At 44.2% G+C, this 72,089-nt stretch overlaps 1 protein-coding gene across 1 annotated transcript; it reads right to left on the bottom strand.

The window, feature by feature from the left end:
* Positions 1–37,380: 37,380 nt before the first annotated feature.
* On the bottom strand, positions 37,381–47,509 carry DUSP7 (dual specificity phosphatase 7). Its single transcript, XM_066617000.1, has 3 exons — positions 46,797–47,509; positions 42,476–42,904; positions 37,381–39,795 (listed from the first exon to the last, which is right to left on the bottom strand). Exons 1-3 carry the CDS (start codon positions 47,212–47,214, stop codon positions 39,488–39,490), a joined length of 1,155 nt encoding a protein of 384 aa, XP_066473097.1. The 5' UTR covers positions 47,215–47,509; the 3' UTR covers positions 37,381–39,487.
* Between the last annotated feature and the right edge of the window lie 24,580 nt (positions 47,510–72,089).

The raw sequence follows: 72,089 nt of genomic DNA, 5'->3' as shown, positions 1-72,089 counted from the left end.
CAAAATTGGAAGACTATGAATATACCTTCGGTGGAGGAATGGTGGATAAGACTTATGGATTATGCGGAGATGGATAAATTAACAATTTTGCTTAGGGAGAATTCAACAGAAACCTTTTTGAAGAATTGGAGTCCAGTTATTGATTTTTTGAATCAGAGAGAGGATGGGGATTTGAGGTATTTTGGATTTGAAGATTGATTTTGAAGTATTAGTGGTATAGATTAACATTTGTTAATGTTTGGACTGTATGTATTTGGATTATAAGTATGGGAATGTTTTGGCTTCGCTCGTGCTGCTTTATTGGAATTTTGTTTATGTATGTATTTTTTTTCTATTTTATGTTTATTATAGTTAAATAAATAAATAAATGACAGATAAATGACAAAAAAAAGAGAGAAATGACCAATATCCGCTCATTAGCCAAGCACAGGACTTACGTTTGCCAAGTTAATTCAGTTGTACCAAGAAACTTCACTGAACATATGAGAAATAATTACTGCTAAATTTAGCAGTAATTTAGCAAAGAATTACTAAAGAAGCAAAGAGAGCAAAGAAACCACCAAGTTATTGGTAGCCAAGCATGCACCACAACCTTCCTGCTTCTCAATGGTATGCAGGTGACATACATATCTGGTGTGATTCTAAGCCCTGAAATCTGAAAGCTCAAAGTTTCATATTTGCACTGCCTTCTAGTTTTGTCCATCCTGTGAAGTTCAGCAAAGAAGGGTTGTGGAGTTCATTTGGGGGTTGGCTTTGTTTAAAGGTTTTGTTGTTTTGTTTTTGAAAAGAGAGCCTTTCTTTAGTTATTGTACATTTGCCCCACATTTCTGAAGTTCTTTCTGCAACACAAAGGGGAAGATATAGAATTTTTCTTCAAATATAAATGAACAGGGAAAACCCAGAGAGGAAGAATGCAAGGTTATCATCATATGTATTCCAAGCCTCTGCAACATGGAGCTCAAGAGTCAACAGTTCAAAATCTACTTTCAAAAAACATATGCTGGGGGGGGGAAGGCCCTCATGATTAAATTTTGTTAAAGTTTATTCAGGATATGGTGTGAAACAGGCAAGTAGAAGGTGATTCACAACACTAGGGTGCTCGCACGCGGTCCGTGCAACTGATGAATGCAAACAATTGCCATATGTGAATCCACCCTTGGATGTCTTCATAAGGGTGACATCGGATATATCTGTTTCTGTATCTTTGTGCTTTGTGAGACCGTCACACCACTGACTTGCAGCACCCGGCTTTAGAAAGAGGCCAGCCTCTTGTACACATGCTACTCTTGTATGCTCCAAACGTCCTCCCTTCCCTGCAGGTATCTTTAAGTTAATTGCAAGTTTCCTGTGTGCTCACCCTGTGACCTACCTGATGTTATTACAATACAGAGATCCTTGCAGCAGTTCTGAACAAGCAAGATAATGAGAGATGTGACTGCGCGGGATCAGTTCACAGTGCTTTCATAGGGTGCCATGTAGTATATAGATACAAGGAGTGGTTTGATGTTATGCATAGTTTTGGTTGGATGAACTCACTTGGATGGGTGGGTGTTGTTCTGGAACTAGCCTGTGCTAGTAGATACTGACCTACTACATGTGCTGATCCCCACTTCATCTCAGTCACTGGCTCCAGCAACTGGAACATTTTGCTAGACTGACCTTACAGAGCATATTGCTCAAGCAAAAGTTAATCTGCATCACCCTCCATTTTGCTTTTCAACCCAGCTCAGGATGCTGGCAATTACCTTTAAAGCCTTGACTGCAGCATGTTGATGGCTGCCTCAATGACCCAACAGGTGACCCGACAGGTTTGTGTTGATATTTCAAACAGCATGAGGAACAGGATGGTTCTCTGTATGATCTCCAGAGTAAAAGTGTCACAGGGTCAAGCACTATTTTCTGGAATCAACCATCCAGGCAGAACTGAACCACCATGTGTTTTTGTTATGGAGATGGTGGGGGAATTGCTTTTGAAACCCCTAGAAGGTAATACTGAGCTAAATTAATGTAATTGACCATTCCCTTCAGGTGCTGATGACCTTTTTTTCCCTTCTGAACCTGACATTTGCTATACACTCTTCAAGTCATAAAAAGCCCATAGCTCTGTTTTCAGTAGTATAGGGTTTTACTATACTTAATAAACCCTGACTGGTTTAGAGAGTAGATTCGACACATGTAGTATCACTATCAGCGGTGAGAACAATTCAATATACAGGGCTGTGTATATACCATGAAATGTTAGAAAGGGGAAAAATACATCTCATAATGGTATAAAGCAATGGTTCTGAAACTGTGGGTCACCACCCACCAGTGAGTGGTGACCCAATTTTTGGTGAACCGTGAAACTGAGCCGTGAGCCCTATGAAAAGCAAAACAGAGAAACACATGCATGTTTACTCATAAGTAGGTGAGTGTGCCTTGGTCCATTTCGAAGGGCAGGCCGAGGGGAATGCAACACCACCAGAATGGTCCCAATCTGATGAAGGCCACATTCTCCAACAAACTCTCGAGAAGGAAGTCACCCCCCCCCCCAAAGCTGACATGGAAAATGTAGTGAGCCTTATGGAAAGTGAAACTGAGCCACACGTGTGTGTTTACTCATGAGTAGGTGACCACGCCTCAGCTCTTACCAAAGGCCTGGGGAATGCAAGGACACCAGAATGATGCTGATCTAGTGAATGTAGAGATTAAAAAAACACACCAGAAGGCGCCCCCACCAATAGTAAAAATGATAAAAACAGACTTGAGTGGCTGCTAAAGTGAAATTTTTTTTAGTTGTATAAAGCGGGGGGGGGGTCCCAATAGAGTGTCCTTTTAAAAAGTGGGTTTCGGTGCTAAAATGTTAGTGAACCACTGGTATAAAGTGCTTATTTACATATATAGCAATCAGCAATTATATGACTTAGCTTTTATTCTTTTATTCAAAGAATAAAAGCTAATTGTTTTATTCAAAAGAATTATTTTTTTCAAATTTAACTTTTCCCACTCATGTGAGGGCAGCAGTAATGGGAACAGTTAGAACTCCTGTTTCTCACATTAAGCTTCAGATGACCCACGAAAAGGAGAATGGTCTGGCTCTGAAGACAGAGTAGGAAACGGGGACACAGGAGAAATGAACCAAGGATCTACTTTCTCCATTAGACTGGTAATCTCACCTTCAGAAAGTCACTTTCATCATCTCATTCTCACCCTAGCCTTTGTTGCGTATGCTTATTAGTTTGCTATAGGGCACAGTGCAAGGAAACAAAGTCAATGCTGGCAATTAACAGAAGACAGTGGATGCAGCACACTAGCAGGGGATAAATAGCAGCACTTCTATGGAAAGCACCTTCTCCCTCAAGCTTGCCCTGAGCATGAACCTTGCTCTTGCTTTGGCCAATGTTTCTGAAACATTAACAGCCCCATTCAATGCTGCCTCAGAAGCAAAGTCATGTCCCACTCAAAGGACACCGCCAGTGTTGTTGTCAGCTCAAGGAAAGGACCCTTCCAACTTGGAATCTTTGTCTGCAAGTGTCAGAATTTCTCAAGTTTCAAGCAATTCAACTTTTTGAAATCAGTTTTTTTTTTTAATGATTAAGTAGAACTTGTCATTAATTATCAATTAACACTGGATTACTCTATCCAAATAAAGTTCTCTCTCTCTCCATATCTAAAAGGTCAAAATGAAGTAGAACCAGAGGTGGTTGAACTAGTCACACCAAGTGATTTATTGAACTGCTTCATCCTTTTGCTTTTTCCATTCACAATTTTACTAAAAGAATCTCCACTTTTTATTACTTTTGTTCATTATGTTCAATTATTTAGCGACTGATTTAGGAGAACATAGTTCAGCCTGTTAATAATTCACAAATGACTCCTGTGGTTCTTTTTGCTCCCTATAATTGTCCACTCGTGCATAGGAGCTGATAGCAAATTATTTCCAATGTGGTTCTTCACAAGCCAGACGAAAAGTTCAGAAGTCAGAATTTTCAGTATACTGTAGGAAGTACTAATTACAGAAAGGGAGAAAGCAAAGGCTTCCTAAAGCTAACTCTTGAAATCCTCTGCAAATGTTCCTTTGCTCAACATTGTAGTGTGTGTGTGTGTGGGGGGGGGGGATTCCTTCCAGGCATCTGCAACAAAATAGGGCTTGATATTGTTAAGTATAAGCTACTTTTTATCCTGGTATCTGCAGCCCCAAATATGACAATTACTGTATGTTCATCAAGTGTGCACTGGTGTCCATGGCGGCCCATCCATTAGACGAAGTGATGCAGGTTGCATCAGGGACAGATTGCTGAGGGGGAGGCAGGAGGCCGCTGCCTCCCTTCAGCCTATTGTGGACATGAGCTGCATTGCTCTGCTTCAGAACCAGGGTATTTGAGGAACTGCCTCCTCCCATATAATTCTATCCATCCTCTTAGATCAGGGGTGCTCACACTGTTTTGGCTCGAGAGCTACTTTGAAACCCAGCAAGGCCCGGAGATCTACCAGAGTTTTTTTTACAATGTTTGCGCCATCATAACATATAACATTTATGTGTACAATGTACGTTGGTGTACCTTGAGCCCCACTGAGTATAACAGGACTTACTCCTGAGTAGACATGCCTAGGATTAGGCTGTGAGGCTGCAATCCTAGCCACACTTACCTGGGAGTAAGCCCCATTGAGTACAATGGGCCTTACTCCCGGCGTTTCCTCCCAGAGGCACCTGAAGGGGGGGGTCGGCACTCCACGATCTACTCATTTTGCCTCGCGATCTACCGGTAGATCGCGATCCACCTATTGAGCACCCCTGTCTTAGATCAACAGAGGGGGCCTTTCTGACTGTGCCACCACCAGCAGAGGTCAGGGGGGTGGCAGCTAGAAACACGGCCTTCTCCGTGGTAGCTCCTTGTTTGTGGAATTCCCTCCCCTTGGAATTAAGAATGGCTGCTTTTCTGGAAACCCTTTGGTGGGGCCTTTTGATTCAGGAAGGCTTTGGAATGACATTGTAGACTGGCACTTTAAGTAAAATGGAATTTTAAGTTTGTGTGATTCCTGTGATTTGATTTGTTTTGATGTTCTAATCGTTTTGATGCTTAATGTTTTTAGTATTGTTTTAATGTAATTAGTCTTGGTTTTCTGTTGTAAGTTACCTTGGGAGAAAGGCAGGATGTGTATGAATGAATGAATGAATGAATGCAAGTGAGCAGAAAGCAGATCATCCACTTCTTCTGTGCTCCTCACACTGTTTCTTCAGATGTGGACATGTGGGACTTTTGATTTACAGGGACTACACACATGAAGGAGTGCCTTTTTCAGTGCCGTCCTTGTAAATCAGACTGGAAGTCCAGTGGTTCCATGTTTGAAAAAACCTTGTGAGGAGCATACCAAGAGTCTCTCTCTTTAACAGTGCAGAGACAGCTGCGGTGGTTCTGAAGTAGCACCAAGTGGTGCTCTGGGTTGCACCACCCCTGACTTGTATTGAACTGATGCTTCCCAAAGCAAACAAGGAAAGTGTTACAGGCACACACCTGAAATGTCTATGTCTGTGCATTGGCGAGTTAACTCAGTCTGTGCTCCTAAGTGTTAAGGATGCTTGTCTGTCTTTCCTAATTGAAGAAGAAACACTCCTTAGGAAGGTCCAATTGGCAGAGGGTGCCTTATGAGTGTGTTCGCACAGCAAAAGATAGTTGGCAATTTCTTCACTTGGGGTTGTGACCAGGTATTTTTCCTTTATCAGTGTACAATCTGGTAAAGAAAATGCCACGTGTGTGAAGAGGCTTATATTGAAGCTTCTGTTAATGAATGATATCAAACATGGATCTGGCTGTAGACATACCTTAACTCTGACTTGGAGTTCCAAGTTGTTGAATGTTCTGAAGACCAAGTTCCTTCTGCAGGCATGACTCTGCTAATTATATGCATTCCAGAGCTGAAAGCAAGTTTCAGTTTAAAAGTCAATTGCTAGCTTGTGCAAATAGATAGCTCAGTGAGGAAACAGCTTATAGGAACAGGAAGTTATATAATTAAGAATCCCTATTAGAAACCAAGCACACGGATAAAATTTTATTTCACAGGACTAGTCACCATGACTTTGTTCATAACCCATTTAACTGCTAGCTGGTCAGCAAAGGTGGAGAATGAGATGTGTTGGACCACTCCTCATGTACACTTTGATACTCTCGAGGATACAATGAGCTCATACTCTTTCACAGCAAACACAACTCAGTTAAGCAAACAGTGTTTTACTGGCTAGGGCAGGAGATGCTGGTCCTGTTAAGGTTTGGGTGGAGGATCTAAAAAAGTAGTTTGCACTTTGCCTTGCGACCACTCACTCAGGTTCTCACAAATGTAGCCATAGTGCACTTCTTTTTAATGGGGTGTACATTTTGTCCTCTGTTCAGACAAGGTTTTCAGAAATGGCCATACCTGTGAGTACCTTTGAATGTGTCACACTCAGGGTTGACCATAAGAGGATGCAGGGCCCAGGGAGATTCAACCAGTGTGTGTGTGGGAGGGGGGCTTTTAGATATGGTGGAGTTTCCTGGACAACCTTGGGCCAGTCACTATCTTTCAACCACACAGGGTTGTTGTAAGGAAAAAAGGAGGGGAGGAACTACGTATGAGCTCCTTGGAGGAAGGGTGGTATAAAAATGAATGAACAAACAAACCAATGAATGGCGTTTGCTTGTGGCAGCAACATGGGGAGACAAGAAGTGAGTTTCAGCACTCTGTAGGGACCCTCCAAGTGTGGGGCCCCAGGGCAGCCAACCCAGTCATCTTTTGCAAGGGATGGGCCAGCTGCCCCTGACTCTTGCACTTTCCTGATCTGACACAGGCTTAGTGCAGCTCTGCTGCACTGTTATCTACCCATTTCTCATTCTTGCTCTTCCTTTATCAGGCCCTGTCTAGTTTTATGTCAATTAGAATCACTTGTGTTCACTACAGCTGCACTGGTGTTCCTTCAGCAACACACACGGAGCTACAGCTGCCACTGTAAACCAACTGCAGCAGGATAGTGTTATGCTTGGATTCTAGCACACAGTTCAGGTTAAATAAATGTTTGATTTGTAAAAGAAAAAAGCAGTTTTTCAAATCTCCAAGACATTTAATATTTATTGTTTTAAGGTAGACATCTCTTTCAAATCCCCGTTGCCCCCCCCTTTTGTTGATTTTAACAGTGACTTTGTAGTTCCTATTGATAAAACTCACTTTGTTTTCCTTTTGGATAAAAGTCAGGTACAAAAAATATTGTTAAAGAATGATCAAATGGGAGGGGGAAGTATATGAAAAAATGGCTTGCTCAGATCAGGACTGGCATCAGAGGTCAGTCCGGTTGGGTAGCGGGGGGGGGGTTATCCTCATCAGAGCCGGGTCGACCCCTGAACCCTCAAGTCAGCTAACCATAGTAGTGCCCAGTTTCCCATCACTGGTGAGTGGGTGGCATGGGGGGGCCAGGGCAGAGTTTAGACTCCGTCTTCCCCCCCCCCCAGTAACCTGCTGCCAGCACTGGCCCAGATGACATTTCATTCGCTTCAATAGCAGTGAGGAGAAAGGGAAGAAGCACACAGAACTGAGACGCACCCCTAACCTCACTACACAGAGAGGTGAAGTAGTTCACTATTGTCTCGGGTTGTTCGGTCTGATTTTCATTGTCACTCTGTGTGGTCATTGCAAGTTTTAAAAATGTATGTCAGATGTAAGATGAGCCTTACATATTCATTATTCTACCGAAGTTGCATCCTAGAGTGTATGTACAGATCTTTTTCTCCCGCTTAGCAAGAGAAGTATTCTCTCATACCATGAGGTAATTTTTCCCTCAGCACCATTCACATAAAAATTGATATAAGAGGTCAGTCATCTGAGGATAAGACTGAAGAAACTACCAACTGATGGATGTCTTTGCTGGCACAAATATTGAAGAAGCTTGCTAAAGGAGACTAAGCATACAATCTTGTCCAGCTTTCCAGCACTGATGCAAATGGGGCATGCACTTCATCCTGAGGTGGGGGGCAGTCACAGAAGCCCCCTCAAGAAGGAACCTGCTGTTCCCTTACATCGGGGATGAATTGCAGCTACATTGATACTGGAAAGTTTGACAGGACTGGGCCCTGAGGCTGCAATTGTGAACACGCTTACTTGGAAGTAAGTGCCATTGAGCTCAATGGCACTTACTTCCAATTAGGCATACATAGAATTGCACTGAAGGTCCGTGATCTTACCCTGCATTCTGTTTGAAGTTATTGCCATAGAACTGGGACAGGAGTCAGTTTGCCTCACTGGAAGCGCACATTTGCTTGATCAAATATTATGGTCGTGCCATGTGTGTGATTTCCACTCAAAATGTTCTCATTAAGGAAGTTCCAGTCAGCCAAGGCCATGATTTACAATATCAACCCTTCTGTTCCATGTGACAAATGTCTTAACTAAACAGAAAGAAAACCAGCCAGGACCAGCAATAAAACACGGGAATCATAGCCAACAAGTGGGTCACTGTGCACATTGTTCTCATGGGCTGAATAGGCAGGAGGATAATGGTGTTGCAACAAGTCCAAACGTGCAAGGACATGCCGGCGAGACGTTGGTTCTCAAGAACTTGCAACATGGCCTTTGGGGTGTGGTATTCAACTTTACGAAGGGAAGATAATAGGAGCCACACACCCTGCAGGGTATTAATAATCGTTCACCTGCAATAGAGGTCAATCATCATTGCATTATAGAATTTCTCCCCTTATACCCTTCTGCTGATTTCTTTGGTTACGTTTACTGATTTAGACTTTTCAAAACTCTTTGTCTTCAAGGTTCAGGAGATTTAAATCTCTTAAAATCAGCATAACCCTTCTAAAATGCAAAATACTTGAGAACAAATGTAAATTACTGGCTCTATGCAGACCACCAAAATTCACCACTCGATTTTTAAATTACTCAGCTAAAGAAAAAGTAATAAAATATGGTTTAAAATACACACCTCACTCTGACCAGTAGCATACAACTGTAGATTATTTATACATTGTCCAGGAGGATTTCTTCTGAGGATTGGCCAGAAGAAATATGCCTAATTATCTTGGAGAAATATATGTACTTACTACTAAAATGTACACATGCTTCCAATTTCTTTGTTGTGGTTCCCCAAGGGACCCACACACTGCCAAATTATTGTCAGCAATAAACCACAGTGTCATCACCACTGACTTCACACAGTGCCTGTCTGAACAGAAACCACAAATACAGGTATTTTGTCACTGAAATGCCATGCAACACTTTTCCTTTACTGAGGGAAAATCTGCATTGACTCAGTTTTTAAAACCCTAATTTTAATATTCCAAAGCTAATTCCCTTCACTGGATCCTGTACCATTTTGAGGATCACTGTCTAAGCTTTGCAAGCCTTTCAGCCCAATCCACCACAACTCCCCGCACAATGAAGTAGTGGTGCCAACATTGTCCCCTTGCCAACAGGAAGGCACCTGCCAGCCCAGTGAGTCTTCTCAGACCAGCACCAGAAAGTGGCGTGACTAGGGTTTGCATTACCCGGTGCAGGCAGCCAGATGGTCACCCCCATGATGAACCTTCTCCCATGCAGTGGGCGTGGCATCACCGCAGGTGGTTGGGTGTGGCAATGCATCATTACCCCACCCCCACTGGTTTTTTGGCCATAACTTTTTATAGATTAGGGATATTTCAATGCAGCTTTATTGCTGGTGCAAGTCCATGTGGTTCAATGAAGACAGATTAGGCCTGGGAAGGGGTGAAGATTCAACAAATGCTGCCACAACTGAACCTGCCCCCTTCCTGGGCCAGATCTGCCCTCCTCCCCACCCCATCCTATTCTGCCCACCTCCCCATCCTGTTCTACACCTCCCATCCACCCCCTGTGCAGTCTTACTGTCAGCAGCAGGTGTCAGACAGCAACCAGCCTGCACATTCCAGCAGGTCACCTTTTCCAACAGCCAGAAAGCACATATGTCATGTGACGCTTGTTCCAGTGGCATAATATGTCATTAGGATCAGGAAGCTATTGAGAGCTATGGTGCTTCAATCACTTCTTTCTCACAAGTTAATTGTAATATCTGAAAAAAAACATAGCTATCAAATATACTGAATATGGGGATTATAATTATTTTTTTGTTTATAATAGAAGAGCTGGAATTAACATGCTTATAATTATTACCCAAATAATAGAGACTCAGTCAGCTTAAGTAAGATAAAGTGGCTTCCATATTTTCTTTCTTTCTTTCTTTCTTTCTTTCTTTCTTTCTTTCTGAGAATATGATCAGATTTTCTTTCAAGGTTCCTCTCCATTGATAAGGAGTATTTAGAGCATGCCCAGGTCAAATGGACAAGGAATTGATTCACAAAGTCATTAATATAATCAGCACCTAAGACTGGAACAGATTTTCTGGAAGACTGGTTTAGCAGGAACACTGTGTTGGAGCACAGAGAATATTCAAATATTCAGGGCCCAATCCTATCCAACGTTCCAGTACTGATGCAGCCGCAATGCAGCCCTCAGGAAAAGAAACACACTGTTCTCCCCTCACAGGATGCAGTGCATGCAGTGCATTGGCATCACTGCATTGGTGCTGGAAAGTAGGATGTGATTGGGCCCTCAAGACTCTTGCTGTATGTTGATTGCCACACGGGCTTTGATGGAAGAGAATCAAGTTGATTTCTCAAAACAAATCACCTCTGACCTAGAACATGGTTAAGACTTGATTCTCCTTAGCTCACTGGTAAAAACTAGAGCAACAACACTTAAGTTCCAAATCTGCTAAAGCTCCTTTCAAGGTAACATTTTTTGCCAGTGTTTGTGATGTGGCACACATCAATCTTATGGAAAAGATTGCTAATCAATTATGGAAAAAATTAATAATCTGGGATAACTATGCATCATTTTACACTTACTAACATTGAGTCTAATACCTTATTGCCCATTGACTCACTTTGGAAAGATCCTTCATAAGGTTTTCACATGCTACTGGGATTGTCATTAAACTGAATAATGACCAAGTTGCAAACTTGGTCACTTAGCTGTTCACACCTAACTTCAAATCATTTATGAACAGATTAAAAAACTCTTGTTCTAATATAGCTCCTTGGGGACAGTGGCATCACTGTGACGTGCAGGGGGTGTGGACCATACCAGGTGACACTATCGGGGGTGACACCAAAAGACTGTCTATAAAAACCCTACACTGTTTCAGGGTTTGACCAAACCGCCTCTCTCTCTTCCCAAATGACTATAACGCCCATCGTTCTCTGTGGCGGCGAGCTGTGAAAGGGGAGGAAAAGAAACAGGACAGGCGCAGGGTTTGTGCATTCACTCTGGGTGCTAGCATCAGAACAAGGTGGCTTCAGGTGAGGGACTTTTTTAAGACACACTAAAAAAACACTAATAACATTATTAAAAGAAGTCTGCATGGAAACGACCAATCAGAGGGGGTGACACCATTACAGCACTGCTTGACACCAACCCTAGTGATGCCACTGTTGGGAATCCTCTTTTTTCTCTCCACTGTGAAAACTGTCCATTTTTTCTATTCTATGCTTCTTGTTTTATAACTAATTACCACGGATGTGCCCAAGTCACTACACTCAAGTCACAAGCTGACTTGCAAGTCATAGTGCACGCCCATCGTGACTTGACTTGAAAAAATTTCAAGTCCTTTGAGTTGTCGGTCTGAGTCATTTCGTGTCACAAGTTGTGAGTCCTTGAGAAAAAATGCACAGCAAAAAGTAAGGTAGTGGTGGGATGCATAAGTAAGTAAGAAAACACACACATTAAAGAGATAGGGACTTGAGTTAACTTGAGTTCAGACTCTTTTTTCACTGGCTTCAAATTGCGAGTTGAGTAAAAGTCAGTGACATCCATGACCTGAGTCAAATCTGAGTCATCAAAAACAGCCGCTTAGTATGACTTGAGTCAACCCAAGTTGAGTGCCCATCCCTACTAACGACAGTCCATAAGAGAACTTTGAGTGCTAAGTTTATTCAAAGTGCATAAAGTTTTCATGGGAGTTAGCCCCAAGAAAAGCTGATTCCTGATATGGAGGATTGCTGATGTAGGGAGGAGACAGTGAAAATAGTATCCCACCACCACCTGCAAGAGCAGAAGTGCCTTTCTACTCGTGCAACTGTCCTTTGGTTCAAACTCATAAACTTTGGATTAATGAACTTGCAGGGGCCATAATGAAGTGGGAATTCAGACCTATCATGATTAGTAAAGCAAAAGGCTTTGGATAACGCTTCAGTACTACTATGTGTGTATTGTTTATGACAGATGTAGGTGATGACAGCAAGAAAAAAGACTGTCCTTGTTCTGTCTTTAAAATGTCTGGTCACCCAACTGGTTAGATTACGTGTTACCTAAAACATTAGGTACAACTTAGTTCCCATGAAGACAAGGGACTAATGATAGTGGTGAAAGCCAGGTAACGTGTGGGCAGGAGCAATTCAATCTCATAATGAGAAATATAACAATTTGGTTATTGCTATCGGCACTCACTCTGCAGCTTTCACTGCTGATGGAATGAGATGATACCATTCATCTACTTTAACAAACATATCCCTTCAGTGACCTACAAACAAAACAGGCCTCTCCCAAGAAGAAAGTATACAGGCTGTCAAGGCAGCTTTGGACTGGGTTTGCAAGAGAGTATACTACTCAAGAGATCAGGAGGAGGACTGTCCAAATACATGGCTAACACATCTCATGTGCTAGTTCCAGTCCATCTGTAGCAGCGATTTTCAACCTTTTTCATCTCACGGCACACTGACAAGGCACTAAAATTGTGAAGGCATACCATCAAGTTTTTGATAATCACCAAGGCACACCATGCTGCCAGTGGGAGGCTCACATTCCATTGGCCCTACTAATAAATGACCTTATTCCAAATTCCTGTGGCAAATTCTTGTGGCAAAGTGGTTGAAAATGGCTTATCTATAGGAAGAATGCAATCATATTTTTAAACATGAAGAAGTATAGTAGAGGCACCATGAAAAGAACATTGCTAGTCGTAGTATACTTCCCTAACTATGAAATAGAATTTTGAAAGGAAAAAATTGTTACAGTTGTTATAATTTCAAATTTTCAAATTCAGATTTTTCTTATTTTGACATTTGACTGAAGAATTTAAAACCTGCTTAATTTTGAGAGCTTTTGTCTTATTGGGCAATGTCTTAGTTAAACACTTGTCAACAGTCAAAGGTGATGTTCCTTGACTGGTTTAGCATTGTCCTGGATTACCACCACTTATTCCTCTTCTGTGCAATTAAAGCAGATGATAAGCCTTCTGCATAGACATTCTGAGCACGAAATTGTGTCTACTGTTTATCATTGTTATTTCACACCTGTTGAAATGGATCCATGCAGTATGATGTCAGATCTTTCAGCTCTCTGTGTAAGGAAAATTGGTCTCTAACAATTTAAGAAGTGACATATTCCAAAGTGGATAATCTTACATGGGCTGCATCTGTGGTCTTCCCTTTTTTGAGTGAGAAATTTACCCTGTCCAATTCTAATCTCCTTTTTGTGATTGCTGGTTGTGTTTGGCGCAAAGCTATTCTTTTTTTTTTCTTTCTTTCTTTTAAGCAAACACAGTAGTAGTACCTTAAAGACAAACACATTTATTTCAGCCTAAGCTTTCATGAATGAGAGTTCATCAAATGCATAAAGTATTATCCACAGTAGATAGATAGATAGATAGATAGATAGATAGATAGATAGATAGATAGATAGATAGATAGATAGATAGATAGATAGATAGATAGATAGATTTTGTGTGTGTGTGTGTGTGTGTGTGTGTGTGAATAGAGGAGAAGAAGGAAAAAGCTGGGAAAGGTGGAATCAAATGGTTACAGAATGGAAGACGTACATTCAGCTACCACTAAAAATATATATATAATATGACAACTCACAACAGTAGTAATAGTAGATAAAACAGCTTCCCTGGCTGTGCTCACAGCCCAATCCTACCTAACTTTCCATGTGGCAATGCAGTGGCGCTGGTGTGCCTTCCACTGCATCCTGCAGAGGAGTTTTGGGACTTTTGGAGTCGGACATTGTCCCCTTGCCACACTGACCTGGTTGCAGTTACAACAGGATTCAGCCACGAGTTGGTTAAGCCATTTCTGCCCAACGTTGCATATACGCAACAGGGATCAAGTGTGTACTCCTGTGGGTTGGGCAAAATGGGTTAACTGAGAGTCTTGTAGCTCCTTGAAGACTTCATAAAGACTGCAAAGGCTCTTTGGTATGCTTGCTGCAACAGACCAACACAGCAACTTCTCCAGAGCTAATAACTAAACATTGAATGATTTCCTATTGGAGACTAAACAGGTGGACACCCCTGTAAATGATGGAACCAAATGACTATGGAATGTAAAGTGACTCTTCTTATATGAAGCTAAATCATGCAATAGGTACAATGATAATTTACCTGTTGGTAATGTAGTCTTCTTGACTAAATTAAGTTATTTAATACAGCGAAATAAAAATCCCTGTCTCTGCTCAAGCCCAAATGAACAGAATCAACCCTCATGATAAAGTCTAGTTCAACAGTTTCTCATTGGTGTCCAGTGGCATAGCTAATGGTCATGTAGCCTAGTGATGTCACAACCGGAAGTGCCATCACGCCCAGGCTTTAAAATAGTGACAATTGAGGAAAAACCCGCCTCCTCCAATCAGCAGCTCGCCACCCACTTGTTCTGCCACCTCTCCACAGTCAGTGGCATAGTTAAGGCATATATCAGCTACCTGGGGTCAAAAGAGATTTTGTAGTCCCCCCCCCAATCAAATTTAATTAATTAATTAAGTAAATAAATAAATAAAAAGTGTGTCCCTTAAGGACACTGTGCTGGGATGAAGCAGGACGGTAATTCTCCCCCTGCTAAATATAAGACGATCACCACTTGAAAAAGTGCCTCATTGCCCACTTAGCAGAGGAACTGTATTATGATACATGGAAATTAGAGCTAACTCATATTAACACCTTATTGGTTCCATACTGTATCATAATAGCATCTCATTGGGTCTCAGAAAAATCAGTCTCATAGGTCACTTTTGAGTTCAGGAAATCCACTTCCATAAGGCAGTAGTGTATGCTGGGTGACTGAAATATCCTCCCACTGGTTTCTGAATGTTGCTGTTAATGTCAGTTTTGTTTTCCTTTATTCTTTTGTTTAGAGACTGACCTTTGTGATCCTACATTATAGCCAGCAGAAGGACAGTGTTGGTGCATGATAACATACAACACACTGGAGGATGAGCCTTTCTGCTATAGCTGACGTTATTGGGTCCTGTGAAAGTTTTGCTGAATAGATATGAGGGCAGAGGTGGCATCCTATTTAAACAGTACTCTTGTCTGGTATCCTGCTAATGAAACAGTTCTATGTATTATTCCACCCTGTATCATTCCAACATCCTTTATTCATTTTTGCAACTGGTGACAGAAGAGAAAGTGGATGTGGGAGGGAAACTTACACACCCTTTGCCCCACCTGCTCCCTTTCTGTAAGAGTAGTGTTGTTGCAAAGCTTTTATTATGCTCAGAACATAATAGGATCATATTATGACCAGATGGGTCATAATTCCTTACACAATTTTATCACAGTTATACAGATCACATGAAATACGGGTTGATTATAAAATACAAAGAATCAAATATTACATACCATTGGCTGTTAAATATTAAATACTGGATATAAAGATTAAGATCACAATCCTAACTGTGCCCTGGGCTGGCGCAAGTCCCTTGTGCCAGCCCAGGAGTGTCACAAACGTGCCATAAAACACATTTGTGCCTCTGTGGAAATAAGCCATGCTGGTGCACAGAGGTGTGCCAGCACGCAGAGGCCAAATCCAGCCTCCGACATAGCAGGAGAAGGTAGGTCTATGCCAGCTGACCTTGACTGCTGCAGGGGTCTGGGGGGCGGGCGGGGTCTGTGGGTCTGTTTTCTAGGGCAACTATCTGTAGTAACAAATTGCCCGTCCCTCTTTCTCCACTGGCGAAGGAAGAAAGATAGGCACTTTGTTTCTACAGACAGTTGCCCTAGAAACAGAGCTGCAGAACCCGGAAGAGTTTTCAACCATTTTCAACAACTGTGCTTGAAACACCCACAGCAAACCTGCGGACCTTTTGTGGCAACTGTCTGTAGCCACAGTACGCTGGTTGAAAATCACTGCGCTAGACAATCAATATCAGCAACTATAACAGAGGATGTCTAAGGGGCATTTAAGATGGGAAATTCATTAAAACCCAACAAATAACAAGAGTGACCAATGAAAATAGCTTTATTCCTAAAACACATTGGATTCCTTTCATTAAACTATTTCCTGGCACCTCTTCAGGTTCACGCCTCTTCAGTAACCACTTTTCTTTACCACTTCCTTTTAACAAGTACATACAAGCTGCATACGAGATGGACTGCCACCTTGTCCATCTCCTCCTAAATAGTGAATAAGCAGCTACCAGGCCAGATTAGATGTGACGTGGGAAATTCATGAACTGGATCTCCTGCAGGTTATTTTGCAGATCAAAGGATTCTCAGGTGTGGAAGAACCCATTCAGGTCCTTACTTGGGGGGTTAACCCTTTCCTCTGTTCTGTGTAGCCAATTGAAATCTCTCCTTCCTCCCATGTGCGCATGCACACACACACACAGAGCAGCTGCTATTTGGTTTGCAGATAATTATATGTTTAAATATTGGCTAGGTGGTGGTGTGGATTTCAGTTGGGGAAATGATGCTGGGAGAAAGGCTTAAGCCTCCATCCACACATATACCCAGTCCCTTGAGAGGGATGATTGCAGCTGCTTTGATATTTCAGATAATGGCAGAAGAAGAATCTACTCACAGATCTCTCACATTCCATCTATTCTGGCCCTTGGTTGGCAACCTTCAGTCTCGAAAGACTATGGTATAAGCCTACAGCACCCAGTATTCCCAGGTGGTCTCCCATCCAAGTACTAACCAGGCCTGAACCTGCTTAGCTTCCAAGATCAGATGAGATTGGGCATGTGCAGGGTAACAGTTGAGGAGGAACAGTTGGGGGGGGGGAGTGGAGCTCCAGAACATCTTTCTACAACATGAGCAATGAGGTTATAAGCAGGAGTGCTCAGGTACCATCTTTGAAACTTTTCTTCAAAGGACTTTAGTTCAGGAGAAGCATCTAGCTCAGCAGAAGAGAAACAAGAAATTAATTTAGGAGCATATGTTAGTATCTAGGCCAGTGGTTCCTAAACCTTTTAGCACTTGGACCCACTTTTTAAGATGACACTCTATCGGGACCCACCTAGCTTTACGAGACCAAAAACAAAGTTTCTGCCAGCTGCTCAAACCTCTGTTTTTATTCTTTTTACTATGGGGCAGGGCCCACCTTCTAGTGTGTTTGTTGAGCTCCACGTTTATCGGATTGGGGCCATTGCATTCTCCTTTGCCTGGCCTTCAATAAGAGCCGAGGCATGGTCGCCACTAGTGAGTAAACATTCACGTGTGGCTCAGCTTCGCTTTCCACAGGGTTCAATGCATTTTCCTTGTTGGGGAGGGAACTTCCTTCTTGAGAGGTTGTTGGAACTGGTATTCATCAGATCAGGACTATTCTGGAGGTGTTGCATTCCCCTTGGCCTGCCCTTCGAAGTAGACTGGGGCACGTTTGCCTACCCACAAGTAAATGCACATGTGCGGCTCCATTTTGGTTTCCATAGGGCTCAATACATTTTACTTTCAGATATCAGCTTGTCAATTTGGGACCCACCAAAAATCAGGTCCTGACTCACACTTTTGAGAACCGCTGATCTTGGTCATTGTATTTCCCAAGGGCTGCCTAAGACTCTATGTAGCTCATTATATTAAGGGCGGAATCCAAACCTTAGCTGGAGCAGGTAAGCCAGGAGGCTTGCGCTGCATCCAATGCAGGTTCATTAGCAGCAGTGGCTCAGCCAGGGGCTAGGGCTGCTCACCCCAATGGGTCTCCTCGGACCTGCGCCACCTCTGGAGGTGGCACAAGTCTGAGGAGAGCAGAGCAGCTTGAAGCCGCTCCATTCTCCTCGGGACAGGGGTTGGGTTCCAGCATAACTGCCGGGTCCCAGCCCCACCCCCGGGTCCCTGTGCACCTGCCCCCGGGGACACCCATTGCCCGCTCTCCCCCACCCAGAAACACCTCCCTCCCACCTCCTCCATGCCCCCCACGCCTACCTTCCCTGCTTGTGTCATGCCGCTTGTGTCACACAAGCGGCGGCAAGGAAGCTGCCACGGAGGCTTCTGCTGGCCACCATGCATCAGTGCAACTAGATGCGCTGACGCAGCTTCCTCCCATGGAGGCGCAAACATGCTTTACGGCATGTGTGCGACCCTCCCAGGGCAACTATGATGGCCTAAGTGCCAGTTAGGATTGCACCCATAATGTGTTAGATCATTAAATGAAATATCACAAGTTTCAAAGTAGGAATAAGTGGCAAGAGAAGAAAATGCTCAGAGACATTTAAAATTGACTTTCTTGTCATAATCTCAGTGGGATGTCACAGTGTGCTCCTGCACTTTAACAATTACCGTTCTACCCCTGGTTAACATGGGGGTGAGTTCTCATTTTGCAAGTCTACATGCTTTATTTATTTTGGTTCAGGCAGCAAATGATCACCCACCTGCATCCTTAAAGAGGGAAATAAAACAGAACACAGGACATGAAGAGACAGGAAATCCTCTCATATGGGATGTGGGAGAAGATCTCCTCACTAACAATACTTTTGCCCATCTTGTTTTTATTATAGGTACTCAACAGCTCTAGTGCTCTGGGCAAAGAACATTAGGATTTCTCAATCTACTTCTTCCTTTTCAAAAGTATTTTGAAAGGAAGACTGAATGTTGTTTTTAACTATTCATTGGCTGAAGTAATCAGTAACAGGCAAGACCAGATGCACTACTATGCCAATCTATTTTAGAGTTCAGTTACGTCCCAATCCTATTCTCTGCCACATAATAGCATACAGCCACACCAACGGAGGCTGAGGGAGGGGTCTGGACAGCATGTAGAAGATAAGTATTTTTATGTAAACCACCCTCCCCCAGTAGGCTGCCCGATCGCTTAAAGTTCTCCTTGAGCATAGGCCAGCCATTTTGGGGAAAAGGGGTTTGAAGATTTTCAAAGGGGGGATAAGAACCAGTGTGCATGCCTGCCATCAGATCCACCCCTTCCTCTCCCAGCACCCCGCATTCCTCCTCCAACATGCCCCATTACTTCTCATCCCCCCCATGCCAGCTTACCTGTTTTAGTGCATGCCACTGGCCACAGCAGTAGGCCTCCAATGCTGCTGCTGTTTTGTGGCAGCAGCTTGGAAATGGCTGCCAATATCATGCTCCATGCATCATCAGCAGTCAATTTATGGCAGTGGCACACTGTTCCTCTGCTGTAGTTTGAAGGATAGGATTGGGCAGTCAAACATACAACTTTTCATTTTAAAAATATGGGATGATTTTTCGCAATAAAAATACTAGACCAATTTCTGGCTGGGGAGAATAGAAGAAGAGTCTCAAGGCATCATCTCATAATATAATGTATCATAAAATAACATATTATCTCATTATATAACATAACATAGCCACCTTGTTGAACCTAAACAGGTGTAGGGTTGGTCAATGAGAAAAATTTTGTACGTAGTGCTATGTCAATACTGAAGCAAGAAAAACAAAGTAATATTCTAGTTAATACTTAAAATGTGAAAAAGTTTAAATATCATAATCACAATTAAATATATGTCATAGTGAAACATGGGAATTTCACATTGAGTGGAAATAAGAAAGTAACTGTTTTTTACAAGACTTCACAATGTCAATAAAACTAATAAAAGGGGAAAAAATCCAAAATAAAATTGGAATAAAGAAGCTTAAATCCATAAAATTTAAATCCCTTTTAATATGAGAAGATTATTTCTAAAATTTCCCAGACTTTCTGGGAAATTTCTCTGGGCCCAATCCCTGAGCGCTGCTCTGGCAAACACTGTTGCAAAAGTGGCATAAGGCACTCCTGTGCCGGCAGAGAGGATGCAGTGCCGGTGCTCAGGTCTGTGTCAGTCTGAGCTGGGCCTCAGCACCAAGAAGACAACAGTGAAGCATGGCCAACAGTAAGTACTAGAGCAGTGGTTCTCAAGCGTTTAGTGTCGGGACCCACTTTTTAGAATGAGAATCTGTCAGGACCTATCGGAAGTGATGTCATGACCAGAAGTGACATCATCAAGCAGGAAAATTTTTAACAATCCTAGGCTGGAATCCTACCTACACTTACCCAGGAGTGACTAGCATTGTTGAAAGTATATACACGGTAACCTGTTAAAAGTACAGATCTGTAACATTTCCCTAAATGTAGTCACATAGCAGTCTAATATATTAAAAATAAAATATTGAAATGAATGGGGACCCACCTGAAATGGGCTCACGACCCACCTAGTGGATCCTGACCCACAGTTTGAGAAACACTGTACTAGAGGCTTTTTTGAGTGGGGGAGGGGCCAGAACTGGGCAGGGGAGGATGGGCCAGAGAGAGAATTGGACCCAAGAGGTGAGCAGAGACGGCAGCAGACTGCCATCAGATCCTGTGCCCCTTTTTGAGCTGGAAAACTCGAAAAAGGCCCCCTTGGTTCTGCACCTGCTAAATAGTGGCCACAGCTCCGAGGAGACCAATTGCCAGCCGCAGAGCTCAACAAGGGGTAAGGAAACATTTGTTCCCTTACTCTGAGGAGACTCCGGCAGCTGCCCCAGCTTCACAGGATGCAGTGGTGGCCATTTTGGTGCCACTGCTCCTCGTGGTGGCCCCGGGGCTTAGGACTGGGCCGCCCATTTTGTTGCCCTGAACTGAACAAGGGTTACTCTATTTCCAGAGTACAGTTATTTGAGTCTTGGAAATCTCTGACAATCGGTTCTCTCCTTATCTGGACATGTTATTTCAGCATCATCATTCAATTTTTAATAAGATCCATTCCCAAAGTTAAGGCCAGCCCTGCAAACGCAATGCCTTTTCTGAGAAATATTCTGAGCTTGGTATATTGTCTGCTATTTAGTAACAGCTTTGGGATGAAACGAGACATGTTGCTTCATCTGTCTTTAATAACAGCCCCCACTCCACGCCCTTCGAATGGCTGCGTACTTTCCATTAACAGCAATAACAAAACAAAAAAAAGAAGCTCTGGGTACATAAATAATCACAGGAGAGTTTGAGTCCTAAAGTGGGTTATCAGTGCATGTTTGGGCACAGGCAGGCACATATTGAAGTCAGCACAAGTTGGGAAAGACAAACACCTCCTACACACACTGGAGACAGAGAGGAAGCAGCAATAACTCTGAGACAGATAAAGAGGCCTGTCAGAACAGGACTGGACAATCCCAGCAGGCGGAAGCCTCCTATGAGTCAGTGGGTGACATGGGGAATAAATGAATATGTATTAAACATGAGGGTTAAAACTCTTAATTCCCTTTCCCCGTACCTTCCTTTTCTATCAAAACACAAAACAGTACCAGCATCTCGGGGAATTTGAGTTTGATCTGGGAGGAAATTTTCTGTTTGTTCTAGATAACGTTGCACTCCCTCTGAAGGAGCTGGTGTATAGCTTGAGAGTTTTCCTGAACCCAGCTTTGGTCTCAAGTAGACAAGATGTATTTGTGGCCAGGAATGATTTTGTCCAGCCTCAGCTGCTGCACCAGTTACAGCCTTTTCTGGATAAAGCTGACCTTGCCAGAATTACACAGACCATAGTCTCTTTTTGGCAAGATTATGTCACAGTAATATGTGACATGCTCTACATGGGGCTGACCTTGGAGATCTCCCCAAGTGACACACAGGTGCTATCTACACAACTAAGGGCACAATCCAGAGGCACCCTTGGGCTGGCGCAAGTCCTTTGTGCTGGTCCAGGAGGGTCGCAAAAGTGTCCTAAGGCAAGTTTGCACATTCTCAGGAGTCAGCAAGGCCGGCGCGCAGAGGTACGCTGGTCTGCAGAGGCTGACTTCAGAGGCAACGAGCCTTGTGTCAGCCCAGCTGGGCCGATGCAAGGTTCTGGGGTGGGTGGGGAGGAGATGGGGAGGAAGCAGGAGAGAGGCATTCTGGGGAAGGGGGAGGGCTGATGGTGGACAGCCTTGGGGGAGGGTGAGTGGGGAGTGGGAAGCGGAGCTGGGATCTAGCACTTATGCTGGATTCCAACCCCCATTCCCGGGAAGTTCGGAACAGCTTCAAGCCACTCTGCTCTCCTCAGACTTGTGCCACATCAGAAGGTGGTACAAGTCCAAGGAGACCCATAGGGGCCAGTGTGACTTATCGGGAGGTAAGGGGAAAAGTTTAGCCGCTTTGGAACCCATTCCGCGCTGGATACAGTGCAAGCCTCTTGGCTTGCCTGTTCGTGTGCAGGATAGTATTACGCCCTAACTTGCATTACTTGGGTTTTATGCCACTTTAATTGCCAAAGTTTTCCACAAAAAAATCCTGGGAATTACATTTCGGTAAGACTGTCAGCTCTGTGTAAGATCTCTAACCTTTCCTTGTCGAATGCCAATTCTAAGAAGTAACTGTTAAACCAGTTTACTCCTTTCTCTTTGCCGCTTCACCAGAGGAAGGCAATGATCATGCCTCTTCTGGGATTTGCTGTCTAAACTGAGTGTTTCATGACACTTTGTGGGAAAGCCTGCACTGCTGTTAGCTGCATCAGGCTCAGCCCCCCATGCTATCCCCTATGATCTTCCCCCATTTTATTCTTCAGCAGGCACAGGATTGAAGGCTGAGACAGCAGCCTGAGGTCTGTTCGAGCACACTGTTTTTGTCTATCTCTTGCACAGCAGCGTCTCACAAAAGATCTCAAGAATGCCATGCCAAAATAAGGGGCAGAGGTCTCAGAGAATAACTTCTGGTCTGATTGTCAAAAGAGCTGATGGTGCAAGACAGTCTTTTGGAAATTTCTAGACTGCAATTTCTAAGTGTTTAAAAATAATTTATACTTTATTGCACTTTTGTGTAAGGGTTCTTCAATATGGCTAACAAAAACCAGTAAAAAGAGGCCTTATGGCATAGGGATAGGAAAAGAGGAAGGATAGAAGGGGAGGAGAAAGCAGAGTGAGGGACAGGGAATGGAAGCAGCCCCCAGCTTTTAGAGGGAAAGAAGAGGGAGTGTAAGAAGGGGAGAGCAAAGAAAAGATGGGACCAAAGCATTGCTAATTGATCATTTGCTATGATCCTCTGTTGACATGTGCAGAAGAACCTCAGCTGCTCTCTGCATCTGGTATGCTGAGGTACACTACTTCTAAAATCAGGAGGTTGCACACACCCATCACGGCTTGTAACCTGTGATGAACTTTTCCTCCAGAAATTTGTCCAATTCCCTTTTAAAGGCATCCAGGCCAGATGCCATCACCGCAAGGAGTTCCACAGAATACTATACTGTCTGTATACTACAGGGTGTCCAAACTCTCTGTACCTCTCATCTCTTAATAATTGTCTGTCAGGTATAAAATTACTGGAAAGTTGATTACAGATGTTGTTTTTGACCCATGATGTATACTAAGTGCTTTTGAAGAACCCCAGACCTTCAAGTCCAGGTGTCAGGCACTAGGCCAGCTTTTCAGGGAAGGTAGTAGTCTCACCTAATCAGATTATTATGCCAAAAGTGAAAACAAAGGAACCCAGACAGGAACTAACCAAACCCTTCTATTACGTGAAGCTGCTCTATAAAACTCTTTCCAAAGGCCTGTCATTTAGACGTATTGTGAATGCAGGGCAGGGAGGGACATGCCAAACCAAAACAAAGGCTCCTAGGACTGACTCTGAATTAAGATCTGGCATTCACAATTTCCTTCTGACGTTATAACATAATAGAAATGCATCACCCAAACAGTAGGTCCTTAGATAATGCAGAAGTCATTTGCGGCTTGATCCCCCCCTCGTTAATTCTTATTAATGTAACTGGGATTATTTATCATTAAACTCTATTGGTGTCCCCTACAATCTCTTCTTCAAACTCTCTCCCACTTTGTCCTGGACAGTGCCTAAAGAATATGTATATTTAATTTACATACTGGGCGGGGGGGGGGGGGAGATGAAGAAGGAATGGAAATAATTGATTTTTGATTTCACAGTGTTTCTATAGTATTGAAGTATGTGATTTACCAGGTTCCCCTTTTGACTTGTAACACCAAGGAATAGAAGTTATATCATTTGAAAGTCCATTCAGTAAAATTTTCTTCTCAAGATTTGCCAATGGAAAAAAGACCCATGCAACATCTGAATACAGGAAGATTATTATAGTTACTATTACCAAATTCAGAGACTCGCAGCCCACTCCTATCCTGTGCTGGCCTGCACTGTATCCAGGTAAAGGTTGGGGCTGGCTGCAGCGCAATTCGGGGGCAATGGGAGTCCATTTCCCTTACCCTGTGTTGTGCAGCAGCAGCCCCAATGGGGCTACATAGAACTGCACCACCTAAAGAGGTGACGCTGATCTGAGCAGACCAGTGCTAGACCAGGCTGCTTGGGTGGTGTTAGGATCTGGCCTAAGTGCCATATCCTGGTACCACTCCCTTCCTGGGCCCAGTCCACCCACGGGTCCGCCCTGCTGCTTCTCCCTGCCCTGGAATGCCCCTATTCCGCCCTCCCTCATCCTCCCCAAACCCCCACACTAGTTGAGGCAGGCCGGCACAATCCTACCTATCCGCTGTTGCATTGGAGCCAGATTTGGCTTCCATAGGCCGGCGCACACCTGTATGCCAGGCTACCGCGGTGGCACAGAAGCGGCCTAGGGCACAGTTTAGATTGTGCCTTCAGTATGATTGCGCTGAAGAGAAAAATGTCTCCTTTTTCCTTGCAGAGAATTTTTCACCCTTTTTTCCTTTCTTTTGCTGGCTACATTAAAAATATTATTACTATACCAAGCTGGTGCGGTGTAGTGTAGTGACTAAAAGACTGAGCTATAAATCAGGACTTTCCTGGCTTGAATCTCATTTCTGCTACAGATTTACTGGGTAGTCTTACAGCACAATTCTAGGCATGTCTACTAAGGAGTAAGTGCCATGGTATTCAATGGAAATGTGTATAGGATTACAGCCTCCAGCAATCTGTTCCCTCTCAGCTTCAATAGGAGGATAATATACTGTTTTCCAGCCCCTTTCCAGAGCTGCCAGCTGGGAGTAAGTCCCATTGAATACTATGGGACTTATTTCTGACTAGACATGCATAGGATTGCATTGCTAATCACATGATTGCTCTCAGGATTACATTGATAATTCATGTGAAATGCCTTGGACACTCAGAAAGTGCTATACAAATGCAAATATTCTTACAGTCATGTTGTGCTAATTCCAACCCTTCCTCCACATGTGGCTTGTTGCCTTTGTCATCGAAAGCATGACAACCTGACCTTTTCAAATAGATTCCTGGTGTCATTCTTGCCCGTGTTCTGCATACAATCATTCTGTGTTCAGTTTACACATAAAAGTTAAAGTAAAAGCAAAAAGATTTCAGGATGTAAAATATTCAGGAAACTACCTACTTCCTGTCACTTTTTTAGCTAAGAAATGACTGCAAATTTAAATCCATTTTGGCCACACACACACACACAAATTGTGTTTGGAGCCCAACTAAAATATTTGTCGCTTCTTTACAGTTGCTTTATTTTTAATGCAAGCCTCATGGGAACTGGGTCACATGAGACACAGCTGCAGATCCTCCTGCATGATATAGCATTACCAGATTTGAGCTCTTTAATCCTTGAGCACTGGCTGGATTAGCAAGCCACAGCAGTGCTTAGCCCCTTTCCAGAGCTGCCAGCTATCAGAAATGGCCAGAGAACCTGGAATGAGTACAAACGCAACTGGCCAAAAGAATCCTCACATCCAGAGGTGGGATTCTGGGCCCTGAACCTCTTTAGCACAACCTGTCCTGGTCATGGGGCAATGTGTACCTTCAGACAGGACACTTCTCCCTGTCTGAGAAAAGAGGGGAATAGGAAGACATTCACGTTTTTGCCTGGTCCTCTTCCTGCTATCCTCTGTCCCTCATCCTTCTCCTTTTTCCATGCAAGGCAAGTCCTATACATCTCAGGTCATGTCTTTATGAGCTCCCAAAGCCATTCCTAACCCACCAAAGGCCTCCAACACTATATTATATAGCACTGTATGCTGGCTGCCTCTGATCTGTTCCCTGTCTCCTGCTGCAGTAAACGTGCTTCATTTTTCTGTTTCTCAGCATACTATTGTGCTTAAACATGAACAGGGAGCAGGCTGTGGTGGCTAGTGAAGAGCCTCTTTTGCTGAGATGGTCAAATGCTTAGACCAGGGGTGCTCACACTTTTTTGGCTCGAGAGCTACTTTGAAACCCAGCAAGGCCCGGAGATCTACCAGGGGGGAAGGAAGCGTCTGACAGACACCCCCTTTAATGTATGGAGCCCCTGCTGGAGTCTAGTCCGTTTCGTCAGTTTTGTTGCTGCATGCCTGAAGAGCAGCTAAAGCGTCAGTTTCAGTGTCAGTTTAGTGTCAGCTAAATATGTCAGTTTCGTCTAGTCACTAGACGAAACTGACATATTAACAGTTTGGAGAGACAGGGCTCCGCGATCTACTCATTTTGCCTCGCGATCTACCGGTAGATCGCGATCCACCTATTGATCACCCCTGGCTTAGACTGAGGAAGGGAAGGGGGGAGCGTCAGTGCCTGAGCTGTCATTGATCGATCTCTCACATTTTTTTGCTATTCTTCCTGTTGGTTCCATACATTCGACCAGTGGAAAAAGCCAAAAGGACAGAGAAGAAGACAGAGACTGGATAACCTGCCAAGGGGGAAACAACATACATATATATGGATTATTTCAACAAATGTATCACATACAAATGCCATTCATGTATTCCTACTGAACATGCTCATTCTCTTGCTTTGAAACGGCCCTTAAATCGCCTTGAGAAAACTGGCAGCAATCCTATCCCCACTTACCTGGGAGTTATCCCCATTGACTATAATGGACTTACTTCTGAGTAGATATGCATAGGCTCCAAGTTACTCTTCAAAACATTAGGACAATTGATGAAATGTTGGCTCTGCCATGTGCCAACAATATGTCCTTGAGATCAAAGAACTTAGGCCCTTTTTCCAGCTAGGACACTGAAATGTATTTATGGATAACGTGTGCTGAACCAAGCAGGGTAGCTCTTTGACAGGATAATAATTTTCTTCTCAAGATTTGCCAATGGAAAAAAGACCCATGCAACATCTGTATACAGGAAGATTATTATAGTTACTATTACTTTGATAATAATTTTGTCAATGTTCAGATATTTTAAATGGTGTTCAGGTGTTTTTGGGACTGCACCCAGTGTAGCAATCAAAACTGGGATAACCTTGTTGTTGTTGTTTTTGTTTTTGTTGTTGTTGTTAACAGTGTTGGACTAGGATATATTTATCACCTCCACATCCACTCTCCTCCAAAAGCCTCAGAGGTTATACAATTGTAACCTTGTGATAACTCTGTGTAGTGGGTCTGTGAAGCTTGACTGGCCCAAGATCAACCAGGCAGCTGCACAACAAAGCAGAGATATGAATCTGGGTCTTCCCATTCCTAGTCCAACACTTCAACCCCTAAACCACACTGGCTGTCCCAAAAATGATAGAGGAAACCTCACCAGCAGCTAGGGGGCTGGGAACAGGGTACAGGTCTTACAAGGAGTTCCACCCATTGTCCCATGCTACTGTCTGACAAACACAGACATAGCTTTCTCCACAAAGTTGCTTTGAACAGCTGCCAGAGAAACCAGTGTTAACAGAGGAAAGGAGTGGAGAGAGGGACTTGTGTCCACTTGTGTCCAACAGGCTCTGCACCCCGGAATGTGTCAGAGAGAAAGATAACATTACATGAATGTTAATATTTCTGCCCCCGCTCTTGAAGGTCCAAATGACCTAGTCCTAGCCTGTGTTCTAACATTTCTTTAGCACCAGTGGTGTGCTGCTAAAAACTGTACAAAGTGCAGAAATGTTAACAGTGTTAACATTTGAGCACCCTGTACCATTGGGAACAGTCTTTCCGTTAGACTTCCTTGCAGTTAGCTTCCAGATGTTTGGCATTCCATATCTCCTAGGCCTAACAGGCACCTCCTACCTCCTCCCCAGTTTTCGTAAGTAATGAGCCTATTATCACAGGACTGGAACAACTCAACAGTTTATCAGACTCACTCTCACCGACTCCCTATGCACCGACTCCCGCTCCCTTCTCTTCACAGATGAGGAGGTGATGCACAGAGAGATTATCACAACACCACAGACCAGGGAGACTGGCAGAGGAGGGAGACTTGTCCCAAGACATGCTGTTGCCCTAAGTATTACCATTGCTATGTGATCTGAGAGATGCATAGCAAGTGATTGGGAGACACACCTTTCAACAGCTCATGTGCTGTTTCAGTGGCATCCCTAAAAATATTGTCAACCCTAGCATTGAGTTGGGTTGCTTGGCAGTTGGGTCATTCTTGACCCCTAGTCCATTGGGACAGTGGTTCTTTTACAGCACAATCTTATAGATCTATTCCAAAATAAGTTCTATTGAGTTCAGTGGAGCTTAGTTTCAGGTGAGTGGGTTTAAAATTGCAGCCTTAATTGTGCAACCCACCTTACTAAATGGATTGGTCTGTAGCTTTGCCTGAGACCTTTTTTTCTAGTTACAGTTTATGTAATAGAGTTGGAAGTTCCATCTCTCTCTGTGCCATTGTTCCCAGTAGTTACAACAAACATCCTAGTGATCCACCCACCCATGGCACAGCTTGCGTGACATACTGGCAGGTCCCGATTGTCATAGGTACAGCTTTGGGAATCATGGGCACCATTTAATGGATACGGCACGTGCACTATGGCTCGGCAGAGACCATGTTATCTCGGCCAGCCTGGAAGGGATATGCCAGCCCTTTGGGGATCTAATAAATAATTATCTCAGTAACAACAATACAAAGAACAAACAAGAGAGCCAGCAGGAGGAAGCAGAGCGGAAGAGTAAATGCCACAATCTGATAAGGCTTCCTGTGACACGCACAATTCCCACAAGGGCATTGCAGTTTATGCTGCTCTTCAGGGCAGAGGGGAGGGGCTCTGCAACTCAGTTTCACCCCTTTACTTCAACAGCAAAGTTCATAGGCAAATCTCCAGGAAACGGAAGAATGGGCAGTAGCCTTGGCTGCACATAGCCAAGTCAACTTGGCTGCCTGTCTTCCTCCGAAGCTGCTCACCTCCAGGAGCTGCCCTGACAATCATTTTCTTAAACTTCCTGAAGGGAGCTAAGATTACAATGTCATCATGGGGCTGTCGAATAAATAACTGATGCTGGGTGAGAGAACAAAGCAACATAACGTAAACCTAAAAGGTACCTGAGAGTCACAAACAACAATGCTGAGGAAGGAAAGAGACTCCTTTTGGAGATAACTTGTATAGACACTGGAAAAAGACACGGGGGGGGGGGGGAGAGAGATGCTCATACTGATTCCAGTGACAATATTCTGTCACTGGACAAATATTCTGGTTCTGAATAAAAGAGAATGAGAGTTCCAAATTAAAATTACTTTTGCTGATGCCATTGTGATTAATTATATCAGGATTGCAAGGACCCCAGAGGGAAAGCAGAAATCTTTCACTAATTAGAATGATTTTTCATTTCAGATTTGAAGTGGTTCTTTTGCCCCTTTTCAGGGCCTTCTGGCACCAGAGATTTGGCTTGTAGTCAAACCACCTTGGGTAGTTATCCTGTAATCTCTTGTAGACTAGGCAGGGTCAGACTAGGCCAATGAATACAGAAGAATACCAGCAAATGAGACCCATTCAGGGCTGGGCCGGCCATGAGGCTAGTTGTCTCAGATGGTGAATGGGCATAAGAAGCTCTGTGGTTGCCTCATCGACCCCCTGTTTGCCCCCTGACCTCTTTTCCCATTGCTCTGCTGCTCTATAGTTTGAAACAGTGTGGCAGCGCGAGTGGGATAAGGAAACCTGGAGAAGCATGGCCCCAGTTCCCCTAGCTTCCTTGTTTGACTCAGCTGTTCTGTGTCAGAGCAGCAGGGTGAGGAGGATGAAGTAGGAGTGCTGGAGGAGGCAGAGATCAGTAGCAGTAATGGCAGCGCTCCTGATCAGAAGGAAGCCCACCACTGCCACCACCTTCTTTTCTCCTCCTCACTCATGGAGGAAAAGGCAGGCAGGGTAGAAGGGCTGCTGCTGCTGCTGCCGCCGCCATCATCTCTTCCTTCTCACTCACGGAGGAGGAGATAGGCAGGGCATCACCTTCATCATTGCCTCTGTAGAAGTGAATGTATCTGAGCGCATATGCAGCCAGAGAAATGAAGAGGAGGGGGGGCAACACCAGGGTTGAAGCAGAACTCACTCACTCAGAGCCCAATCCTATACATTTCTACTCAGAAGTAAGTCCCCTTAGAGTCAATAGGGCTTACTCCCAGGAAAGTGTGGATAGGATTGGGCTCTCAGGCAGGAATTTTTTTCTACCCTTTCTGAAAATGCCAGAGATTGAATCTGGGACTGTTTTTATGCAAACGTCAAAGCATGCATTTTTCCACTGAGCTATATCCATACACAACAATACAGAAAAGTGCCACACTGCAATTCTGCAGTGGTGTACCTGAAGAGTGCAAGGAGGCAAATGCCTTGGGCATCAGGTTTGGGAGGTGGCACTGTACCGCCATCCACTCCCCCCACAGTGTATCCCCAATGTCACTCATAGTATCAGTGCACCAATCTGAAGGGGACATGCTCTGAGGGCTTCCCTCTAGAGGCGTTCCGAAGGCTGGGAAGCTATGTTCAACCTCCCTGGCTCTCAAAACCCGGTTGAAAACCAGAAGTGACAATTTTTGGCCTCCAGAAGGCTTACAAGGCCTTCTGAGGGCCAGGAAAGCCGCATGTGGCCTCCCTGACCCTCAAAACGCGAGGGGCAGGGGGAAGGCAGCAGGCATGGGTTGGCACCTCCAGGTGGGGCTGGCACCTCTAGTGGTATGCCCCTGTATGGCACAGTGGCCAAAAATGCCACTGCCACTCTGGCATAGTTGCCATTGTTTACACTCACAGATCTAAACATTTTTGTGATGTTTTCAGCTGCATCTCTTTCTACAAGCACAACTTGAATTGAAACAAGAAAGGGGGGAGAGAAGAAAGAAGACCAAAGTAACCAAGGGTCTGCGATCACAATGCAGCACTTCACTTCACAACAAGCATGTGCCAGTCTGCTATAAATACAACAAAGTGTTGATTAGCAGAACTATTTACGTGCTCTCAAGTTTTCAAGGCAACCAATGTGAGTACTGTATGTGGAAGGAAAACCAAACCTACTACCTTTGAAAACCAAGAATTGCAATTCAGTGTTTGTATGAAGATTATAATATCCATGCTTGTTTTCCTGAATTACCAACTCAGTGTTTCATAGTCAGTGTTTCACTGTTACCTGGCAAGCATTGTCAGTGTAAAATGTTGACTATTACTGCATGTCAGCTCTCAGCTACTGTCAAATACTGACCGTCACCCCCAGCTGACAGATATGTTAAATACTGAACCCACAGATATTTTCAGTTCTTGGTTGCTGCATGTCGAATATTGTTAAATGATAAATACTATTGCATGTGAACCAACAGATGCTGCTAAGCACTAATTGCTTCTGAAAAAAATTGTTCAATTTCAAATACAGGAATCCGCAAATCAAGCATTTAGAAAAAAATATTCACCATGAAAATTCAGTCTCTGTCTTCCTGTTGCTCTCTCCTCTTTCCACCATCTCTTCTATTCTTCCTCACCAGGTTTGGCAGGAGCTGCACACAAGGTTTTCACTCTCCCTGCAATTCATAAAGTGAGAAAGTCCATTCCTTGGTGGAAACTAGAGCAACACTGATGCAAGGTTAGGAGCCACAGTCTGGGCTCCTCTCACCTGCACTAGGGCTTCTTGCATTATTCTGGAAATGTGGCAAGGAGCTGCCTTGCAGAGAAGCAGACTTCCAGTGGAATTGAAGAAGGGGGACTTACCACAAAAAAGTCATATTTAAACAATCATATTTAAAATATCCTCCAGGGCAGCGTTCCTCAAACTGTCGGTCGGAACCCACTAGGTGGGTCCAAGCCAATTTCATGTGGGTCCCCATTCATTTCAATATTTTATTTTTAATATATTAGACTTGATGCTGCCATGGTATGTGACTGTTTTTGGGGAAATGTTATAGATCTGTACTTTTAAGAGACTACTATGTATATGCTTTTAACAATGATAGTCAATGGGACTTACTCCTGGATAAGTGTGGATAGGATTGCAACCTAGGATTGTTAAAAATGTTCCTGCTTGATGATGTCACTTCTGGTAATGACATCACTTCTGGTGGGTCCTGAACAGATTCTCATTCTAAAAAGTTGGTCCCAGTGCGAAATGTGTGAGAACCACTGTTCCAGGGGATACAAATGGTGAGGGAGGAAACCACTGCCGCCAACCATGTGTGCTTATACAATATTTTCTGATCCTAGGGCTGCTTTGGTTCTCTTCTCCTCCCGGGTAGCTCTCTGGTGTTAATGTTTCAAAGTTGTAAGTCTTGGGGCAAATCTCCCATTTCAAGGAGCAAAACCCAAGCGCATCTTAAATGCACAGACACTTTACCACTTACCTGTGCTTGCACATTGTGTGATAGTTTACCCTTCAACCAAGTCTGGAAAAGTTCTTCACAATAACCACTAGAAGATACCACTCAACTCGGAAAGTAAGGATACTCAGTGAGAACAAACCACATCATGCCAAAGAGAAAAGTTCATTCATACACAAGAAGCTTGTAAAGTTTTCTAGACATGTGAGGTCACATCATGGGATGTTCTTCAGATCAGCCTGTTTAAGGCAAAGCAGCTTCTCCCACATTGAATTTTAAGTGTATACTTCTTTCTTCCAGTTAGATGGCTAAGAATAGCTGGTGTACTGTTCCAGAAAGCCACAACTGAACTACTGTGAAAAACTCTCACACAGAGCTGATGCTAAATGCTATTATTAGCCTGAATCCTGTCCAAGGCTGTTATAAGAGAAAACCAGGAGAGCATAATGGAGCAGGGAGAGAAAGCAGCTACTACTACCTGCATGCTGTGATCAGCTGAGACATGCACCAATATGTTAAGTGCACATTTGGACTAATACATGTTTTTAAAAATCTTCCTCAGGAGCTACTGTACTGTGTAATCTAGAAAGAAAGGCATCAAAGCCATTTCTCCATGCAGAAGAATTTTTCCTCAGTGATTTACGTCCTTTGAAAGACATCTGCGTGTGAAGCTTTCCGCCCATAGGAGCAAAGTTGAGATGTGGCTAGTTTTAAATAAAACCACCCACACATTTGTCACCAGGTTCCTCTTTCAAGCTCACTCATGATGCTATAGAGTGGATCAATGTTCAGTTGTATGTATTGAAATGAGTTAACATGGACAACTGAATGCTCTTCGTTTCATAAGAAGAGCCCTGCTGGATCAGGCCCAGGGCCCGTCTAGTTCAGCTTCCTGTATCTCACAGCTGCCCACCAGATGCCTCAGGGAGGACACACAAGACCACAAACAAGATACTTGCATCTCATTGCCACCTCCCTGCATCCAGCATTCTATTTATGCTCACACCCCCAGGTACCAGATTGTAATTGGGTTTAACTTGTGCTACTTTATTAAACATAATGACCAATTTTTAATGCATGAAACCTACTGAATATACCTTTCCTCCCACGCCAGTCTGGGGTAGGTGAAAAAACTGCCATCCACGGCCAATTCGAATGACAGAAAAATATTCCTCCCCGGCCCTCATAATGAGCGACCAGCTAATCTCAGACGGTACATACCCATCATGATTTGTAACCAGTGATGGAGTTTTCCTCCAGAAATCTGTCCAATCCTGTTTTAAAGGCATCTAGGCTGCATACTATCACCACTTCCTGTGGCAAGGAGTTCCACAGACTAATTACAGGCTAGGTAAAGAAATGATTCCTTTTGTCTGTTCTAACTCTCCCGACACTCAATTTTAGTGGATGTCCCCTGGTTCCCGTGTTGGGTGAGAAGGAAAAGAGCACCCCTCTATCCACTCTATCGACCCCGTCTAATTTTGTATGCCTCAGTCATATCCTCCATCAGGCATCTCTTTTCCAGACTGAAAAGCCTAAGTGCTGCAACCTTTCCTCATAAGGAAGGTGCCCCCAAACCAGTAATCATTTTGGTAAGTCACTTCTGCACCTTTTCTAATTCCACTATATCCTTTTTAAGATGCAGGGACCAGAACTGAACACAATACTCTTGGTGCGGCCATAACATCGATTTGTACAATGGCATTATATTAGCTGTTTTATTCTCAGTCCCCTTTTTAATTATCTGTACCATGGAATTGGCCTTCTTCATGGCTGCTGCACATTGCGTTGACCCCACAGCTCAGATCCCATTAGCCTATATGTAAAGTTTGAATTTTTTGCCCCAGTGTGCATTACTTTACACTTAACTACATTGAAACTCATCTGCCATTTTGCTGCCCCTTCCCCAAGTTTGGAGGGATCCTTCTGGAGCTCTTCAGAATCCCTTCTGATCTGCACCACTCAGAAAAGTTTACTGTCATCCGCAAACATGGCCACCTCACTACTTATCCCTGTCTCCAGGTCATTTATGAACAGTTTGAAAAGCACCAGTCCCAGGACAGATCCCTGGGGCACACCGCTTTTCACCTCCCTCCATTGTGAAACTTGCCCATTGACACCCACTCTCTGTTTCCTGGACTTCAACCAATTCTTAATCCATAAGAGGACCTGCCAGCTAATTCCCTGACTATGAAGTTTACTCAGCAGCCTTTGGTGAGGGACTGTGTCAAACACCTTCTGGAAGTCCAGATATATAATATCCACAGGTTCCCCCACATTCATATGCCTGTTGACCTTTTCAAAGAATTCTAAAAAGTTTGTGAGGCAAGACTTACCCGTACAGAAGCTGTGCTGACTCTCTCTCAGCAAGGCTTGTTCTTTTATGAGTTTTAAGATTTTATCTTTCATGAGGCTTTCTACCCTCTTAACCAGAAAAGATGTTTTCCCTTCCCTATGGCTCATGAGAAAATGACAGGGCTAGATGCACAAAAAAAGATAAGAGTTTTCAGTCACCCAGAATGTAGAATTTCTTCTTCAATCTAGCCAGGGATTCTCCAGATCACCGAAAAAAGCTATTACTGCAAGGTCAGCAAGAAAGTAGAAGGCAAGTTTAACCAGTAGCTTAGCAAGCGGGAGGCTTAATGGTAAGTACTGCAGGTGCTGCAATGTGCTGTGTAAGCAGCCCTTCCCGCTCACTGTCAGAGCTATTCTAGGCAGTGGCAGCAATGCACTGGAGGTACCATTTGGTTCAGCAAGGTCCTATGAGTTGCCATTACTTCCCAGAATGGCTCCAAAGGTGAGCGGGAGCGGCTGCCTACACAGTGCATTGCAGCACCTGCTGTACTTACCATTTAACTCCCCCCCACTCTAGCTATGCTACTGGATGTAACGCTCAGTTTGGGAGTCTGGTCACAACCCAACTGCAAAAACTCACATCCAAACTGTGAAATTCAGCTCCATCAGAGTTTGATACTGGGCTTAGAACAAGCAGAACCTGGCTTACTTTTCAGAGTAAACGGTTTTAGCCAACTGTCACTGGGGCTTGTTCTGGGCAAACATGCCATCTTCCTTTTTAGCTATAAGTGTACATGTACAACCCAAGAATACAGCTCTTCCTCTCTGTCTCCCTCTGCTTGCCCCCCTCACTGTGGACCATTTCATTAGCTTTCCATGTTATACTGAAGGCAGCAACAGTAATGACCATTTGACACTTGGGTATACTGTGGTTGACATCACCATGCAGAAGACTGGTTATTTGCCATACAGAAACGTGGTGGGATATTTTGTCCACTTCACAAGCAACTCAAATGCAGGAGAGATATGCAAAGATTCTAACCACCTAGGTAAACACCAAGTTTACCACTGGGTAAACACTTCAGGTAGACTAAGGTGTGCTGCAGTATGTTTGCAAGCCGTAACCACATGATCTGTGGTCATGGTCTGATTCTAACCAGGAGACATGTCCATCTAATCAATGTGCAACTACATAGTCAAAATCCTCTCATTAGTCTGAGATGTTTGTTTTTAAAGCCCCCTTTTTATTGTTTATAGTCAAGCTAGCTGTCATAACTGATATCTCCAGCAACTGCTATACTTTCTGGGCCTCTCTCTCTCAGCTAAAACCTTTAGTAGAAACTGTAATAGGTGTAGGGTTAGCTTCTTTGTGGTCCAAGAAAGGGGGGGCGTGTTATCAAATTGGAAGGAATCTTAAAAGATCACACACAAAGCCACACAGCTTGAGTAATGAAAAACAAACTTGCATATGGTTGGGTGAATGAACAAAGTCAGAAAAATGCTAGTGAGTGGAAAAGAATTGGGTTGCTTGGCTACGTTTGTATCATCTTGTGTTTAAATTTCTTTCAAATCCATTGTTTAAACACATTAAAGTCCATTGTTAACCCTCATTACCTCAGGCCCCCTTTTTGGGGGGGGGGGTTACTATCTTCCTCACTCCACTCCCTCACTCCACTCCAGATGCATTTCTGCCTGCCATATTATACAACAGGCACAGTTTTTCTCAGCCCGAGAATAGGCCCCTTTTTGCCCTTCTGAGCAAAATCCAATGCAAACTTCCATGGGGGAGCTGGTTCCCATGATGTCAAGTTCAATGGTAAATTACAGTGTGACATGCTATTGCTCTGTGTTTACAGTGTTTTCTGACAGGAATCAGCACATTTAAGGCCAGGTGGGCAGGGAAAGCCTGAAGCTTGATGTGAACTTGAGCTTCTTTCCCGAATCTGATTTCAAGTGACATCCCAAATAAAGCTCACCTTGCCAAACGAAGCCACGAGAGGCATGGCCCTGTCATGGTTCATGAGCACCTGTCACTCCTAATGTCAATTTCTGTCAGGAGCTTACCTTGTCTATGAATCAAGCACTGGAAAGGCTGGATTTATCAAGGTGCTCCTTTAAAGTGCTCAACTCTTTTGTTAAGTAAGGGCTGCATCTTAAGATGTAGCTCATCCACATCCCCCACCATTAATTAATTACTATAAACAACTGGCACAGTCCCAGTCAAGTGGAGCCTGTGGCCCATATGCCCTGCCAAGAAATATATTTCAACTGAGAAGATGAGGCAAAAGTCTTTTCAAAGTGTTCTTTATATGCTTTGGTTTCATTCAGACCCCCTTTCCCCAAACTTTTACCACAGGACCTTCAAAATTAAACTGTGTGTGCAACCAAATACCACATAAACACTGGCCAAGAGGAGACACTAGCCAGTCATGGGCAATACTGTTAAATATTATTCCCTTCATCTTTCTTTTAAGAAGGCAGGAAGCTAGACTGGCTAAGCAAGCATTTTGACACAGAAACAGTTTGGGTTTTTTTTAAAGAAAAAATAATATTTATTTGCAATATAAACAGAGTCCCAATATTGGGTTCAGGATATATAGGGTCACTCATTTTTCCTTCATAAACACAGAAAGCAAAGCTGTCCCTCACTAACAAACTGTCATTTATACGAAGAGGATGCCTCTTTAAGACGACCACCAATGGCACAGGAAGCCTTTATACAAAACCAGCTTAACAAGATACAGATGCACTGTCTAAATCCCTGAAAAATAAAAATGTCCCTTTGAGGTAAGATGCAGTTAGGAGTTTCCTCATTTGCTTGTTCATCCACACCTAGTGCTCTTCTCTTCCTGCCCTGATGACCCAACAACCCCCAACATTGTTACATTAAAAAAACTGAACAAAAACATACCAACAGAAAAAAATCATTCCAATATTCTGGTAATATCTCTTTAAAAAAGAAACACACGCACACACAATGTCATGATGTGACAGCATTAGACATTCTTCCACATGGAGATTTATTCTTGTTTTGAAAAAAAGAAAAGTATAAAACTGAATATTTAGGAAAAAAAATCCGTGGCTTTTTAAAAGTTACTTTGAGAGTGAAAGTGGAGAGGGAGGTGGGAAAAAGGAGGGACTATACCACATCCAATTTTTAAAAAATCCATCTGTATGTCCATTCTGCCCCTCTTTCTCCAAAAATAAGCACCACTTCTCCCTCTTCCAGTATAATACAAGATATTTTCCCAAACATTAGTGAGAAATATAAACAAGTCTTCTTGTTGTAGAAGGCACAGCAAAGAAATTACCCAGAAAAATTCACCAAGAAGCTCCAATCACCTCAGAAATTCACGTGTTTCCTCTACTCCTTTTGAAATAGGACGATCCCATGCCCACCTGTGGTTCATATGCACATTGAAAAGTCTCTGCTCTGCCTAAGTCTTAAAAAAAACCATTTGATTCTTTTCCACCTTTCCCTGCTGACCCTACCTCTGCGCACACACACAAAAATCAAGTGTGTCATATAAATGCCAACACTGCTGAAAGTATTATCATTGCTTCGGAAGCTGGAATGATGTCAGGGCAACTGGGTGATGTTAACAGTCATAACAGGCTGTGCAGAGCAACTGAGAGTCTCAAACATGCTTCTACCAGCTCTGAACGGAGGTTGTGAGAGATGTAATCTCTCTGGTAACATCAAACAGAGTGGTAATGGGTGATGGGTAGAGGGGGTGCATGTGTGATTTGGCAAAGGTGGTGTTTTTAAAAAAAGAATAGCACATTGGCGCTTAGTCACCTTGGCTGATTCAGTGCAGAAGAGATTGTGAATGTGGGCATGGTGGAGAGGGGCATTATCACCAATCTGGCCCTCATAAGCTATGAAGACTCCAGATGCTAACCACCAACAGCAGCAATAGGTTCTCTCTCACACACACACTCTCTCCCTCTCACTCCCCCCCCCCCACCCCCTAGTACCCAGTAACATGCCAGAATATATCAAGGCTTTACAGAGTGTGCAAAATGCATTTGGTCAATAGAAACATTTTGATTTTTTTCCTTTATCTAAAAAACATGAATCTGAACAAGAACAGAATAAAATACTGGTTCCGCAACCTTGTCTGTACAAACAGTCAGGAACATACATATTTAAAAAGAGTTTGAACTCAAGAAAGAGTAAAGATTACCTCCTTTTAAAAAAGTAAACTGAGTTTTTTAAAACAGTCTCAGGCCAACACTTATTGGTCAAGGTTGCCAAGTGCATAAGTCTCCTCTGCTTTCCACACTCAAGTAGCTTTTTATGTGCGTGTGTACACGTGCGTGTGGTGTGCATTGTGTCAGTCTCTACACACTCAGGAAAGCAGTTATTGCCAGTAACAGCTGCATTTAGAATGCCAGGCCATCCCCCACATTAAATAACTCTGGTAAGGTAACTCCTCTGAACCCATTTTGATTAGCATCAGAATACTAATAAATGGCATAAGCCTTTTCACTAAAGCAGCACAGACAGCTCTGCTTGGAGAAACCAGTCCTTTCAAGGCTTCTGGAAAGACTTTTTCCTTTAATGAATGTGAAATGCTCAGAAGAAGCTATTCAAGGCTTGGGGGTCCCCCAAAGGAAAAATCACCTTCATGTGGACTCCAGAGTGTTTAGTTGAAACAAGTTGTGATTGGTTGGGGTGGTGAAGTAAAGTTGCTCAGTTGGAGAACGGTTGTCACAAGGACTGTTGAGTCCCAAAGTCCTTTCAAAGTCCAGGAGCTGGCCCATAAAGTTAAAGTTCGGGGAGATGTTGGACTTTTTCCTTTTCACAAAGTCATAGGCGTCATTCAGGGACAAGTTGAGCTTTTGCATCAAGTAGGCCACAGTTACCGTGACAGACCTGCTGATGCCTGCAAGGCAGTGAACAAGAATACCACACTTCTTGGAACGGGCTTCATCTGAAAGAGAGAAAGAGGGATAAAGATTAACATTCTGCACCAAGAGAAGCCAAAAGAAGCCCAAATTTCCTTGCTCAGTTCAAAGACTGCAATTATCAACAAGGTTCATAAGTTCCTGGACTCAACCACACATTCTCCTTAAATCCGACATGTGGCAACCAGCTCTGCATCGCCAGGAGAGGTTACAAATAATGGTTCATTAAAAGCTTGCATCATCCTTATGTGGCAAACAACCATCTAAGGAAAGGTAAGAGATGGATCCTGAAAGAGGAAATCAGAACTATACTTCTGCATCCAGAGTACCCAGAGATGTTATCACTCAGCCCACTGTAGTCTTATATTCACTAGTCTTATATTCACTAGTTTATGGGGGGCATTTTTTTGCTAGCCAAGTCAGCTTCACATGAGTACAAAGAACATGAAAATTTGATAAGAATGATTCTTTTCTGTGATGAAACACATACTACTTATGGAGTTTCAGTTGATTTATCCATTTTTGCCTGGCCCACAGGTGTACACATTTGGTCCCTGTTGCATATATGCAATATTGGTCAGAAATATTAATAAGCTGCATTTAAGCACATAGGGCAGATAAAAGTGACAGGTTGTAGTTAACGGCAGAAACAAAAAGTTTCATAGCCTAAAAGCACTACTAGTTACTGAAGTATGTGCTTAAAGATGTCTGTGTGATTGATGGTGAATAGCAGAGCTCTAGTCCACATACCTTTACCCAGTGCTACTACCACTGAGGTTCACTTTCATGTGTTTAACACTGTGAGCCAAGTAACAAATGCCACAACTCTAAAGCACATGCAGAAACATGCTCCATTGATCTCAATGGGACTTGGAGCATGCATTTTTAAACTTCCACTTTAAAGAAGCTTACAACCTCACTAGCTCAGCCAGGGAATGAAATACAAAAGGTCAGAAGCTACAGACAGCCCATGATAACAAAGCCATAAAGAATGGATGTTTGACTTCTTAGCCCATATTACACTAGCCACTAAGCAATGCCCAGTGACAAGGCCTACTCAACACTGTCATTTCTCAAGCTAAAGAGTTTCCCAGAGGTGTTCTGTTTAAACACAGGTGCTTTTCCTCCCCCCGTCTGGTTTATAGTGAATGAATGAGATAAATCATTTCCTGTCACAAAAACCAAAAGCACAAAGTGTGGTTTTTCAGGTTGTATTTGACTGAGGCAGTGTGTGTCTAAATACCACACTCCATCAGAAGTCCTGTAAAGCAGGGACAAATTACGATCAACTGATAAGAGCAAGGTGGAAGAAGAAACAGATATTACATTGTTTTGAGATCTGTGGTAAGACAAATCTATAAAAATGTGAACACCAGTTTGTCTTTGAACCTAAACTTGTACTTGACTCTTTGTCAACAGAGGGGAAACAAATACAACAGATTTGTTTTCCTAAGAAGTGCAAGCAAGTTTTGAAGTATCCAAAAAATTCTCAGTGTGCTCAGGTACATCAGCATTTGCTCACTGTCTTGAATACTACATAGGAAGATATGTAGCTGCAGTTATGGACTACAGTGTGAATGAACTAAGGACATTAAATACAGGCACTTTTCAGGCTTATGAACAGTGCACATTCTATATTACAGCACAGATCAGCACTACTAGTGAATGGGGGTAAAGTTATGCTTTGAGCAGGTCTTATAGAGCAATCCTAAGTGTGTCTACTCAGGAGTAAGTTCCATTGTGTTTATTGGGGCTTATTCACAGGAAAGTGTATATAGGATTGCAGCCTTCAAGTTCCATTATATAATAGAGAGTTCCCCCATCTCTATAGTCACCAGACAAATGAACCAATCTAGCCAAATATAAAGTGCTGTGGGTCAGAAAGAATAGTTCAGATTCCCTATGTAAGCCTTCAGTAAAAAGGCAAACAAATTTTCTTTTTGCAACACATTTGAAAGTGATACAAAATAAGTTTACAGTAGTTCTAGAAAGCAGCAACATAAAATGATCATTGATATTGTAAGATCTGAAACTGGTAGATAATTAGTCAACATCTAGCAGTCATGAGTAATCCTGCATCATAAGCTAAAGTGATCCCAGAAAGGTTCCATTTGGCTAAAGGAAGTTGCTCAGCATCTGAACAAATTCCTTTGGGTGGCAAACCCGATGCCATTGGTCAGGCTACAAGTTGGTTCATCCATGCATGTTCATTACTTGATGTCTGCCACATTCAGATATTCCATGTGTTAATAAGCTATCAGAGATTCAATACCACAGATAGAGTTTTCATTTTGCCCCCAAATAATGCCCATAACAAACAGTGGGATAAGAAACCATTACATGCAGAGGATCCATAAAGACCAGTTAAGGTCAATGCCCTTGGCCAGCACAGAACTCCAGGAACAAAACAAGACCACCACACAACACAGCCTCATTAACAGTGTTCCACTGAATAGGACCTTGCTCTACTGGAATACAGCAGCACATTGCCCTTTCGACTTGAAAATAAAGTCTATAGCCAAAATCAGTTACACCTGGGTGTCCAATGATGGTACATTTCCCAGGTACCAAAGCTGGAAGGTGGACTGATTAATTCACCACAAGCAAATACAACAAGCAAAGTTGCTTAAACCTCTGGACTAATTATGGAAAACTACAGGTTGCTAAAGGGGCTGTTCTGTCAAGAACAGGATGTCCAACACCTACCAATGAAAGCAATGGCCTCAGGAAAGAACTGGGAGAGATTCTGACTCCAGTGATCCGAGATGGGAATCTGTTTGTACTTGAATTCTCCGTCGTGCTCAAACATGTTGGGAAGATTGGGAGTAACATTCAGGATGTACTTGATGCCGTATTTGCCCAAGACATCCAAGTTGCTGGAATCTTTGGCACAGCCCAGATACAAATAGGGGAGAATCTGGACAGGGAAGGCAGGTTGGTTGTTTGGAATTGGGCTCCCATCAGATTCAGTGGCACTGCTAGGCTCCCGGTCAGACTCTCCATCAGAACAGTCAGAGCTTATCCTTAGTCCTCCCAGACCGAGGACAGATGTAGGTGGAGAGTTGGCAGGAGAAGTTGTGTCAAGATTGGTCTCACAATGCTCCGAATACTCAGTCTGAAATTTGTTGAAGCCACCTGTGGAAGTGACGAGAAGATACATTTTAATGTCATTCTAAAAAACTTATTGCCAGAAGAAATTTGCATTTGTTTTCTCCTTGGCCCAAAAAATTCTAAAGAGCCAATTTCACTAAATCTTCAGCTCTGGATGCAGGATTCTGTTTCAGATCCCACTGACAAAATACTGCTCTTCAGGGAGTCCCACTGAAAAAAGCAGCAACTGCTGCTAGCAAGAAATAACATGCATGAATCAGGCTGGCAGGACCAAGGACATTAAGGGCTCAGTTTCTCACGCTTCCTCTTCAATAGCAGTGAGAGGCCAACAGGTCAGGCCTGTCCCTGCATCTTTAGGCAGCAGATTAATAAGCAGGAAGTGAAGTTTTTCACAGTACAGAGTGAAGTATATCACCTGTAATATCTGCAGTTCGAACTGTTGTTGAAAGCAGAAGAGCAAAGCAAGTAAAGAAGCCTGCAACCCTATCAGTACAGTTACAGCCAAGCCAGTAAGAACTTTATGTACAACTTGTGCTTGATCATCTATCACTTACAACCAACAATGCTTGTAGTGTCCCCCCTCCCCCCACTTTTGTGACACTTGGGCCTAGTTCTCTCACGCCTAGGTTGTACTACTTCATATTACAGGTGGTTATGTACAAGATCAAATGCTTTCCTGCACAAAATGATTCCTTGCATATGAAAAGCTAGCGTGTCAGGAAGAAGACTAGGCTAGAACATAAAAATTACAGTCTGAAGTAGTATAGCATAGACAGACACAGGTTTGTCAGACTGTCAGTTTAGGCCTGTCAATTTATTCCAGTTTAAGAAAACTGTATCAATCTTATATGATTTGAAATCCATAAACAGGTTTCATGTGTATTATATAGACTTGACTTGTGAATAAAACTGATGGCAATAAGTTGAAAGAAACTAGAGCTGCGGTCTTTCTCCACTCCCACCCCCCTGCTGCCTGTGCCCTGAACAGTTTCCTGACAGGTAGAAAGTCAACAACTATTGCTTTCCAGCATAAAGATGCAATAAGGAAAGCATCACCTGTTGGGTATCTGTCTGTCATGCAACTCTTAAAGACAGGAGTGTTGCCCAGAAAAGGCAACATTAAGTGGCAAGGATGGGATAAGGGGCCACATGCAAAAAAAACACAGCATTTTCCAGTAAAATATGTAAAAAATACTTCTTCAGTGGGGATAGTTTAGCTTTAAAGAGAGCAAATGGTAAATTACTTCCAAGATTCTCAGAAAACCAATAATCATATATATTACAGCCATTTCTAAACCGCCTGTCCAATAAGGAGGGTAGGAGAGAAAATGGGAAAACTTCCTAGGACAACAGAAGGTTCCTTTTAAAAATTAGAATCTTGGAACAGAACTATATAGTTGCAATGTTGCAACTGGTGTCAACACACATAAGATCTAGAGTTGAGTCACTTCCTACAGTATTGTTTGAGTACATTCAAGGCTTTGTTGATGTGCTAAGCAAAAACCAAACTCTTCCTCCTGATCATTTAGTTTTCTATGCCTCTTTCATTTACCAATTAAAGAAAAAGAAATTTATTTTCTCCTTAATGTACATTAACAGCTGTTTAGCCATCATTATCTGAATCTGATAAACACTGCCATTATAAAAAGTCTTCTGGAGATCTTAAGGGGCTTGCTGTAATTGTGGAAAGGTCACTGAACAGAGTACACAGCCCCTACCATATGTATTCATGAAGGGGGTTAAAAAAAAAACCAGGTTCCCTTTTCCCCTTCTCAAAAAGAAAGACAATATGGAGAAGCCATTTTGGAATTTTAATTGGAAACATTTTCCTCGGAGGCCCCCCAAAAAACGAGGTGGGGGAAGAAAAGCAGCCCTTCCAACTCTTCCTTTCTCTGTTACATATAAATTTAAAGAAACTACAGGGAACAATCAGGAAAAAAAATTATGATGATGAGCACGAGATTTCAGTTTAAACACTAAACATTTCTAAGCAGGAAAAATTGAACTACTGAAAGAGGAAACAAGAGCAGCATGTTCAGTGAGTCAAGAACAGCTGAAGAAATCCATGTGATTGCTTTAATTCAGGTATTAAAAATCTCTAGTAGAAAAGAAAGCAATGCCAGGACCCCCAACAACAACTTGAGCCTTTCTCTACACCCCTATACCAGACAGTTCTCCCCCTTCCTCCCCCACTCCCATCCCAGGATCTAAAGTATGGCTGTTGAAAGCAACAACCCTGATTCAGTGTCTCCTGCTATTTCTGCCTCAATCCCGCCGCCCAGCGACCAGTGGGATGTGTGTGTATACTAGGGAAAGCAAAGGCACCCATCCTTGTCCTGGCAAGCTCACTCAATGCAACTCTGCATAATGCCATTTGAGAATAAATGTGTAAGTAGAACTGAATGAGGAGTTTGAATGGAGATCTTAATGTATTAAACGTGCTTCATTCAGAGATGGAAAGCAGTCATAGAGCTGGAATGGAGCAGAGGTCATCTATCTCAACCCCTAAGGTAAAGCCATCCCTAGATGAAAGCACAGCAAAGGCACCTGGATCTAGCCTCAAGACGAAGACACTGATCAAACTTGCATTTTTAAAAAAGCAGCAGAGAAAGACAAGCTTCACTGGATCAATATGCCTCTTAAGATGAATGGCTGCAACTCCTCTCAGACATGCGCATGCAAGCAGTGGGGCAACTGGGCAAGAAGTTAGAGCCATAGAAGATGCTTTAAATTAATGCCACCTCCCCCTCCCCCAAATCTGCTCTGTTCAGATTATGGACAGATCTGCAAAGGGGCAGCTTGACAGGGGGTGAGTGGGTACAGATTATAGATCAGCACACTGTAATTGACTAGATAATCTTTCTTTCAAATCAGAAGGGACAGGGTGAGGAGCAGGAAGACAGGAAAGATGTGACCCAAAAATAGCTGTAGAACCAGATTTCAGAATGAAGTTGGATAAGGAGGATCTACAGTACAGTACTTCGTTTATGATCCTAATCTCCTCCATTCAGAGATAGGGAAGGATCTGGCAGGCTGTTACAGACCTCTTTCTGGAAGGAGGGAAGTGGGAGGAAATAATGCCTCCCACGCGAAGGAGAAAGATTTCCCTTTGAAAAGGGAAATACAAGAGAGAAATACGGGAGAGAAATACAAGAAGGGTAGAATCAAGGGGCTGGAGGGCCAAGAGCTGCTTCAGGCACTCTACATATGTAACCATGCACCATGTTGCATAAAAACCAGATATTTTAAAAGGCAACCCTTCCTTCCCCCCCCCCCCCAAAACAAACCCGTAACAAGTCACAGGGTCCAATCCTAGGCATAGAAGTGAGTCCCCTTATAGATCATGAGGCTTATTCCGAGGAAAGTGTGGTTAGGATTGCAACCTTAGGCTACAATCCTATCCACACTCTCCTGGGAGTAAACCCCACTGACTCTAATGGGACTTACTTCTGAGTAGACATGCATAGGCTTGGGCTCTAAGGCTGCAGTCCTATCCACACTTTCCTGGGAGTAAGCCCCATTGACTATAATGGGTCTTCTGAGTGCACATGCCTAGGTTTGGGCTCTTAATCGGCTTTCGAACTCCTACTGATAGTCGTGGGGGTCCGAAGTCTCCTTATCAATTTGGAGGGTGGAGGACTTCCTAAAGGTAGTAGCCCCCCCCCCCACCTCTTCCCCCTCCGGAGGGAGGTGAACCTTCAGGAAGTGGGGCCAAGAGAAAGAGGCGCAGTGGTTGAGATCCGCAGGGCCCCTGTCGGAGCTGGACAGGGAAAGGGCTACCCCTGGAAGGAAACTGGCGGGTCATCGGGGCGGAGGGCGCTGCTAGGAGGGAAGCGGGGGGCGAGCCCTGCTCAGGAGCGGTGGCTGCAGAGGCTGTGGGGGGCAGCTTCGGGTCCTGCTGCGAGAGGCCACGTACCCTTCAGGTAGAACGCCTTGCAGCCGTCGTCGCGCAGCTTCTGGAGCAGGAGGCCGAGGACGGAGGCGGGGGCGCCGCCGCCGTCCTGCTGCCACTCGGCCGTGGCCTCGTCGTAGAGCAGGACGGTGTCGGCTTTGCAGCGCTTGGCGAAGCGCTCCTTGTCCTCGTTGTTGGGGATGATGGAGCGGATGGGCAGGTTGCCCTTCTTGAGCCGGCGCAGCATGAGGCCCGGGATGGCCAGGTTGATGGCCGTCTCGATGTGCGAGGACTCGAAGAGCTCGTGCGAGCGGCAGTCGAGCAGCAGCAGCGAGCTTCCCCCGCTGGACTCCAGCTCCTCCTGCAGCCACTCCACGCTCTTCCACGGCACCGCCGCAGCCATGGGAGCCCGGGGGGAGCCGCCCCACATCTGGTTTTTCATGGGGATCGCTCGCGGAGGGCGGGCAGGCCGAAATCAGGGCGGGAGAGCGCCCTGCACAGCCCCCGCACGCGAAGACTGCCCCGAGGAGCGGACGGTCCCGGAGCGTCCCCTTCGCCTTCGCGGGAGCGCAGACCGGCTCTTGGCGGGAGGAGGACGGCGCTCGCTGCGGGTGGCCGGCCTGGGGCTTCTCCTGCTGCTGCACGGGGAAGGAGACTGCCGCCTGCTCGGATAGACGCGAGGCGCTGCTGTTGCTAAAGCCGCTGCGCCCGCCCTCCCGCCCGCTTCATCTTGGGCTCAGCCTGACAGCCTCAATTAAAAAGGGGCTTCGCCATCCGAGCGGAGTGTCATGCTCTGGGAGGCGGGTCCTGAGCGCCGGGAGGGGAGGGAGAGCGAGAGCTTAAAGGAGCCGCGGCGGCGCTCTCGCCTGGGGCTGGCTTGTCACAGCAACTGCTCTGCACGGCGGAGCGTGTGCAGTACGCACACCCAAGCGTCCTGTGCAAAGCGGTGGCGTGGTCGGATGTGGGGCTCTGGGGGGCGTTCCTCTGCCTGGCTGGCTCGCTCCCTCCTCCAGCGTTGTTTACTTTTGCAGCAGCGATCCCCCCGTGCACATTTACTTAGAGAGAGAGAGAGTCCCGATCCTAGTGAGGCCACAATCCTAGCCACATTTACCTGGGAGTAAGCCCCATTGACTATAATAGGGCTTAGTTTTGAGTAGACAGGCATAGGATGGGGCTCTGAGATGCAATTCTGGGCTAGCAGCAGGGATAGGCTTGGACTGAATCCCAGCCTTGCCTACTTAGAAGCAACTCTCATTGTGTTCAGTGGGGGCTTACTCCCAGGAAAGAGGGTTTAAGATTCATTGCCTTGCCTACTTAGAAGTAACTCTCCTTGTGTTCAGTCAGGGGGGGCTTACTCCCAGGAAAGTGGGTTTAAGATTCATTGTCGCCTAAGAATTCCATGTGAAATGAACGGTTCTGCGACTAAGCAGAGCCCAAGCCTATGCATGTCTACTCAGAAGTAAGTCCCATAATAGTCAATGGAGCTTACTCCCAGGAAAGTGAGGATAGGCTTGCAGCCCAGTTCCGTGCCTTTGGTCATGATTACGGCTGCAATCCTGTCCACACTTTCCTGGGAGTAAGTCCCATTGACTATAATGGAACTTACTTGTGAGGAAGGCATGCATAGGATTGGACTCTAAGACTTACTTTCTGTACCTCCCGGTCAATGGACCAACTACAAGCGTCTCTTTCTGTCCGAAGAGCTTTTACATTACAGGTATACATGTGCTCATTGATGTCTCTAGAAAGGTCCCGGGTTGTCTTGATTTAACAGAGGGAAGTAAGGGATCGTGGCTGAACAGTTCATACTGTGTGGTCACGGTTCAGAACACCCTTCCGGATTCTGTCGCAGAGGACTGCAGACAAGCATCCTTGCCCTTCAGACCTCAGAGCAGCTACTTAGGGCAACCTGGAAATACATTTTCCCGGAGGAATGACTAGATTTCACTGCAGTCAAGAGGAACACTATAATATGGTATTATATAGACTTTAAAGTATTAAACTACTGCACACCTAGGGCACAATCCTATGCACGTCTTCTCAGAAGTAAGCCCTATTGTGTTCAGTGAGGTTTACCGCCAAAGAGTGGATGGGACTACAGCCCTAGACAGATCAGCGTCACCCCTTCATCACCCTCTTGTGATCAAGGAGTCGTTCTCGCACCAACACAGTGGGACTTCTTGACCGACCTGAGCACCGTGGCGAACAGACTGTCCCGGGCATGTCTACTTGGAAACAAGAAAATTCTGACCTCCTAGGATTGTGGCAGCCCTAAAGACAGAGTCGTAATGCGAGGTGATGCCCTTTCCCTTCATGTTCACAAGAATGCACTTTCACCAGGAGGAGGTTCTGCCCCTAGAAGTGCAAGACCAGCAGCGTGGCCCGGGCGGGGTGTGCAATGGGTTAAATGGAGGGATTGGAAATGGAAGCGGGCAGCAGGCACCGGGCTGGCAAGCGACCAGAACGGCCTCCATAGGGATGGATGGGGGAAGGAGACGGTGCTTCTTGTTCGAAAAAGAAACAGCGCTCGGAATAAATCATGTATAAAGCGAGAAAAGAAAGACCCGGCTGTGCAGGGCGCCACCAACCACACGCGCCTGCAGCACGATCCAGAAACAGAGCCCGGATTCCGGGTCTTGAAGTATTTACATGCCCAGACCTTGATTGACAGAACTTCTTGCTCCACGTGACGTTCTGCTAGCGGGGCGGGGGGAGAGCATGACTCCTCCGCTCTCGCCTTCTCATGCTGCGCCAATGAGAGCAGGAGTGGGCGGAGCTAGAACGCGAGGGGCCTATGGGGGGTGGGGAGGCGGGGCTTTTAGAATCCTGTGTATCAGGTCGCGAAGCGCGGGAAGAGGCCTTCCAAGGAGGTGAATGGAGGATCAGGCTGGCATGTGACTGTGTGTGTGATTTCCAGTTCTCCAAGGTGAATGGAGAATCAGGCTGGCATGTCAATGTGACTCTCTCTCTCTCTCTCTGAGTTTTCCAATTCTCAAGGTGAATGGACAATCAGGCTGGCATGTGAAAGTGTGTGCGATTTCCATCTGACCTTCTGATGTTTGTTGTACAGATCACTGGGATCTGTATCATTCAAAGCAAGCACCTGAATTTTTCCAGGGCCTCTTCTGCTGGCTTCCCAAGCTTCCAGCTTAGCTCACAGACACCAAACGTAAGAGCTTGGGAAACTTCTGTGTGGTTAACACACGCGCACACACAAAGACAGACAGACAGCGTGCTTGGGAGTGCTTGGGAGTACCTGCACACTCCGGCACAAACCAGTCAAGCCTGTCTGCTGCACAATGTAAACCATCTCTGTGTCGCCTAGATAACATTCCAGGCCTCTGCGAGGGATTGTATATCCCTAGAAATACATAAATATTGCAGAGCATTCCAAGGAAGCCCAGTGATCGTATACAGAGCAGGGCATCCTGTACAAAACATGGGTTAATTCCATGCAAAGAAGCACAGGATTGGATGTATAGGAGTCTCAGGAGGGCTCTCTTTTTCTTCCTCTTTTTTCCCCAGCAAGATTTTAGGCACAGACAGGTGTAAAAAGCATTTCAGCCACGCCTGGTGAAATCGCCAAAGCTAGAGAGGGATTCTATGTGATTTCAAAGGATTTGGAGGAGGGAGGTAGTTCTTCAGCTACCTGCCTAGTGCTTTGCCCTTCACTTTAACTAACAAAAGCGAAACAACAGACATAAAACAGGCTTAATTTTGTACAACTGATTGAGGTCCAAATCCTATCCAGAATTCCAGTGCTGATGTAGCCGTGCCAGTGGGGAATACACACATTCTGTGGTGGAGGGACAGTCATGGAGGCCTTCCCAAGGCAAGGGAACATTTCTTTTATCTCAGGGCTTCATTATGGCTGCACCAGCACTGGAAAGTTGAATAGGATTGGGCCCTAAGGCCACAGTATTCAGCTTTTCTTGGCACAGAATTTGGGTGACTGTTATGGCACTGTATATCTGGTCCTGAGCATATTATGTAGTAATGGGACCAAATGCACAATATTTTACATAGCACAGTGCTTTACAACACTTGTTTTGGGAGAAGGTGGAAAAGGAAACCACAAAACAAAATCTCATCCCCTCTCCCAAAGTCCAAGTATGCCTGGTGACTGGTGAAACACTGTGATAGAAACCAACACAGCCAGGAGAAGTTACAAATGTTGGGGTGTTTTCTCTAGAATGTGGAAGATGTAGAATTTGTAACCTTTTATTCTTGTTAGCAGAGTGCTTCTAATTCTCTGTGAAAACAAGCAAATTGTTCAATCTGCACCTACAAAATGACTACATTGTCATACAGAAAATCTCCACAGGGCTATTTCTCAAAATGTAAACCTCATTGCTTGGCAGTGCATATATGGTATTTATAGATTTGAAACCTGGGTTCAGTTCCTAGCATCTCCAGATGAACAGTGACTGAATTGAGGACATCTACCTCCAGAGCTGTCAGATTTGACAGTGCTGAACTCACTGAGCCACTAGACTCCTTATAAGGGAGTCCTATATATCCTTATAAAAAGAAATCTTCTATTTTGAGGTCTGCTTTGTTACTACTTGGTCCTGGCAACCCTCTGTAAATGCTACACCAGATGAACACCAACAAAGAAACATTCATTGAAGTCTTCCAGATCTTGCTTCCTAAATTTATGTTGAATTTTTAAGGATTAATTTGGCATGTAAAAATGGAAAGCAGTGTTTGAGCCCACATAAGTGTAGGAGGTAGTGGGAGAAAGAGTAGGATGATGTTAGTCACCACTGCAGCAGATAGTGTTCACTTTGTTTATGGTGCTTCTAATGTAACATAGGTGTGGACTTCTTGGTGAATCTGCCAGTGATAGTCATAGTACACCTCTCATGTACACCTCTCATGTACACCTCTCCCAGTTACGGACCTGGCCCCTGTGGCGCCCCAGTGTGCAGGTCCACAATGCTACCCCCCATCTTACCTAGCCACATGGAGCCTTGCGCAGTGTTCAGGACCACTCTGAAAGCCTTCTGAGGCTTCCAACACAGTCTTAAGCAGTACTTTCAGGAAACCAGAAGTACTGCTTAAGACCCTGTCGGAAGCCTCAGAAGGCTTTCAGAGTGGTCCTGAAAGCCATGCAGGGCTTCGCCTGCCCCTGGAACACCGCCAGAGGACAGGCTGAAGTGGTGTGGTAGGCAGAGGCAGCAGTGTGGCTGGCATGAGAGTGCTGCCCCCATGAGGCCCACTGGCATCAACCAGTTGCTCCAAGGATGCACAACACAATTTGTTGTTCCAACAATCCACAACACATCTAGTAGGGCTTTTCATGCTGTTACATTGCCATATGGGATATCCAAACGCCAACACGTCAGCTTTGCAGGCAATAGGTACACTGAATGTCTATATCTCCGGGGAACACATGCACACACAGAGAATATCTTAACACAGAAAGTTATGTAGAGATAAGCAATGTAATTTCAAAAAATATGCAACCTCAGCCTTTTCCAATAAAACATCAAACTTCTCTCAAAAATGGACATTTCTCAGAGGGTGTCATTAGCCTTTTGTCCATTATTTTTTCTTCCAAGGTGAATGTTCTCCATAGGCAGCATAATATGGTTTTAAAAACACACCTGTTCTTTATATTTTGATCCCATTCAATTTCAACTTGTTCCTTTATTGAAAGTTTTCATTTCTCTTACCAGATTTTCAGCAGCCAGAAAATATTTAATAATTATTGTAATAAAGATACTATATTGTCACTTAAACATGAAATTGCACTCATGTGGAACCTTGTACAACAGGGAATAACACAGGAGTGGGTCAGGGGGACAGATAGTATTAACATTCCACATATGTTCTCTAGTTCTGCTTGCTTCCAGTCTCTTAAACTTTCCCAAAGTACAATAATTTGTAATCATGTATCACTGCCCTCTACTGGACACAATAAGTGAGGCAGGATCTTATTCCTCCTGAAATATACAGCATATGGTGGTGAAGAAAACTAGGAATAAATGGACTGCTGTGGATATTGCAAAGTATTACCTGACAGTTAATTTAAGAGTCTCACAAGGTTAAGGAGAACTCTGCTTGAGCTCCTAGTAATTTGGGGCTCAGAGTAGACTTTGACCATTTGAACTTGCAAATTGTCAAGCTGTTGTAGAGAATGTTGGAACCTGGTAAAGTCAACCTTCTTCTTCTTCCTGACCACTCCCTGCACCAGCACTGACAATGTGCACTATTCCTGATCTGTTGCCGCCAGGTCATACCTAGTCCTGCTTCAGTCTCTGCATAAATGTGAAAGAGAGGGAAAAGGGCTGGACTCTGATCTTCTGCGGAATACATCAGCCCATACAATCTCTTGCAGGGTTCCTCATTTCCTTTCCCTACCATTGCCTCCCTTGTTGAATTGCTAAGGAATAAAGGAGGAACCACTTCCAGGGATGTGTCTAACTCTAGTAATAAATCATCATCATCATCATCATCATCATCATCATCATCATCATCATCATCATTCTTGTTCTTTTCAGTAATCCTGTTACTTAGGTAGGAATCCAGTACTTGAAACCTCTTTCTGTTAGAAGTGTTTGTTATTATGTTCCCAGATATTTTTCAGTATAAAAACATGCTTCATGCTTCAAACAACACCCCCTGCCTTCTCAGAGCTTTATTAATAGATTATAATCCTTGACTTTTAAATGATGCCCTTGTTTTACTTGAACATCTTGTCTCTCTGCTTTCTCTGTTTCTCAACCTGTGGTAGTATTTTCTCACTGGTGGCACTTGTTTCTGTTTCTTACTGGTGGTACTTGAGGTGGTGTCCGGTTGCACTCGCGGGAACCCCAAATCCTCACTGCCTGGCAGTGACACCAGCAATGCAACACTCCAGCATATGCTTTTTGTGCACTCAAAAAAGCCCTCTTATCCTCCCTGAGCCTCTTACCAATGTTTGTCGCATTTCGACTGGCCTCTGGATCTAGAAATAACTGGCAATTAAAATCATGGCCAGTTACTTACAGTGGTACTTCCAGTAGTGGACCATGCAAAGTGGTACTGTGGGGGACAAGCATTGAGGAACACCGATTTAGTAGATTCTCCCTCCTCTTGTTTTCATACATTTTCTATCCATCAAATGTCTTTCCCTCTTCTTGTTTATAATTTTTTGTCTGGCTCATTTTACATTTATAAATATGTATTCATGACAATTCTACATAGTTCTCAACCTACCTAGAGTTTGCGTTGCTCAGAGAAATCTACCACTAACCCATAAGTGCACAATCTGATGTCTCATTTCCTCATCTTCATACACACACACACACACACACACCCCCACACACACAATCAATTTCTTTTGTCTGGTACAGCATGAGCCAATATAAGGACCTGGGCCAAACCTGGGAAGCCAGATTTCTTTGTATGATTGGGGTCATTTTTTTCCCCTATTACCTGTTTGGTCAGGTTATCCAACTGAGCCCTGAAAAGGAAAGCAGTGGACTATGAATTATCTGACTCGAGGAGAGAAGGCCTGTTCTGAATCATACCCTTTTCCCTTTAGTGAAAATGGATTGGGAAGTGTGGCTCGATGGTATCTGGATAAAGCTTTGATAGAGCAATCCCATCTTTCCTGAAGTATTGTTAAGTGCTAGATTACATATTGTGGGTTGCCATGGGGACGCTACCCAAAATGGCTTCATTGCAGTGAGTCAGCCCAACTCTGGTGCTTGCATAAAAGAGTACTCACCATATGTACAGGGAGCATCACTTTGTAAGACTCCATGTCCCCTCTTCATGTCATAGCCAGGGAAGATTCATAATGGGAAGATCACTTTCAGTGACCTTCCCATGGCAACCCAACATGCTTTCTCCAGCTCTTGGGCTCTGATGATTATTTGTCTCGTCCATAAACTCAGAATGCCCATCTCTTGCACATGTCAGGATGTCTGGGGCAGCGTGCACAGACAAAAACATTTCCAATTCCAGCAGCTGAGCAAGCATGGGCGTAACAGCCATCTTGTACTTTTTGATTGGTTGGTGCAGAGGACCTGGTTCCTTCATTCCATGTTTTCTCCTGGGACTTGAAAGTGTGAAAAGAGACTAGGCAAAGTGGTAGCAGCTGCCTGATGGAAGATCATTGCCAACATACTCGCAGAAAGTGGCGGCGGCTTCCAAATCCAGGCCAACGTATTTGAGGTGCCCCACCCACTCTGTAATTTCTTCATAATCTTTGAGTAAATCTGCATCTAGCCTCTGTCTCATTTTTTTCATGCTTAAAACAATAAAGGGAACAACCACAATCCCTTTTTTTCCAGAAGAAAATATGTGGAACTCTGCTGCGTCCATTTTTGTCTGTGCTTGATACTATAAAAGAGCCGGTATGGCGTGGTGATTAGCAAGAGACTTTCGTGGGGAGTCCTGAGTTCAAATCACTGGTCAGCTGCAAAGCTTACAGGGTGACCTTCTGCCAGTCACTGTCAGCCTAACAATCAGAAGATTGTTAACTGGCCCATGGACACTGCTTTATGCTATTTGCAAAGATAATGGCATGTTATAAATATAGAAGTACAAGGGATGGCACCAGGATGCAGATCTCTTGTTGTCTTGTGTGCTCCCTGAGGCATTTGGTGGGCCACTGTGACATACAGGAAGCTGGACTAGATGGACCTATGGCCTGATCCAGCGGGCCTGTTCTTATGTTCCTATAGTGTGGTGCCCTAACTACTTCTGGTGAACTAAACACTCGAGGAAAACCTTTACCCTGTTTTACTAAGAAACAGTGGTGTCAAGTTAAGATTTTGCAAAGGTGACAGAGGGGTTGCTAAGAAAGAGACAAGGGGCCAGAAGCTTGCGAAGTGAGGCAGTGGAATGATGCCTCTTTGGTGGAGCTGCTCTTCAAGCCCGCTTCCCCCATTCAGCAAAATTGACCCCTCTATAGCACTGTTCTGTCAGGATTCACATGCATACTCTCCCATCTTTAGGAACCAGATACACAGCAGGTGTCTTTCTGCATGGATCGGGGGAAGATTGAATGCTGGAAGAGGACTCTTCCTATTTATGGTTCAGGTCCTCACTATGACAGAGAAAGCCCAGCAAGGAAGCATTTCTGATGTGGCAGGGCAGGTTGGAGTGTTAGGGCTTGAACTGTACACATTTTTCCTAGTGTATAGAAAAGATTAACCCCCTCCAGAGTGGTAAAAAAAAGATGTATTCAGAGTTTTGTGCCAGGCTTTCAGCTCCTGCACTAATTTGTGCTATTTTTATCCATGCTAATGTTGAGCTATGATAATAAGTTTCCTTAGGAAGGTTTAGAATTCGCATTTTCTTTTATAGCTACTCAGCAGAAAGTTTGCTTTGCAGCCTCCACATCACCTATTCCTGATTCATTAAGTTCAACCACCCCCATGAAACTGTCAGGTGGCTTTAGCCCGGCAAGTTACAGCTCTGTGCTCCCAAACCGAAAGAGCTGCATGGATAATCCTGAGGATTCTGTTAACCGAGTCCAGGATGGAGACCATTAATCTATCTCTGTTATTACACCATTCCTCTCCTTTATTGCCAGTCACTTGAAGTGTCAACCAACTAATCATTCTGAAAACTCTTTACCATAACAAAACAATATTACCTTTAATCCAAGCCAGCTTCTGTCTGTATTCCTAATTTTTCTTCAACTTTTTCTATGCACACTCAAACCATTATATACGTACCGGTATATGACAGGTGATGTCATTTCTTACCCTGAATATTGGATGAAGGTCTTGTCTCGTACAGTGGGACTCAACCATTGCAGCGGCTTCCTCCCCTGCTTCACACTGCCTGGCCCCACCACTTTGCTCTCCTCTCCTGTTGTCCATCCCCATTTTTTGACCTATTGTGGCAATCAAGTCTCTAAGTGTGCAGCACAGCAGGTAAAGGAGCGGGGTAGACCAGAGGACCATCAAGTGAAGGGGTGAGGGCAGCTGTGGCTGCCTTTGCCCCGCACACCAGAAGATGGTTCTCTGATTCAGCATCCAGGATAAAGAAGTGGCAACCTGAATATGGCATCTATCTCAGGACAAACTCATTACATAAAATACATAGTTTGGCCCCTCCTGTTTCAGTTTCTTAACAAGTTAAATAGCAGCCATGGAAGGTGTTCAGGATTGGAACTGTGGCTTGTGTGTGTGTGGGGGGGGGGGAGTATTTCACCCTTTCCCACTGTGCTGTGGTTCCAGTGCACATGAAGCTGCTGTTAGACCTAGGAGAGAAGCTTGTGTTGGTGCTAGTGGAGATTCCTTCCTGGGGCTATTCACCAGGACCATGTCTTGGCAAGAAAAAGATTAAATCCCTTCTCCCCGCTCACCTCAGTCCTGATCATAAACACTCTGCAGCCACTCCATAGCTTTAAATAACTGTTTAATGTAATGGATCGTTTGGCCCTCATATGCAGACTTCAAAACCACAAGCTCATCATGACCTACTCAAGGGTATCACAGAGATCTTTGGCCCCTGCACTGCCCAAATGTTGCAATGTGTCATGAGTTAGTTACGTCATGTTATGTTCATTCCAATCAGGCAGTGATAATGTGCAGCTGATTCCCAGTGTCTTTGCTGATATCATCTATGAAGCAGTGTTGCTAGCTGAAAATGTTCAAGAACATATTTCTAGAGTGTCAAATTCATCGATGCAATTTGCCCTTGATAATCCCTGAATGACCCCATCACAACAACCCCATTAACAATCCCATCACAACAACCCCATTAACAATCCCATCACAACAACCAAAATTGGCACAACCAATCATGTGGGATCAGCCACACTGGCATAGGCCGCATCTGTCCCCCTTCCCAGGCCAGAGCGCCAACACAGAACCACTTGGACTTGCACCAGCAAGTTAGCAGGGAGAGGTCCAAATATTATTATTATTTGTATATGTATAATGTATATGTATAACAACAACAACAACAACAACAGTATTTATATACCATTTTTCAACAAAAAGTTCACAAAGCGGTTTACAGAGAAAAATCAAATGACTAATGCCACAGCTGGGGCTTTCCCCAGGGCAAGGTCATACCTCAAGGAGACACCAGACTGCAAAATTCCTCCACAGGATACAGCACAAGCCCTGCTAGCCCTGCTGCATCAGCTTGGGAGAATTTCAGTAGGATTGGACTGTAAGTCTGAGAACCCTGACTTCTCTGTGGTGTCTTGGCATGGAACACTTCCCGAGACAGAAGTATTTTAATCCATATTGCAAGAATTGGTTGTAGCCCCTTCCGTCATGCGGCAAAGACTGGTTAAAAGACAGAAGACAAGCACAGCATGACCCTATCAGTAATGACAAAATACTCTTCTTTAAATCTTGGAATATGTCTTTGTATGTGGGGTACTATGAACCAATCAAGAAAAATTATGATTCCTTTGCACTTACCCACTTATACCTCCATCAGGTTCTTCCAGCTCTACTCTTCTTCTCATTGTAGGGACTTTACTGCCTCCTTTGCCAGATTATGGCTGTAATCCTAAACAACCATACTACCAAATTTACTCATTGCACAGTTAGATTTGCAAGGAAAGCGCCCTACAGGTAGACCACAGCTGCGATACAAGGACATCTGCAAGAGGGATCTGAAGGCCTTAGGAGTGGACCTCAACAAGTGGGAAACCCTGGCCTCTGAGCGGCCCGCTTGGAGGCAGGCTGTGCAGCATGGCCTTTCCCAGTTTGAAGAGACACTTGGCCAACAGTCTAAGAGGCAAAGAAGGAAGGCCCATAGCCAGGGAGACAGACCAGGGACAGACTGCACTTGCTCCCAGTGTGGAAGGGATTGTCACTCCCGGATTGGCCTTTTCAGCCACACTAGACGCTGTGCCAGAACCACCTTTCAGAGCGCAATACCATAGTCTTTCGAGACTGAAGGTTGCCAACTAACTAACTAACTAACAGTGAGATTTGCTTCCGATTATGCTGCACATGTCCAGAACAATTGCACTGTCATTTATAAGAGCAATCTGACTGCAACATCATATTACACTTTTATATATGACAGACATCAGATGCAGTCAAATTTCATTGCTATTTCATACAAGCAGATATATCAGTGCAATTGTTTAGGGCTGGGGTGAAAAGCACATATGCACACAGGTTAACCTGCTTTATTTAGTAAGCAGGCAGAAGAATGATGAGAAAGCCTAAGTGGTTCTCTCACAATGGCTATATATCACAGATGCTTATAAGCACATCAGCCACATGGAATGATCGTCACAAAAACTAATGAATTTTTTTTTATCACATTTGGCATCGTGCTGGAATTGTCTGTTGCACTTTTTTCATGCTGCATCAGATTTGTGTAAGGTGCAGATGAAACATTTTCAGTACAAGCTTTTAGGGTCAAACTAAACCATACTTAAAATCCCTCTTTGACAGATTTCAACCCAGAATTGGTCCTTTAAAGCTTCTGAATGCCTGTGGGGAGGGGTGGAATTCAGCACAGGTGCATCGTGTGCCATGAGAGAGAGCTTAATGCTTTCCTCCTCCACTGTTTCTATGACAAAAACCTAAAGTTATTTCCTGTCCTAAACTGATCTGCCCCTCTGACATTGTGCTTCCAGCTCAATAACTATCTATAGCAAATCTGCAGTCTTCAGTTTTAACCCTGTTGCATTATGGATGATTTAGAAGCCAATTGATCTATCTATTTCTTGAATTTATACCCTACATCCTCACTAGAGCTCCTGAGGCAGCCTACAATTCCAGAATACTCTAGCATTTTCCACATTAAAATGGAAACTTTTCAAGGGAGTTGATAACTAGCACATCTCACTAAAAAGATCTTGGGAACCATAGCTTCAAAATAATAACAGCTACTAAACCAGTTTTCAATTTCAAGAAACATAAGTCCTTATATTCATCAGTATGACACATTTCTGGTTTGCAAAAGAATGATGTTAAGAGTTCCAAAAGCCTGCAAGATGTTATATTTTCAGTTATGCAGGAGCTTATTCTCATTTTCCTGCCAATTAACAAACTGGAAAAGACCTAATTTGCTTTATGGTTATTGTTTGGTTATTGTTTTGTGCCATGATTGTTTTCATGGGGATGGGAATGTAACTGTGAAACACTGTGCAAGTGAGTAAGGCCATATGCATCAATCTCATATAGTCATATAGTTTCCACAGTTATTCATATTAATTTTTAGAGATAGCTCTCATATGAAATCACTCTCCCTGAAGGATATGCAGCCCAATCTTCTGCGCTGAATCCAGTGCATCAGATTCAATGTTCCATTGAATCCAGTGCATCGGATTGCAGCTTTAGGTCCCAATCCTATCCAACTTTCCAGTGCCGATGCAGCTGTGCCAGTGGGTTTATGCACTGCATCCTGCAGTTTGGGGGGGGGGGCAGTAATGGAGGCCTCCTCAAGGTAGGGGAATGTTTGCTCCCTTACTCTGAGGCTGCATCAGCACTGGAAAGTTGGATAGGATTATGCCCTTAGGCTCTTTTCACAAGTTACCAGTATGTTTAAATTGGTTGTTGTAGTTCCCAAGTCTAAAATCCTGCACATTTATTATATTCAAAATAGCCTCCCACTTCCGAGCCTATATTAAAATTATTTATTAGTGACATAAAGACTTTCTTACTCTCGCTTCTGAAAATATACCTTCTAGGTTCATTTTGTGAATTTGAAGGTCAGCTGTCTTTAAAAGAAAAATTACACTTTTACTATTACTTTTGGTGCAAGGAAGACTCTGAACACTTGCTCTTGGAGTACAAATAAACTGGCCCTACAAAGTCCAGATGCTGAGGGGGCTTCTTTACTTTTAACAGTTGCATAGAAGGAAAAAAAAATAGCACTGTTATGTGGCTTCTCCCATCATTGCAGTTCTGTGTCTTGTTGTTAAAAGCGCAGCAGCCTCCTTAGATTCTGGACATGGCAACAATACGTTGGGCTCAAGCAAGTCTGGCCCAAACTCCTGACACCTGAGGCAACATGCCAGATGTTGCCCCCCTTTACCAGGTGATGTGCCTGTCTCTGCTCTTCCCACTCTCCAATGATCTAGCTCTGCATTCTCCTCCTCTCCACATTTCCTCTTCCTTTTCCAACTCAGGGAATGGAGAAAAAAGAAGGAGAAGTGGAAGCAAGTAAGCAGAGAAAGATGGGCATCCCCCCCACCCATCTGCTGCCTGAAGCAACTGTTTCAGTTAGTCTAATGTTTGGACCAGCCCTGATGTCCATGGCCTAATTCTCAAAGTGCTAGGAGAGCACTTTGAAAATAAGGGCTTCCCGATAACCTGAAAGCGCAGTTCCAAGACATGAGGCCTACATCATGATCTTACCACTGCAAACTATTGCTGTCTGAAAAGAGAGACCCCATACTTGGGTTGAAAAACTATCAATCTGTGGGGATCTACATGAGATCCGTCAAAGATTCATGGGATCTATTCTGTTCTGAAGACAGTAGGCCAGAAGTGTATTTTTCAGTTCACTAATGGAGCCATCTAAGCAGTAAGAGCTGCACAATTATAGAGCACAATTATGAAGTAATTATGGAGGCAACAAAGCATTAGATCCGAAGATGTATATTCAAGTACTTGATCCATACATACAAATCCAAAAGAGAGATGTTCACTCAGAAGTGAAATGGTAGTCAGACTTTTTATCATACCTTGATTACAAGTTGGTGGGCTTGCCCTGGGCTAGATAAAATTGCTTGCGGTGGGATAGGGGGATTGCAGACGGCCAACTGATCATCACTGGTCTAAGGTTACAGACCAAGGTGGACATGCAAGGAATGTATGTTGAAACAGTGAGTGTCTTTGCTGTAGGCGGTTATGTAAAGAAGCGTCAGTTTTCTCTGTGCATCTGTTTCAGATTTTCATCTCGAGAGGATCATGGAAAAGAAAACAAACCAGAGCTTTCTCTTCCCAAAGGCAGCTATGACAAACAAGGGGAAGCAGGACCCTGTTAAGAATTGCTGCGTTCAAAAGCCCCTGAGCCCTTCTTGCCTACCACTGAGTGAGATCTCGTGAGTGAATGGCTTCCACCCCGCTGAGGATGAGCTGCGTAATTCATCACAGTGGAAGTGAGGTTTGAAAAAAAACCCTCTTCTGTTGCCTACCCTTTTGCCATTGATCATAAACACATTATGTGGAAGGAAGCACCACTTATACCCATTTTCTCCCTCGTTAAGGGTGTTGCATCAAGGCTCTCAGCTTTGCAACATGTTGTGAAGAACAACACAAGCAGGTTCAAAAAGTAGCATTTTTACTTTTAAAGAAGATTGGAATGCCATTGTTTGATTAGTAAGATCGAGGGCAGCTGATCCTGTTGATCCGCTCTGAGTGATGTGGTTGTGGTGGTTTTTCCAGATCTGCTCTTCAGACAAAATTGTATCAACTTCCCCTGCCAGATAAAACATCCAGAAAGGATCCTTCTTCCTGCTGCCATACAACCACCTCTGCCCTGGAGCAGCATTGCCATAAATTCATCACTATCATGCAATATTTGGATATTACTTTCAACACAATTGCATTGCTGGCTGCTGTAGCACTTTGGAGGATATCAGGTTCTAGCCAATAGCCATAAATTTTGACCCCCAGTAATATGAAGCTGCCGTATACTGTGTCACATAATTGGTCCATCTGGATCACTATTGTCTAAATTGACTGACAGCAGCTTTTCAGAGTTGGACAGCCCTCCCCAAGTGGTGACACAGTAGCAGCAATGTGGCACCCACTGGATCCTGCAGGGGACTTTTCAGTATCTGGAGGCCTCCTCAGGGTAAGTGAACATTTATTCCTTTGCCCCAAGGTGAACCTGTGCCAACTCACAGGGTCTACTTGGACTTGCGCCAGCTGTATAGCTTCTGAAAGTCCACATGGATCCAGAACAGAGGATCAAGGCCAAGAAAAAGGGTTGAGATATCGGCTTGCACCACTGCAGCCAATACCAACCCATTTTCAGCCCTGATTTGCCTTCCTCCCCACCTCCATTCTCCTCCACTCCCTGTTCCATCTCACCTCCCCCTAAACCCCTACACCAACTTACTGGCGCTGGCGGGCTTCCCCAGTCTGGTGGTTCATGGACCTAGCCTCTCACCACTTGCAGTGGTGGCTAGGCCATACCAAATGCCTTGTTGCCTTTTGTGACAGCTATAAGAGGTCTTGCACTGCTGGAACCAGCGTTAACAGTGGTTCAAGACCCAATTAGAATTGGGCCCCTAAGACAGGGTTTGTTTATCCAGCCCTACTTGGATTGAATCGTAGATCTTCTGCTCTAAACTCAGGCTCTTCCCACAACATCAGGTGTAGCATCTTGTAGTTCAGTATCTTGACTGAACTACTCTGCATCCTCTTTCTTATTCCTTCCCACATGGTCTCATTGCCAGATCATTGCAAGAGTAGGGCAGCAAGTCATTTAATTGCCAGAGATATTGCTTATGTGAACCCTCCCCCCCCCCCCCGCCGATTAAATTATATGACCTGTTTCTTTAATGAATATCATATTCAGGTTCAGACTGGATGATACAAATTTCCTACATTAGAAAATTCTCCATATTGAAAGTGAACATAAGCAATGCTCAAAATAAAGCATATTTTTTCATTTGGAAGTGGATGAGTACATTCTAATACATGAAATGTATAGATTTTGGAAGGAGTTAAAGCCAATTCCTCATCTTCCAGACTTTAGTCATTTGCAAAGGTCAACTATCTCCCAGAAATTTATGTTGTGTCTCCAGACCAGTTTCTACACATTAATGTCACGCACTGTGCCTGAGTTGGGATTAAATGCTTTATTTAGCATCAATAGTCCAAGCCCTTCCCATGACTTCAGGAAATTTAATTATGTACTTAGGCTTGTGTCATAACGTCTTCCCAACCAATGTTAAATGTTTGAACGACAGCCATCAAAGAAGACATCGTGACTCTGTTTAAATATATATCTTGGTGTAAAAATGAGTCATTCCAGCAGTAGTACAATGCTCTTCTTTGATCTGGCTTGGTGCAAGAGAGGTCATCAAGGAAGGAATCCAACTGATGAGAAATAACAAGGGAGTGAGAGCCACGTGTCTCTATGAACAAATATTTCATCAGTGTTGGATTGTGAATTAGAGGCCAAAATATTTGCAACTGACATCTCAGATGCAAAGGAAAGTTTGATTGCTGCAGTACTTCTGGATGCATCTGTCTTTTTTTAATCCCAACACGAGAGGTTTCAGTCCACCAGCGAGAGAGAAGGAAAGGTGTGTCTGAGGGAGGTGACTTCTCAGTGTGGGCAGGAGATGCAAAATGTTCATATGTTGGCTTTCTTGTTTCCTTAGCAACTGAAGTTACAGATCTTCCAGGAATATTACAAAGATACTTACAACCTATATCATGGGCAGCGCAATCCTAACTTATGCTGGAGCAGGCAGGCCAGTAGGCCTGCACTGTATCGAGCACAAATTTCGGGCTAGCGGAGGCTTGGCCCAAGGCAAGGGGAAAAAATTCCCCTTAACCCAGGGAGGGCCGTAGCTACCCCAATACGTCTACTTGGATCTGCACTACCTGAAGAGGTGGCACAGATCCCAGCAGAACCAAGCAGCCTGGAGCTTCTCTGTGCAGCCTGGGAAGATGGCTAGGATTCGGCAGAACTGCCAGATCCTGACCCTACCTCCTGCTCGTCGCCCACCTGCCCAAGACCCTGTCTGCCACCTGCCCTCCTGCTGCCCCGAAATGCCTCCTCCCTGCCCTCCACATACGCCCCAGACCCCCATACCAGCTGAACTCGGCCGATGCGAACTTACCTTCTGTCGGTGCAGCAAAGGCTGGATGCAACCTCCATGGGCCAGCGCACCTCCATGTGCTGGCACAGCTGACTCATAAGGTGGCGCAAACATGCTTTATAACACATTTGCAACCCTCCCGGACTGGCACAAGGGATTTGTGCCAGCCCAGGATACAATTAGGATTGCGCTCTTGGTGAACTTTAAAAAAAAAAAAAAAAGATCAATTTTTTATCTTCTTCCATTTTTTTCCCTTAAAATCATGGTAAACCTTGCCCATTGCTTCAAATTCATGTTTCAACTCTGAAAGCAATGGTAAAGCCACAGGGGGGAGGCAGCTGTTTTTAACAGGAAAAAATGTAGATCTAGGATGGTTCTGCACAGACAAAGTTCTTTGAGCTACTTGCAAGACTAACTCAAGTCATTTTGCCAGGAAACCTTCATGAATTTTATTAATAAACGAACTTAGCCAAAAATTTGCTGGCTGATAATAATATCCAAATCTGTCACCTGAGTTTAATGCTTCTCTCTGAGTAATGGTAGGGCCAGCCTTGGTTGCTTCATATGGAAAATCTTTCCACAATGCTGCTTATGGGTTTCCTATCTGTGCATTGTGAACAGGCACTGTGGGTTTAAAATGATGCCTGATCAGAGCCTAAGATAAAAGCAGGTTAATGTCCCTTAATAGTGAGTGGATGTCTCTTTATGGGAATGAATTCTTAGGAGATGGCTTCTGAGATTTCATCTGGTATGTTGGGAATGGAGAAAGCCATCTGAGGTTAGGGAAGATTGCATCCTACTCACTGCAGCTTGGTGGCGCGTGAGTGGGATGGGATTGGTTTGGGTGTGTGACTGCAATTTGGAAGAGTTTTTGAGACTGGGTCAGATATAGAAAGAGTTCTGAAGGCTGGAGAACACATCAAGGTGCAGAGCTTTGTCTCTGTGGGGATCTGATGCATGGAAGCAGATCCACTGCCTTGTATAAATGTCCATGTTGTTTGGCTATATTTGTACATACAGCAGCTATAACTAAAGATGCCTTGAGTCTCCAGTGCCGCCTCCTTCAAAAGAAACAAAAACTTGAGTTGTGGTTCTCCTGGAACTGATCACCACTTGGGGAACTAGAGGACAGAGAAGGAGCTGATGTTGATGCTCAGGCCTTAAGCCCCTGCAAGTTTATGAACACGCAATCCAGAAATGGCAAAAGTGGTATTACTGTGTGCTCATACATACTTCAACTGGGCCCCATGACAACTCCTTTCACTCAGTTTGTTCTCCCTTGAAAAGGATAGGAATATCAGCACAAGGACTGTCTGCATAGGAGTCATTGTTCATTTATTAACCACATACAAATGAATAGGGAGCATGTGATCTGGCTACAGGCCATTTCCCACAATGCACCTCGTTCCATGCCTTGCCTTGACTCAAGGAGCGTGGTTGAGTGGTCTCTGCTACAGATTAGTTCAGTCCCAACAGCAATTGCCTGTCATATTTACAGCAGGCTTTAAGTTTCCTATTGTCTGCCTGTTTATATTTCTAGGCAGAATTTGACTAGACATCTGTAGTGAGTTAAACTAAAACTTGTAGAATGCATTATATGCTGAATCACACTGTTTTTGAAGAGGAAAAATCTTGAAAGTCATTTCATTCCTGAGATGTGCTCATCCACTTCGCATGCGATGAAAAACATAATCAGTTCCAGGAACAGAAGACCATTGAGCTGCTGACACATGCTCTTTACTTTGTTTTGTTTACTTTGATGCCCCTCCCATCCCTCTGCTCCTATCCAACTTTTCCAACTGTTCCATTCACAAACCTGCCTGGTCCTTTCTTGAAGTATGAATGCAGAGTTGTTACAGCAGCTATCCCCTGGGGGCTGGAGATAAGAATAGGCCCTCAGTTTGGCTGTACTTGTCCAGGTGACTAAACAGCCACTGGGTAGATGGGGCTACCTGAGAAGGCAGCTCATCTGAGAGAAGGAAAACTCTGATCCCAATCCTCCACTGCCTTGTGGCTACATCCAGTTATGGAAAAGGCTTCAGGAGTCAACCTCGAGGCAAAATCCGGAGCCAGAGTCCCTGAGGCAGTTCATGGCTGAACACAGTCATGTTCTGGCAACTCCTGCAACGCCACTGGAACCAACCTCTGCCTCTGCCTTTCCATATTGGCCTCTGCCTTTCCATTGGACCATTTCAGCGACATGGAGAGGGGGGATTTGCTGCATGGGTAACAGTCTATCCTCCATATTTACATTACCCAGGCTTCGCACACTGGAGAGGACACTGTTCCAGAACCACCATTCAGAGCGCGATACCATAACCTTCCAAGACTGAAGGATGCCAACAACTACAGCAGCTGGAGGCCAAAGTAAATCCTGGAGCAAAATCAGCACAACTCCAGTGAAACCATTATGTTGCTGTTCCTACTTCCACCACAGCTGGGTTTAGCCCTTTTATGCTTCCTTCCAGTCAGTTTGAAGAGCTTAGCTTGATCTGATGCATCAGTCACACTGGATTTCATAACATTCAACATTACAATGCGAGTGACTCATCCCTTCTTGAAGTGCATTGTGTATTTAACTAATGATTAACTTTTGCTGAATGGGATGATTCTGGGATGCGAATTAGTATTAATTAGCACAGGATTCACACTTTCCCCATCTGCTTTGCTGACCCATTTTCAAACTTCAAAAGCCCATGATCCTTTCTCACAAAAGCAGATCCACTGCAGAGCTTGCTTATGTTAACTCTGCTTGCAACCATGCAAAATTCTTGTTTTATCTTCCAGAAGAACAGAACAGGAATCGGCATTCAGGTCTTTATGAACATGTCACATTAGAAGATCTCAGAGTGCCAGATGTAACATTCCACTATCCGATTAGTGTTATGCTGTCAGCTCACAGGTCTTGGTAACTGGTTAGAACAAAACCAAGTCAAAAGTAAAACCATTGGTTTTACTTGGTTTACCCCTGCTGGTAGTAAAAGCAGCTTCCTGGGACAACAAAATTCAAGGACTACTGTGAGGGAGGCCCAGGCTCAACTTAGCTTGACAAATCCTAGAGATGGGGGCTTGTGAGCTTAGCCATGGTAATAATCAGAGCTGGGGCCAGGTACTATGCCCACTTTGATGTAAGCTACCCTTCTCCTCATTGGTCTGGTTGGATGAAGAACACAGCTGCAGCAGGGTTAAAAAGCTGGGAGCAGCTGAGAAGGGCCAAACAGTCTGACAGAGAAGTAGAAGATGGCATAGATTCCAGGCTTTGCAGATGGGAATGGTTGGGCAGAGGGAGAGAAGAGCCCAGGTCTTGTGACTTGAGAGGACCGGAAAGAGGCTGACCTGAAAGGGCAGAATGACTCAAGCCTTTAATACTGAGAGAAAAGGATGGGTTCAGACTCAACCTGGGGGAAGGAACCTCAGAATGGGAAGCATCCTCCCTGAAGGCAAGTGTAGGTTTTTAAGAGGCAAGCCAAAAGTGGAACACAAGATGTAACATTCCAGTCCTATAGCAGAGGCCTTGCTGAGAGCTTGGGCTTGCTCTCCTCTGAACCTGAGAGGAGAGACTGAAGCCAAAAAGGTGCAAAGTAGATACCTCAGTCATGTAAGAATGGAAGTAGATTATGGGCCCAATCCTATCCAATTTTCCAGTGCTGGTGCAATTGTGCCAGTGGGGTGTGCGCTGCATCCTATGGTGGAGGGGCAGTCTCTGGGGCCTTCTCAAGGTGTGGGAACATGTGTTCCCTTACCATGGAGCTGCATTGGGGCTACATCAGAGCTGTAAAGTTGGATAGGATTGGGCCCTATGTTGGTTAGTGGTACAATAAACAGTTACTTTTGGAATTCTGTTGTGTACCTCTTCATGAGCAAACCTGGTTTGAACCCAGCCCTAGGCTATGTTCTCCCTAAGGTCCACACAACTGTGATCTTCCAGTGTGAGGTGATGATGTCATGTGTCATTGCTGACACTGCCACTGAGATCCACCCCCTACCTCCCCAAAACACCTCTTGCCCTCCCTTGATCCACCCCAAAACTCCCCTGACCTCTCCCTCCCTACCCACCCACAACACGCCCCTGCTGCCAAATGTACCAAGGCTGATGCAGCTAGATCTCCAATGCTGCTGCCAATTTGCATTAGCAGCTCAAGCTAGGCCAGTAGTGGTGTAATTCACACACCTTCCCTGGGCATTTTGTGACAGTGAGACACTCCTAAGAACATGATAGGAAAAAGTAGCACTAAGTGAACCTTAGATTTTAAAATTGGATCAAGACATCTACAGAGATGTTACTGAGAAAAGATGGCTGCAAGACGACAGTTTTCTTCATATTAGAACATTATTTATGGTTATTAAGTTCCTTATCAAGTGTAACTCATGCCAGTTAGATTAAAACACAAGATTCTTCAAAGACTGATGCTTCAGGGAATGTGGAGAAAGAGGAATTTTTTTATCTAGACATCCATGGCAGGCCACACTCTTCAGATCAGTAGATACACTGATTGAAACATAAAGAATAATAAGAATCAAGGAAGTGATGAAAGCCATACCCTTCAGCATGTTGTGTATTTTGGTATATATTCACATTGTGCCAATGGAAGAACAGTCTCTTCTTTGAGCATCAGATCAGAAACGATGTCTGTGAGAACTGAAAACTTTGAGTTGATACGCTTTCTAGATTTGTCTTGAGGCTTTTATCCTTTATGAAAAGGAGCTAATCAAACCACTTTTCCTGGCTATGACCTTTAAGGGTAAGAGAAGGGCAGAAACTCTTTATATGAGAAAGAAAACTCTCTAGAACAGCGATTTCCAACCACACTGCTGTGCCGCAGATGCTCTGCAAGGGTGCTGTGGGTGTTTGGGGAGGGTCATTTATTAGTAGAGCAATTGGGGGATTTGAGCCACCCTACCAGCAGCCTGGTGTGCCTTGTCAATGGTCAAAAAAACTGATAGTGTGCCTTGACAATTTGAGGGCCTTGTCAGTGTGCCATGAGATGAAAAAGGTTGAAAATCACTGCTCTAGAATTTACCAATGGTATTGCAAATGTGACACCTAGGCTGCAATTCTATGATACTTTCTATGATATGGGGGTATGTCCCATGGGAACACAGTGGGAACTTACTTTTGAATAGGCATGCATAGGTTTGCACTTTTAGAGATGTTTTCATATCATATCATGAAACATAATCCTCTAGCTCCTCTGGGCACTTTTTCCTAGCCTTTATTGTTCTGATTACATTCCAGCTGACTAGAAAACAGAATTTATAGAATCTACATCAGTGGGCTATAGGAAGCTTCCTAGATGAGGTGTGGTCTGGAGGATGAGCTGTTGCCTTGCCTGAAAAAGCTAAGCAGGATCAGCTGCTTTGGATGAAAGAACGAAGTGCTGGTGGATCTCTGTGGAGGAGTGTGGGGGAATGTGGAGGAGTCAGCTGGCAAGAAACAAATCAACATCTTGAGAACTGATCCGAGATGTGATTTGCAGCTGCCTGCCAAAGTTTAGAAAGAGCAAGAGCTGTGTGGCCAAAATGATGACTGCACTATGAAGGGAAACATCTGTAGAAGTGGAGGGTTCTATGAGTTTCTCTCTTGGAATAACACTTGTGCAAACCCCATTTGGAAAAAACAATGGGACTTATGGTCAGCCTGCCTATGTAAGCAGCCTTCAGTCTATGATAAAGGCAGTAAATAAAGAAATAAAGAAATGACATCACCAACTCTGTTTAGTTTGCTACCCTCACCAAAAGCCCTCTTGATCATCTTAATTACTATGTTATTGTCCCTTGTTTTCCTTGACCTCTGTAAAATCCAGAAAACCTTCCAGATAAAGTACAGAGCAGGGGTGTCAAACATAAGGCCCATGGGTCAGGTATGACCCCTGGAAGTAATTTATCCGCCCCCCCCCCATTATAATTGGGCTGTCCCAGCATGAGAACATAAGAACAGCCCCACAGGCAGGCCATAGGCCCATCTAGTCCAGCTTCCTGTATCTCAGAGCAGCCCACCAAATGCCCCAGGGAGCACACCAGATAACAAGAGACCTGCATCCTGGTGCTTCCCTTGCATGATAATTGAGCTCTCTCATATGTTGAAATTATGAACAAGATTTGCACCATTTTCTCTTCTGTCATTTGCTAATGAGCGTCTATGTGAAAACAAGGTGCTTATTTCTGGCCCTCATCTGCTTAATGATGTCACTTCCTGCTCAATCATGTCACTTCCCATCCTTAGCAGGCACCATGTATGCTATTCTGCCCAGTAGTGGACATGGAGACGGGGGGGGGGGGGCAAAAGCCCCAGGCCCTGCTGGGGTGGCATCACAGTACCCACCATGGCACCACCCCCATCTGTGGCAGCACTTCTACCACCTCTGCCCACACTCTGGAGCTGTTCTTGGGGCAGGTGAAGCCCCACGCTGTGGCTCCTCAGTGCTCGGAAAGCCTTCTGAGGCCTCCAAAGCACCTTTAACAGTACTCTCAGAAGGCTTTCCAAGTGCTGGAGAAAGTCATGCAAGGCCTCTGCAGTGAAGGTAAGTATCCCCCGGGGTGGCAAAGGGACCAGGTCAGCAACTGATTCTGCCTGTGATATGAAACAAATTTGACACCCCTGGTGTAGACCCCTTTTGTCTCTTTTTTTTAACTATTCCTTCACTTCTCCGCTCTCACTTTCAGCAACAGAATTATTTCAGCACTCCTTAATAACTGGCTCTTCCCAGTGACTAGTGTAATCAGGAGCCCCAGTGCTGGTTACTAACAAGGATCCCTCCTTATACCTCATTCTACCCTTAAATTGGTATGAAACCAATGTAAATTTGGAGTGTAGATGGGACTTGAGCCTATGAGGTGATTCATTTTGCAATGTGTGTGAACTAACATCAAAGTCTCTGCTTCTCACAGACATGTATTCACAAGCCTCATGACTGTGACTTGGACTGTGTATAAATATAACATTAAAATAGCAGCAGCCAGTTTTTATTCTTCCCTGGGGTAAGCCTCACTTCCTCCTGCCTTCACTACCTAAGAGACAGATGTACACACCAGTGATTCAAATGCTAATTGAGACATCGGTCTCACCCCTTCCCCCATGCTTTGAGTAGGCAGTCTACCCTTGAAAGATTTTTGTTTGTTTGTTTTAATCACTTCATATACATTTATTCAGTCAAACATTTGTATTTCATCTTTAAAAATGAAAAAGCAAAATTGGTTTAAAAGGAGTTACCCAGCTGCTCCAGGGATGACGAGGGGATCACCATCAGCTTCCTTTCACTGCAGACTTACAGAACTGGTTTTGCTTGAGTTCAGTCCTTGGGAGAAAAGGGTTGGTTTGAGCAAACCATGGGGGGAGTGCCCTTCCACAGTGGCTCTGCTATCCAACTCTTCATTCATATGCTACAGCTGAAGAACAAAATTCTCAGGAGCCATTGGAAATCAGTTCTCCAACAACATTATGGGAAGCTGCCTTATGCTCAGTCAGACCACTGCCCATTTTAGTTCAGTGTGGCCTGCATTGCCTGGCAGTGTCTCTCATAGGCTCTCTCTCCACCTTACCTGTGGTTGTGGAAGTGATTGTGAGGAGCTCCAGAAGGATCTCTCCAGACTGGCAGAATGGG

The sequence above is a fragment of the Tiliqua scincoides genome, chromosome 2, assembly GCF_035046505.1.
Source record: "Tiliqua scincoides isolate rTilSci1 chromosome 2, rTilSci1.hap2, whole genome shotgun sequence".
NCBI classification, from domain to species: Eukaryota; Metazoa; Chordata; class Lepidosauria; order Squamata; family Scincidae; genus Tiliqua; species Tiliqua scincoides.
The sequence above is the reverse complement of the archived record's forward strand: the minus strand, read 5'-3'. Positions and strand labels throughout refer to the sequence as shown.

Coding starts and splice junctions, on each gene's coding strand:
- DUSP7 (XM_066617000.1), bottom strand. CDS start 47,214: ATGAAAAACCAGATGTGGGGCGGCTCCCCCCGGGCTCCCATGGCTGCG. Junction 42,905..46,796: donor CAAGGCGTTCTACCTGAAGG/GTACGTGGCCTC, acceptor TCACTTCCACAG/GTGGCTTCAACAAATTTCAG. Junction 39,796..42,475: donor TGAGGCCATTGCTTTCATTG/GTAGGTGTTGGA, acceptor TCTCTCTTTCAG/ATGAAGCCCGTTCCAAGAAG.